Source organism: Perca flavescens, chromosome 12 (assembly GCF_004354835.1).
Source record: "Perca flavescens isolate YP-PL-M2 chromosome 12, PFLA_1.0, whole genome shotgun sequence".
NCBI lineage: Eukaryota > Metazoa > Chordata > Actinopteri > Perciformes > Percidae > Perca > Perca flavescens.
The window spans coordinates 26,020,923-26,092,719 of NC_041342.1; the positions used below are offsets into that span (position 1 = coordinate 26,020,923).

A 71,797-nucleotide genomic window follows, 5' to 3' on the forward strand; every position below is an offset into this window, starting at 1 on the left:
CAACCCTAGATGTCTCCATGCTAGCTAATCTGAATACTATAGTTGTTTAATAAAGGCGAGAAGTCGTCTCCACAAGGCAAATAACCGACAACTTGAAAGAAAAGGTTGCATTTATGTTGAAATTGTGACCTAAATATCATAATATTAATAATATAATAATTATGATATTAGTTCCAAACATATTACAATTCTCCTGACACTTCAATTGAAGTGTTGTACAGTGCTAACATTTTTCAGATTTTGCAATGTAGGTACGTTTGTTCTTATATGTGTATTTTTTAAGTCATCTGAAGTGTTACAGGTGCATGTTGTTCTCTGTTGTCGCCTCTCTCTCTCTCTCTCTCTCTCTCTCTCTCTCTCTCTCTCTCTCTCCCTCCATCTTTCTCCATCTTTCTGTCTTCCCAGCACTGGCAGCAGAGGGAGGCATGGTCATGTTTAATGCATGTGGTTTGTGTTGCACTCAGCGCTGGAGAATGGGCTCCAGTCCATTAATTAGTAACAAACGGTCGTTGGAAACAAGACAGGCCCAGCACAGGTCAACCAGCTTCCAAGGTCTGGAGTGATGTGGACACTGATGTCTGCCCTGGGCCATCTACAGTCTGCAGCTGGCCTCCACACCGCCTCTTAACTGAGTCACAATGTGTACAACACTGGGCACATTCTGCCCTGAATTACTTATCTGGGATGCCAACACCGGTGGCTGCTGGTGCATGCATAAGCATAAGCATTCAAAAAGAAAAGGGCATACTGATTGACACAGTCACATTCTAAAAGACTCCAAAAGATTCATTATACATTGAGTTAAAATAATAGCATTTTTATGGAACATGGACATTAAATGAGAAGGGCCACCAGGACATGCTTACACCTAATATCAGGGTTTTCCGGCTTCAATAACCATTAAGACATTCTTGAAATATTATTTATGGAACTGCATTTTTTCTTCCACAGCAATTTAATGTGTTTACATTCAGTAATTACCTCTATAATAGTTTTTATTGGTAGCAGCGGAGTCCGCACTGGATTCAGATCGTCTACCTGGGTACAAGAGATTCACAGGAAACAATGCATGCATGTGATCCAGCACAATTGTATCTCATTGAGATTAGCCTCACTGTGTACTGTTTGCTCTCTTACAGCCGTATCAGAGCTGTATTAAGTTACCGCTAAGGCCAACAGAAGATTTTCATTAACAGTAAGCAGTTGCTCCTCTGTTGTATTTCTGACAAAGTAGCGACTCAAGGAGTGTTTGCTGTAGTACTAATGCCAAATCAACTAGGACTGAAATATTAAGGATTACATCTTAAAATAAATGACAATTAAGGCCTTGTTTGATGTAGTCAGTGTTGTTTTAACTGCTAATATTTGTGTGAGCATCGGAAGTTTAGTACATTTAAAAAAATATCAATATCATGTTCATTTCACATGTGTGATGATGATTACTTGTTTTTTTTGTTGTGTAATTACAGCAAGATCAACTGACTGAGTTTCACTCTTACCTATTCAAAATATTTCCTGTATTTTCAGGACTCTGTGCAAAGCATTTTGGTTAATTTAGCAGTAGGAATAAATTATTTGTAATTATCACCACAGGACGAAAGCAAAGAAAGAGAGAGAGGGAGAGGGAGGGGGGTGGGGGGGGGAGAGAAAGGAAAGATAAAACTCTTGTATGTTAATCAAGCCATGATGAATTGTCCATGTTCATACAAACACTGCCTCTTCATGAGTCCCCTGTGCATTCCTCTCATACGCACACTTACACATGCACGCACGCAAACAGCACAACAGAGTGGGCGGAGAGGAGAGAATTAATTCTATGAAGTGAGTTGGCAAGAAGACACTGTATGTAGATAAGTGGTGGGGGTGTGGATGATGTGTGTGTGTGTGTGTGTGTGTGTGTGTGTTTGTTAAGAGTGTGAGAAAGTATGGGATTAACTGACCCACATTATGTGCATATGTGAGACTGTGTGTACAGAATGCCAAGTAGAAGTGTGGATGTATACAATAGAGTGATGTGTGTGTGTGTGTGTGTGTGTGTGTGTGTGTGGGTGTGTGGGTGTGGACATAAGTAGTGTACTATTGTCATCCTGGTCGCGGTGGCAATGACATATCTTAATCTGCTTAGTTAGCGGCCAGGGGTCTTTAGCTAACGGATTATCAGCCAGATTTGAGTAATATACTCCTCATTTAGCTTTAATGCGTTTTGCATAGAGAGCAACCTCCCCTCATCACTCTTTAAGATGAATCGGCTTCCCAGCTACAAGATAAAGGGAAAAAAAAAAACTTCTAAAGATATTACTCTGCCAGCCACTGCATAAATCATAACATTTTGCTAATGGAGGCAAAGTTAAAACCCTAACACAGCCTCTGTAGTGCACGGACACTACAATACACACACACACACACACACACACACACACACACTTGGGTAAGCTCACATACACACACATACTGGTAATACTATTTCAAATGAGTATCCTTTTTCTTAAATTTAACCCTCCATTACATTGGTAGGTTCAACCTTACTCCTAATCCAACCCAGTCTCATGGCAGTTTGTGAAATGGTCACGTTATTTATCTATTGATTCGTGTTCACGGGGACGTTTTTGTCGTTTTTTTTGTGTTGGCCAGCACGAAAATGTAAACTAATGTATTTAAATGGTTAGCATATGTCATGGTCACAGCACGACTACAGTAGCGAGTAGTATGAAATGCTGAAAATCCGCGTAAGGAGGATGGTTTTGGTGGTGGATGGTTCAAACTATTCCGGACTTTCACCCCGGAAGCCGGGGATCACGTCCGGCGTGTAGCGTTTTGTTTCCCCGTTAACCGTCCCGTTATTGTCACGTGTTACCTGTGGCCGTCTCCCGGCGTGTAAGGCGTCCTTTCCCCGCTGTTTTTTTCCTTAACCCAACCTCCGCCATCCCGTAACCGTCACGCTTCCTCCGCGGCCTTCTCCCGGCGTGAAAATACTAATACCATATATATCTGTACACTAAATATGACAGTAGAGCTAGCAGGCACTTATCTTAGTATAGCATAAAGACAGCAAAACTGGGAAACAGCTAGCCTGCTGTCCAAAGGTGACAAAAACTCTGTACCTCTAAAGCACATGAACACAACATAGGCCTATCTTGTTTGTTTAATCAGTACAAAAACCGAAATGTAAAAACTACAAGCTGTGGTTTTTACGGGGAGCTACGAGCCTTCTTGGCCGGGGCAAGGCTTGCTGTTTTCCCGTGCTTCCAGTTGATGCTAAGCTAATCGGCTCATTGTGTTTGTCAAGGTGGGAGCTGAATGCTTTCAGTTTTCTATGTTCTCCAGGGTTGACTTTTGTCTATATCTGCATCCGCCTGCTTTCTGTACGTCCAACGAAAGAGTGATTTTTCCCCACTTGCTTTATGTTAATATTTTTTACTTAGAGGTCAAGTTAACCACTAAACCACAAGAAAAAAGGCAAAGATTAGAGTCAGATCTAAACAAAGCAAAAACACAATCACCTCTTGATTAGCTCGGAACACCATTGCTTGGATTAGCACTGCTCTACTCTGCCTGCCTAATAATTCCAATTTAAATGCTAAACCTAAATTCTTAATTAACAGATTACCTGCAAATTGTACTCACTTAAGGATTTTTCTAATTTTGTTTCAGTATCGTAAGTATATTTAGTCCTTGTAAGTGCACAAACAGTGATAACGCGTACACGTACACGCACGCGCACGCGCACGCACACACACACACACACACACACACACACACACACACACACACACACACACACACACACACACACACACAGTAGGACATCCTGTAAATGATACAGTCCTGACATAAAGGTTGCCTGTATTTACATCTGTTTCTGTCCACATTCCCTGCAGGAGACCTACAGCTTTCTTTTTCTGTTTTAATGATCATATATCATCTGATGTCATTATATTATCTCACCCACCTCAGTGTTTTACCAGAAAATTATTTGTCATTTTGATGCTTTGATACCATTTTTTGTGAATACAGGTACAAATTAATGTTGTATTAATTCCTGGCTAACATGAAAACATATATGTAAACTATAATAATAATCACTGATTGTTAAGTATTTGTTTTAAATGGTGAAAAAACTGAATAACTTATTTTTCAAGAGCTGCGGGATTTGTAGACCTTCAAATTCCTGTATAATCATGTAAAATCATCTGAATGGAAATATAAGTTTACAGTGTGCTCAGGCTGGTCTGTGTGTGTGTGTGTGTGAGAGAGAGTGACACTATACACACCTCATTAGATTCTTTCTCAACACCAATGTGTGTGTGTTTATTACAACCAAGTAAAAGATGCATGTAAAAAAGGTGCATGCCACAAAATCAAGTCTCTTTTTCTCTCTTTCACACACACACACACACACACACACACACACACACACACACAGAACACAAACAAACAAACACAGACAAAGCAGCCCAAGGCCTACCACTGCCATCATACATGCAACTTGGCCTGTCTGTGTGACACACACAGTTTGTTTGGTAGTTTTAATTTGACAGGGCTCTGAATAGAGCTTCTGAAACACACACACATTCGCACACACTCACTTTCTCAGACCTACACACACACACCTTTAATTTGACAGCGCTCTAACAAGAGCCTGCTGCTTGTCAAATGTTCTCCAGTGGCAGCAGGGATCCGCAGAGCCGAGGGGGTTCTGTTCAAGGACATCTGTGAAGAAACACACACACTCCTACACTCACACACACTCGCTTTGAATAGGCTGAGAGAAGCAGCCTGCTGCACCACACGATGGGAGAGAGGCTGCACACACGCTGAGGGGTTTCTACACTACTGTTCCTCTCACTTTCCATCTTCTTATGTCTCTCTGTCTTTTTTCCCCTTTATCTAACATTCCATCGCTTTTTTTTTCCTGCCTCTTTTGGTCTTAAGTAGAGGTCTGAGGGGCTGAGATAGACCAGGGGAGATTTTGATGACGGCTCCCTGTCTGGTCCAACAAGCCGATTCCCTTCTCAAACTGCACACACACCACATACAGACGCACACGTACACACATCAATTTTCTCTTCGTTCTTCAATCCAAAACGCCAGGAGACCTTTTAAAGTTACTCAAAGGCAGATAGGACTTTGGTCCTGATCCTCTGGATTTCATCCCACAAAGATTTGTGTTTGTGTGCATGTGTGACGCATTTGTTCCTCTTTGTGCGTGTGTACTTGTGTGTGTGGGAGCTCCCATGCTGTCTCGGACTCGGCTTCCACGAGACACTTTGCTCATTAGAGGGAGGCGAGGGTGACTTGAGTGACTTCTCACCGGCTCCCCGCTCAACTTGATCACAAGGCCGGTCCCGTGGAGAAAGAGAGAAAGTCAAGGTTTCGACACCGTGTGTGTCGCCTGAAAAATACAGCGTGACACAAGTGGGTATGTGATGGGAAGAAGACAGATAAGAATGGGAAGTCTATAAAAATTACAAGAAGGGATGCAGTAATGAAAAAAATCTTTAAAATTGATACAAATCCTAGTATAAAAAAACTAAATTTAAATACATAACCATTAATGCAAGTACCAGAGCTTTTTATTGCGTTTGTGCAGACCTGCGTGTAAAGGTAAATTCTGAGAAAAGAATCATAGTTATCACTGGCCATAAAAATCACAGTATGTCAGACTTAAAATCAAAATGTCAAACATTGTACATAATCACTTCAAATCACTAGAAAAAGAGGCACAGAGATTTGCCATTAGATCCTATCTGTTACTGTGTGTGCCTGTCAGATAAAATTCTGCATTTCCTCATGCAATGATCTAGAAAGGGGGTTTGCCCCGCAAAGCATCCAAAATGTCAACATGTAGCCTACATAAATACAAACATTTCTCTTCGATTTGGAGTGACATTAAACCAAGGGGAAATTGTTGCCGGGAATAAACTGATCTCTGAAAGAAAGTTTGTTTTGGGGCTTTGCATGATAACCAGCAATCCAAAGTGCAGAAGGGAAACACTGCCATGTTTGAAGGTATCAATTGTATTTTTTTTCCCGATAAAACTGGCGCTGATGTGACTCCGTACTGAAGATGCTCGCAGGTCTTGCGATGATGAAAAGCCACCCGGATTTTTTGAATCCTGTAAATCACAGCTAAAAGTCAATGTGTAAAGCCAAGGTCTATGAAACTATCAGTGTGGAATAGAGAACATAGACGATATGTTACCGCATTGCCAAGTGCCACCACTTAATACCATTAATCTACCCCTCCCCCATCTCTCTCACTCCATCTCTGCACTGGAGTGCTTGGCGTCCTCTAAAAGTATGGATCTTGACCGCAGCCATTTTCCGTGGAAGAGGGAAAGGCTAAAGAGAAAGCGCTGACCCCTCTTCGCCGCAATTTTCTCCTCATCAACTTGTGAGACTTCATTAACTTCCATGGGGTAATTTCGTCTCTCAGTGCATTTCTGAGAGGGGGGGAGTTATGACGTTTTCTTGCCATCCATATCTCCCATCCTTACATGAAAAGACTCATTCTGTCTTTACTTACTCATTCTTCATTCTCTTGTGTATCATCTGTAATGTTAGACAAATGACAAGAAAAGGAAAGGCAGGACCATAGGAAAGTAATGTTGCTATTCACCTGAATAACCCCGATATTTTAAATGTGAAGTGTTATTTGTTAGTGCACAAATAATCCCTTCATTTCTTTTTTTTTTTTTTTTTTACAAATTCACAGCAGTGCAAACGTGCACAGGAATAGCTTTTGAAGGTAACATTTCACAGCCTTTATCCCTCAGGAGCCCAGAATAAAACACCCACTGCTGAACCTGATCGTAGTCCGCTTAATGCTCAGTTCAGGCCTCAGTGACACGTTGCATGATGGGAAATGTGAGCCAATGCTGCCCTCTTCAGGATTATTAATGCCACTGAATTTATGAAATGTCATTCAGACATTTGTATGGATATTCTGGGGTTCAATGTCAGGTATACAATCGACCAAACTGTGTTTATTGATTTGATTAAATCCCTATGCATGTAATGTGATCGTTGCTATGATATGGTGGTACTTTGCTAGGTTGCATGGGTATTTTATTGTAAATTATACCTATCCTTGAAATATGGGTTTAGGCATGTTTTACCCAATTGCAGTGGTGGAAGAAGTACTCAGAGTAAGAAGTAAAAGTAGCACACATACCACAGTGCAGAAATACTACAAGTCATGCATCCACAATTTTACTTTAAGGACAAATCCGGCGCAAAATTAACCTAGAGGTTGAAAGCACACGTGTACCGAGTCGACTGTTCTCTGGGATCTGTTTTCATGGTAATCGAATTGTGACCAGTTTTAGCCCAAACCGCTAATTAGCTTATAACGCTAGTCGTCGGGGCAAGGGGAAAGTAAAAAGAAATCACTATTTCTATACCACTAACAAGGCTCAAAATAGCACCACACTTCCATGGTAGCATAATGAGGGTCCCTACATGTAAACCGAAGCATTGAGAACTTTGTAAGTGTACAGACAGTTTATTAAAAAGATAGTTTAGAAAGACAGTATGTGAAACTATCTTTTTAATAAACTGTATCATGGTCATGGACATAGTCATGGCAATAAATTAAAAAAAGAATTTTAAGATTATTTTTGAGGCTTTTCCATCTTTATTTTGACAGGACAGCTAGGTGAGAAAGAGAGGGGGAAGACATGCAGGAAATCGTCACAGGTCAGATTCAACCCCAGGACCTCTGCGTCGAGGCATAAACCTCCAAGCAAATTTGCGCCTGCTCTACCCACTGAGGTAACTGGCATGATTTTGAATAATTACTTTGCTGCTTATTCATCTGTACTTTTGCTTATGTGGAATTTTCAACATTTAATTGGAATGGATTATTTTTACATTGTAGTATTTCGCTTTACTTTCGCTCAAGTAAAAGCTCAGAATGTCCCTAAATGGGATTCCATTTTTTAATACGCAAAACATTACATTTCCAAGTCTGTGACATGTGATTCCAAAGATAACAGTATTTGTGTAGCACTTTAGAATAAACAGGGCCACGACTAAGCACTTCTTGTCATTGAAACAATGCAAGAGACCACCAGCAATATCTGATCAGCCTGTCTCATATGCACTCCAATAAGCGATGTTCATCTGTCTGTGCTGATATGTAAACTTTCCTCTTTCTCCCTTTCCTCCAAGCAGCTCTACATGATACATGAAGTGCCAGCGCGAGGCCTGGCGCAGAGACAAATGCCAACCACTCGCTCTTCCAAATGTCAAATCTGACATGTCGTAGACATTCGATAGTTATGCGTGCTGGACCAATTCAGAGCCATGCTCTTCAAACGATCACTGATGTCTCATGACGAGAGTAGAGGGGAAACGGCTGGATTGTTATCTGCCTCTGGGTATGACATCACACAAACATCTTGTCTTGATGTCTTCTTTCCAGTGAGCCCTCCAGCAAAAGGAACACAATCAAGAGTTCAACTCAAGTTGAAGGAAAACAGCCCTCATAACCAATAAAAGAAAAGAGTTGCCATAAACGTTCCTTGTTAAAATGTTAGAAATGCTTTAGGCCTGGGTTTTCACTACAGCCTGTCCATTGTGTAAATGAACAACAAAAGCAGGACTCACTAACTTTCACTTTACATTTTAAATTAAAATTTATAGACCAGTATCACAGCATTTCATGTAGGATAAACTTCATGCTGGAACAAGCTTTTTGCATGCCTGCTGCAAGGGAGAAAAGCAGCATGAAGACGAAGGTATTGATATTGCTAAACGGCTTTACAAGAGGATTTTACTATCACAAATGACAGACCAGTATCGGCTTATTAATTGCATCATTTTGTAATAAGGTTGCTGCACCAAGCATTTCTGAGTGAGAATATTACTGCAACTTGAACTTTACTTCACTGCAGGGAAGCCATCTTTCATTTTAGAGATTCCCAATAAGTCAACTGACTCACTGGCCTGTTAATCAGAGGCTGAGATGCTTTCAAAATTCAATTTCATCTGATTTTGGAACCACTCTTCAGCCACTGTATTTCCATAAACTTGAAGACAAGCACACCCATTTACTTAAAGGGTGCTGTAGGTAGTATTGCAAAGATCCAGGACTTAACAAACTTAAAGACTTAAAGTCCCTACCCCCTTCCTGGTAAAGCCCAAAACTAAGCTCCTCCCCCCACAAGGGAGAATGAATGCATGTGCAGGAGCAGTGATTGACACGCAGTTAGACACCCCCTGGCCCTGATTGGTGCATCTGAACAGGGAGCTGTGGATTTTTGAAAATTGCACTACAGGCTGTAGGTGGTGCCAGAGGAGCTGGATTTAAATTTACTAAATGACCTGCTTCATGTAGTTCTACTGGAACATAGGGTCAGTTTCAGCAAATATGACAGAAAGTTAGTTTTAGACATCTTACCTACAGCAAAAGTCATCACATACTACTAGTCTCACATTGCCAGACCTATCTCCACAGTGCTACATTACTACTGAAAAGTTGAACTCACTACAGTGTTACCAGAGGTGTTAACACCTTTCCTACTGCATCTGGAGTGACACTCAATGTTTTGGTTTTCCAAGGAAGCCATCGAAACGGTTTGAAATAATGTATGTGGCAAATCCAAAGCGTTTAGAATCATTCTAAATAAATAGGTTGACACACTTTTCTACGAGCAGTCTACTTTATTGAAGGCACATCAGTAAAAAAGAACACAATAGTTGTTCTGGACATATACATTCATTGTCAATCACATTTTCCTTTAACTAAATCAACTGTGTATCACATATTAGGGCTGGGTGTTCTACAATTTATGGACCCCAAAAAAAAAAAAAAAAAAAAAAAAAAGGCATTTGCTGATTAAGGCAACAATTGAGATTGTTTTTTTTTTTTTTTATTCCTTTTTGAATTTTGTCACCTTTATTGTAAATGCCCTTGTGATCTAATATTAATGACAAATTGTTAGATTAAAACTATACATTGTAAATGTAATAAATAGAAGATATAAATGATTATCCAATACAGCCTCAGATTTAGAATCACTACTACTAATGTACAATGCATCACATTTCACATCAATATTAAATATTTAAATTATCCTAAAGGATTTATTTTCCAATGTATAGCAATTGTTTGTATTGTTATTTTTACATATAGTATATGACTGTTGCAAAAACATTGGAGTTGGCAGGGTTAGGCCACACACTTCAGGGGTATATGAATTACAGTATTTCATATGGCTGGTTTTCTAGACATGGATTAGTACACCTAGACCACATGTGTGGAACTTTGCCATTATGTGCACCGGGACAGAAAAGCATTGAGATCTTGTACTAGTTCAGCAATTCCAGCAGTATTGCAAAAAAAATGTCAGCCTCCTTTCCTAACCGATTTTTCAGACCACTGAGAAAAACCAAGTTGGTCTGATTTTCTTCGCTAGACAGCTTAACAGAGGGTTAGCAAAATCGCGTAAGCTTCTCTCCGAGTTTCATTGATTCGGAACCCTCTGTCTCTTCTTTGTCTCGTTCCCTTCCAAGTCCTTCATGCAAGCAACCAGGAAACTGCGGCACTTCAGAGCATACTGCTCAGGAAAGTCCCGGAAATGACCAACGTGGGGACTGGAAACAAAATCAAAACTGTCCACCGGGACGCCTTTCTGCTTCAGGGTCTCCACAAAGACCTTGATGTCTGTGTGCCTGATCACCTGGTCAGCTCGGGAGTACAGGCAGAAATGAGGCCAGGCGGGCGGACGCTCCTGCACGGCGTCATAGTGGTTCTTGTGGATGTACTTGGTCAGGGGGTACAGCACGACTCGCAACAGGAAAACAGTCACTGCGAAAAGCGCCAAGAGGACGTACCTTAAAACAGGAGTTATTTTGGGCCCCAGGGTGGCCGCCAGTGCACGCAGGGCCCCGCGGACGTTCCCACTACCTGGGGCACTGTCCACTAAGGCCCCAATCACACACAAGGAACTGAACTGTTTATCATTGTGCAACAAATCTGCAATGTAACGGTACAGCATGAAGCCACCATTGCTGAATATGTGAAAGAAAATAGGACTGTTCTCCACCTCATAGTCATAGAGGATCTCCAGCAACTTAAGGGCCGTACTGCTCAGCTCCTTGTAGCCAAACGACTCTGAGATGAAGACGGTCTTCAAGGGAGCGGTGTAGCGGATGGTGACACATCCCTAAAAGTGAAGAAAGAAGAAGAAAGAAAGAAAGAAAATGAGTTTGTGATGTTAATGCTTCTATATTGCCATAATGCTGCTAAATTGATAGTATACATTAGCAGAATGCCTTGTGAGATGATCGTATTTAGTTTTCACCTGTTCATTGTAGATGGAGCTGTATTTGGAGAGGTGTTTGTCTTTGCAACCAGCCCAGCCCAACAGAATCACAACTGGCTCCTTTGTCCCCTGCCAGTGTCTCTCTGAGAACAAGACAGACGATAAAAACAGCACGCTACCAAAGCTGTCACAGCAAGCTAAGCTAAAACGAAGCTAGAGCGAGCTAAGCTTACACAGCCGGCAGAATTACATTGTTACGGCTTCTTCGTAAGATAAATGTTAGCGTGTACGCTAAGCTAACTGAGGTATTGACATACAGTACAATGAAATGATGCTCACCCGATGTCCCCGCATCTGGAAACACGATATTGTAGTCTATTTCATCGTCTGCCATTTCTGTACGCGAGAGTATCAACTGTCGTTCTCCAACGTTAACGTTCGGTTAATTTGGCTGTTGAAAAAAAAGGGTTATAGAGAAGCTACAGAGCTCTTTAATTAGCAACGCCAGATAGTAGCAAATACGTTACACACACTGCAGACAGGGCGATGGGCTGTCAGGTCACTGCACTATTACATACGGTCCCGCTTCTTCTTCTTATGTGGTTGAACAGCGGGTAGCGTTCAGCTAATGCTGCAATACCGCCACCCCTCTGTATAAGAGTGTTATCTCGGACAAATTGGTGAAATTCTGCATAATATTCCACAAAACTATATATAAAATTATGCAAAAAAATAATAATAATCTGGCAATGCGAGACTAGCACATCACCAACTCAAACATGTTTAAGAAAAGATATGAAGGGACTCCAAAATTCCTAAAACCTATGCCATATGTTATCTTCTCCAATGGCATATTTCTCGCCATTTATTTCAACCAACTACACATACTTGATGGTTTATTTTCTTCCATTGGAAGACATTTTTGCTTGTAAGATGCACGTGTAACTGTATATTCCTGTCTTTTCAATCGAATGACATGGCTGGTGATTTATTATTATGCAATTCATAGCTTTCCAAAATGTCTTAATGTGTTCACATTCCTACATACAGTGGAGTACCTTTATCTTATTGCATTTCACGTCAGGAATATTCTCATTGTATTTGACCAAAGTAATGGGGTTACACAATGCACTGGAGGAACTCCTTGTATTGCTATAATCATGTATTCCCTATTTGGATTTGAGCTTTCTTGCATACCTCTATTCAGTCAGTCATTCACATGAATCTCCTTTAAATCCTTTCTCCATGCTTCTAATCTGGAGTCTGAGGAATGGTGTGACCCTGAGATACAATTTGTGATTGTGGTACTGTTGGTGTTTTACTCCTGATTTATTAACTGTATACACTTTATACTACTTTTTTTTTAAACTGTAACCTATTCAGCCCAAATACACACGATTCTACAGAACTATTTGCAGTTAGTACCGTACCTTGGGCTGTTCATTCACACTGCACGGAATGTGTACGGAGTTATATTTATTTATCGTACTGGCTACATAAAATGGATTTTAGTTCAGACTAGTTTATTCTATATCATCCCTCCAGATATAGTACCAGTCAAAGGTGAAAGTGTGTCCAAACGTTTGACTGGTACTGTAAACCTGGACGACAGAATAAAGATAAAAGAAACATTGTTAAAGAGCATTAGTTTATTTTCCACAGGTAACTTCAGAAACAATAATGATACAAAATCTGAAATGTGGTATAAATGCATATCAATCATCTCACTTTGGCTGTTTCCATAGAAACCATAGATACTAGCTGACTAAATTAAAACAGGTGCCTCTCCATTGTATATATTGCTGGTTTTACAATCACAAATCACTAAAACCATTTTTATCTTTTTTTCGATAGTATTTACAGTATGTTTAGTTAAGTCTCCTAAAGAAATACAAATAATATGGGAGCATAAGAGACGGACCAAAATGGATGAATAATGTGACATTTTAACCCCCCTATTCCTAAAAAGTCAACAGAAATCCAGAAACTAGTTGCTAGCATGGCTAAAATAATCTAATTGTGAACCTGCACATGTACAGTATACGCTATAATGCTGTGTGCATACTACACTCTCCGTCCCCATACGATCTCCATCTTCTGCACGTGGGCCTTGGACGATTTGGAGAAGGTGCTTTTAACCACATTGAGAGGCGCTGTCTTGCGGCTGAGATAAACCTTATTGACACATGTAGGAAGCCACGACTGCTCCTCTTCCTTCTGCGGCTCCTTCTCTCCAGCTCCCACTCCTTCCTTCTTGATGACGGTACACGAGTGGGCGAAAATGTATCCCGTCATAAAGGCATCAAACCCGGCCCGGTGCGTTCCTGGGTCAGCCTTCTTCGTCTGAACGCCATTCTTGGGTGTGGGGTCACTACACTTTTCTCCCCGTGCATCTTCTGCTTGGCTTTCTATACCGTCGTTTGTGTTGATTTTTGTGTTTGTGTCGTCATCATTTGTGGACACTGGTGCGAGGTTTCGGAAGTCTGTGTTGTCGTCACACACTTGATTCCCCTCGCTGCCTGTGTTCATGGCCTCTCCTTCGTTCGGTTGGGTGTTCCCCTCGCTGTCCGTTAGAGGCCTTCTTTCTGGGGCCCGCTCAGCCCCTTGCTGGTCCTCTGGCGTTTCTTCGGGATCTACCTCCATGTGGGGTATTTTGCTTTCAGGGGCACCGTCAAAGACGCAAGAGCCCTCCGCTGCTTTGCCTCCACCTTTCTTCTTCTCTCTATGTCTCTTCCTCTTTTTTCTCTTTTCCCCCGTGCCTTTCTCATCCTGGAGGATGATCAAGTCAGTATCATGGGATAGCGGACACTGGTTGCCATTCGTACACCAGCCGAACCCCTGTCAGACAAACACGTAAAAAGCGAAAGGCAGGGTGGTTAAAAACGTTTACACAAATACATACTGTCTACTTGGCTCTTAGGTTGGGATTGCAACACAGAAAGAACACACACAGAGGGAGAGGGGAAGGGAATTTACATTTAGTTTGAAACTTGATCAACTTAAATTTGTTTCATTTCACTTTAGCTTGAGAATTTTTTTTTTGACATTTTCCTCTGGGTACAAAAAGGTTCAAACTTACAGAGAAGTGCTCGCAGATTTCAGTCCGTCCCTCAGCAGAGGCCACAGCTGGACACACTCTGTAGTCCACATAGCTGGACATGTGACCGGGATACTGACAGAACTCTACATGAAAGTGAGGCCCGCTCCCTCCAGAGGTCACACTGCGACTGTTATCCAGCTTACTGAAAGGAGGAGATAAAAGAGGGGACGGAGAGGGGTGTTATGAATGATTAAAACAGAAACTTTAAAACACCGGCACAACTCCCTTTTTACGGTAATGATACTATAATAATGCACTCTGAGGTTTCTTGATATTGAAGAAGAAGAAAAAAAAATTGACACAGCGGAGGAAACACCTTTCTTCTCTGCTTTTCACTTCAGCCACACCGGTGCATTATGGTTGACGTAGATACAATTCAATTTAATTCAATTCAAAACACTTAACTTGTCCCTCCAGGGCAATTCTGATGCACACAAATTCACATATTTAGCTCTAGGAAATGTATATTACGCAAACACATTATATACTTTTGTGTTTCTACTGTGTCGATAGTTTACTATAAACCAATACTCACCATTTCTTATAGGCATACTCCAAATAGGAGGCAGTGAGCCGGAGCTCAAATTCAGTGACATATTTGGTGTCATAGATGCCAGCAGGAAACATCTCAGACAGGTCAGATGTGAAGTTGGCCAAGCGGTCAGGCAGATGTGCATAAAAACTCTGGTAAAAAAACAAAACAAAAAACACAGTCATTAATAAGTGCAGTGTGCTGTGAGAAAGGCATGGAGTTTACAAGCCAATATAAAATCAAGAATTATATTATGAGGAGTTTTGACACGGTGTGCACTCTTGTTTTTACCACAGCTAATGGTAACCCTTGACAAAGACCATTTTAATCTGTAATGTTTGATTATTAACTTGCTAAATAACGAGATAACAACTAGGTCTGCAACTACAATTGATTTAATCAGTGATTAATCTGCAAATTTGTTTCTTAATTGTTATTTAAGAAAATATTGAAAAATGTCTATTACATTTTTCTCCAGACCTTGGTGGCACCAACAGTCCAAAACCCAAAGATATTCAGTTTACAATGATATATTAAGCAGCAAATCAAACTGGAGAAGCTGGAACCAGAGAACCTTTGGTGTGTGTGCTTAAATAAAATACTTATCAATACTCCAGCAATATATCAATTATCAAAATAGTTGTTGATTCATTTTAGGCAATTACCTAATAGAGTAATCGACTTTGCAGTTCTAATACCAACGACTAAGTAAGATGATGTAAGAAGTGCAAAACATTTTGCTGTATGTTGAGAGCAACAATTTATACATAATTACAGATTTTAATGATCCAGTCAGTATTTTGTTACCTAATATTTGAAAAAACAGTGGTACTTTCTTTTTGTAAGGATACATAAGTAAAATTAACATCAAAAAGACAAAAGGAATGAAAGTGAACAGCAACCACAATAACTTGATGGTACCTGGTAAAGGAAGACCATGTCGATGAGGCCGTTGTGGAGCACCAGAGGTTTCCTGGCACGCAGCAGTTCAGTGAATAAAGCTCGGATGTGGACACCCTGATCGTCTAATGCTCCCTAAAAAAGAAGGTATAGAGAAATAACAAAGCTAAAAATAAAACACACACACACGTCTATGGTCTTTTCCTATATGATGTGCCCTGTTCCGTTAGATCAGTGGTGTCAAACTCAGTTTCACTAAGGGCCACACTGGAATATTAGAATCACATCAAGGGCCAGACATGTAGAGTTTATTGCTTTTATGTCATCAAAAAAGTCAAATATCTTTGACTGTATTATTGCATTTCTCCTATAGTCTTCTCACTGATAGTTTAGTTGACAAAAATGTCAAAGAAAATGCCAAAGAGCGTAAAAACATTCAAATAAAGCGAAAGAAATGCTGGAAAAAGCAGCAAAAACGTTGTAAAAAGTGACAAAATCTGGGCGGGCCAACATTTATTGTGAACCAAAATATATAGGGGGGCCAGATTTGGTCAACCATCCTTGAGTTTGACGCGTGTGCGTTAGATGCTTTAGTAATATCATAATGCTTGCCTGAGGCAGTCAAATAATGGATAAGCCCCAATTTAGACATTATCTATTGCAAGGATGTTAATGTAGTATAGCCGACAGTGTAATTAGCATACCATGATTAACTTCCAAGGGGAACTGATTTTTAAACATCAAAGTCTGTTTACAGGTTTTGGGGAGATATACTGCACAGTACAGGTACAATAGAGAGCAGAGTGGGTTCAGGACAAGATTCAGAACACACAGCACAATACAGAACAGTATCATCACCTTATTATTGCCCTTACAGTAAGGGATTCCGTGGGCGTACTGCTTGTTAAAGTCAAATCCGTGCTGAACCAGGAACTGGACTGACTGGGGCTCTATGATGTACTCCTCTGAACACAGCAGGGTGAGGTTATACACCTGGACCAGGTATGTGTCTGCAGCCTAGGGAAGGAGAAGGCAGAAGATAAACTTCCCAGACGTAACACAGAAGCCTGCAGTGGCAAATTATAAATAAATCTGACAAGCACAAGATACATGACACACAATGGTGTGGGAGACCGTGGACTATGGACTATGTAGACAGCAGTGTCCACAAGTTTAACGCAATCTGAGAAGGGTTCATCTTATTGTACCTTGTCGTCCAGTTTCTTGTAACAGGCGATTCCCAGAGACAGGATGGAGCGAGAGCGAGCTGCATGGCATACGGCTTTATACCTGTCCTCTATAGATCTGAAAGATGATTGCGAGGGTCAGGGCAAACTTACAGAAATGCAAACATTAATACGCAGTAAGAGACGGAATGGCACATGCTCTAAACAGCATATTTTGCAACTGTGGCTTCTTGCACAACAACCTGTTGATACTCTTTCTCCCCTGTGTGTGTTAGGAAGAAGTGAAGAAAAGACTATTAATATTTTTACTCACTCAGCCAGCAAGGATTTTCTGTTTCCAAGACCACTCAGCTCCTAAAACAACACAGGGAGCACTTAATACTTTTAGATTTAAATTGGTGATAGCATGTGACAAAACAAAGAGTGACAAACAATAACAAACATACAGATTTTTCCAAAGAGATACACAGCACCACCGACAGCAGGTAATTGTTGCATTCACGTGCTCCTCGCAAGGTCGTTCTTTCGACTACAGTGTATTCATGAGCTTTCGTGCATTAAAATATATATCTTGATTTATGTGAACTTATGATGACTGGTAAATGTATTGAAGAGAGGTTTTGTGGGGCTGGCAGCAGCTGTGTTGTAGTAGCTGACAGGCATGTACTATAACAGACTGTGTCATTGAGAAACTGACGCCATATTTTGCAAAAAGCATCAAAACTCGAAAGGATACATTCACGTGTATCAACGTGAAGGAATCGATTATGTAAAAACAGTTGGCCGGCCCCTCACTATTGTGGAGATTTAATTGGTTTTTTGGAACAGGCATAATGGTTGTTTTGAGAAATGGTTATTCTCTGAAAGTGAAACTATAGGCACATTGTGGTCATTTTATTATTAGTTATGGTATTAATTTGCCAGGTAAGAAAGAAGGAAGTGTGCTGCTTCAAATCCACCATGAATTATGCTTTCTTTTGTAAATTCTTACATTTTTGTTTTTCCCACCATAAAAATGGTTAACTAAGGAGTTGACGGAACTTGTGTGTGTGTGTGTGCGTGTGTGTGTGTGTGTGTGTGTGTATTGGCCTTCCACGTACAGTTTGTTCACATGTCGGATCTCATCTCCGCTCATCGGTTCTAGTAATACTCATACTTGTAACAGAGTAAATAAGAGCGACAAATCTATGACTTTTAAAAATTATGAGTTTTACTTAAGATTAAATTGCAAGTAGTGCACGCTGTTAAGACTTAAGACACTCACACACAACTACACTTACCGTGTCCAGTGCAACGAAGGAAGACGTTTTCATGGCCACTACCATAGCAGGCCAAAGCTCTTTGAAGTTATCATTCTGGACATCAATAACTGGAACGACCAGTGATGACACCATGTTTGTCTCAACTTGTGTAAAAAGCAAGCAGCTCTTATTCTTGAAACGTTGTCAGCAGTTTACGACGGCTAACGTTACCTGGAATATTAGCTAAACTTAGCTAACTACTCGGCAAAGGTTTTCATTATAGCAGCTCTATGCGGAGCCCTTTACTTATTTGTTGCTTACTTGATATATTATCTTCATACATTCGGTAAATATTTTGGCAGTTGTAAATTCATTAACACTTGCTCGGGTCGACAGCTAACGGCGCTTCCACCCATAGACTTCCACCGTAAACATTTCAACGTGCTTCTCGGGGTCTTATAACAAAAAAATCCATAGTAGTTGGACTATTGCCTGAGCGGAAATAATAAGCGTTTGCCACTTAATGTATGCACAACATTTGCACAATGAATTAATATAAATCTTTGATTGGAAATTCTGTACTTACATTTGTAATTGTAATTCTCTGTTTGACGTTATGCTTTTCAATATACATTTCCGGTAGGCGTTTACGATAGACACAAATAAACAAAACGTCACTTTACTTAGCTAACTGTCGAGGTGAAGTGCGCCATTTTGGCTCAAACAAAGTCAGAATTTTTTTAATCCTTGATAAAGTATTTTCAATTGTATCCATACAATACGTTGTAAAAGTCTGCAGGGCGAGACTCTGGTTTCCACGAGTTAACATGTAATACTAATGCATTTTTTGTTCTTGTTTTTACACCGCGTAAGCAGCTAGTTAGCTTAAAGTAATGATTAAAATCCCCAGCTGAGCTTCACTGCCAGCCAAGCTACCTTGACGTTTGCTAAATTTAGCTTTGCTGTTTGCTTTAACCTCCGCGATGGGTGGCTGCTCCGCTCCAAATTGCTCCAATTCAACCAGCATAGGCAAACAGCTGTTTAGGTTCCCCAAAGACCCTGTCCGTATGAAGAAATGGGTGGTAAACTGTCGACGTGACTTCGAACCAACTCCTCACTCCAGACTCTGCCAGGTAACGTAGCTAGCTAAGTTCACACAGAGACTGAAATCTGTGAAACTAGCACTAGTTTATTAAAGCACTGATGAATCACTTCTAAAGAAGACCCAAAGTTGAATTGGATAGGACCATGCGTCAAAAGAGTGTAGACAAGAGATTCATTTATTTATAATGGTAACGTTACCTTTTCTTCTGGGTTCAGTTGATTGCCACTCTGCTTTTCGTTCTGCCACATAACGTTAGATTGCACTCACTGTATGCATGTTCTTGTTTAGTTGTTTGGGTGTATTATTAGTTGGATAAAATGTATGTGTATTCCTGTCTTGTTCCCCCCCCCAAGGACCATTTTGAGCAGAGCCAGTTTGAGGAGATAGCGAGATCTTCAGCTGGGGGAAAGAAGCTGAAGCCCAATGCCATCCCCACTCTGTTCAGTTTGGGACAACCTGCTTACAGAGTACTCCCTTATCCATACAACTTGCTGCCCATAAAACCTGAACCAGGTAATGAATTTCAGTTACTTTGATTATGTTCAAACAAGTATTCATCTAATAAGTCAGAAACATATTGCCCTTACAGGCATTTCCATGCAGTTCTTTTTGGCAAGTATCCACGCCTAATTTGCGATGTTTACAATGCCAAAGCAATTTGAGGTACGTTGAGGTACATGTAATATGCACCACATTCCAGACGGGAAATACAATACTGGTTAGATGTTGCTGTGTGTCTGTAGTGGAGAAGGAGCTGAATTTCGGGGACCATGGGTACGCCAGACGCACCCGTCTGCCCGGCACAGTGGAGGAGGATGCAGAGGACCGGCAGCCCTGCACACAGTGTCATCTCCTCAAGAAGCAGCTGGAGCAGGAGATGCAGCACACTGCAAGGCTACAGAAGGAGGTAGGATTGCTGCTGTCAACAAATTACTCGTTTTTTTTCTTTGAAGGGGCAGTGTGCTTTATTTTAACACCAATAAATCAATACCATAGTTGAAATTGTCAACATTGGGTCAGATGTAGGGGTATGACAAAACACTTAGCTCACAAGACGAGATGATACACGAGATTAGGTTCACGAGACAAGATTTTGACACTATTTTAAAAGAAAACTTCAATGACGAAATATGACTGGAAAAATAGTCTTTTATTCCAGGAGGATCTTCTATGCTGAATTCGAGGTCAAAGCCAGACTGCGTCGTGTTGACTGCTGCTCTGCACTCATGTAGTGATATTGCGAAATGCTCGTTACTTAATAGTTAAATCAGGTGTTACGAAAAATGTACTACAACATGTTTACGCCAGTTCTACTTTCTAACTTATCTTCAGCTTACATCCCCTAGTAATTTGATCATTGTCTTTGATACGGGCAGCTGCCATTTTAAATTTAAAAAAGGAAATCAGTTAGGGAATCTTGAGTGTGAGTGTTTTATAACTAGCCCTAATAAACCATTTTTCTTCTCTGTCAGGCAGAGGAGATGAAGAAGCGGCTGTATCGGCTCGACAGGATCGAGAAGGGTCTCCGGAACTTTCTGTACGAGGACCAGATCCGTGCCCTGTCCCTCACCAAACGCTCCCGACGGGCCGTCTGGTCTCCAGAGACCATCCTGAAGGCCCGTAAGATCCGCCGTGAGATTGGCACAAAAGGCTACGAGTACATGAGAGAGCTGGGATACCCTTTGCCCTCCTACAGGACTTTATGTAACCGCCTGGAGACTAAGATAATGGTGACGACCGACATGAGCCGCGAGGAGCTGGCGGAGCTGGGCCTGGGGCTCATGGCCACCTGTGACAGTCCCACAGAAGGTGTTGGGGTCAACGATGATGAGGAGGAACTCATGGGTGTTTTGTCCTGATCGTTCAGTTTGCATGACTTGCTGACTCTAACCAGGGGAAGAATGTGCAAAATTTGCTGTGTATGCAGATATGACTCCTATCTACAAAAGACTTAAAGCGTCAATATAAAATGTATGCTTCGCTTGACAGAGATTGTGAGACTCGTTTGAATTGCCGGCGTGTTGTGCTTGTGATCTGCACCATTAAGACATGGCTTTGCTCAACTGATAGGAAGTGCTGGGGCTTGTAGTTAGCCTAAAAGTACATTTTGTTGTCCCAGATATAAACGTGTGTAAAAACAATACAGAAAATACAATTGAACACAACTGAACACAGCCTTTCCCAACTGTAACACTTCAAAATATGGCTGGGCGATATGGAGAAAATCAAATATCACGATATTTAACCAAATACCTCTATCGATACCGCAACGATATTGTAGTGTCGACTATTAGTGCTTTCACAAAATATTTACACAATGACATTTAAAAAAAATAATCATCAGTAAAGTGGATATAATGACTAAGTGGGTAAAGGTAAAAATAATAGAACAGTTACAACAGTCTGGTAAGTTCAAAAAAGCCTTTAAAACCAGGAAAAGACAACACTTATGTCATATCACGATCTCACGAAATCTAAGGCGATATCTAGTCTCATATCCCAATATCAATATAATATCAATATATTGCCCAGCTCTACTTCAAAAAATAAAATAAAAAATACATTAACAGAATGAAATTATATATTTATTATGGCTGTCAAAATGAACACGTTAATAACAAGTTGACACAAATTACTTTTAACGCCACAAATTTTTTTAAAGCACGATTAACGTTCTGTGATTTGGGCATCGTACCGATGTTTGGGAGATCAGGATGCGATGCAGCAGTGACATCGTACTTCCGTGCTTTGTGGATGGCTAGCAGAAACGTAAAAATGCTCTGTGATAACATCCAGGGGATCACCGGACACGTGGCTCGCTGCGGGCGGAGCGAAGCGCTGAAGGAGAGCGTGAGCCGTGATGCTGTCGCCTAAAACCGAGCACGCCATTAAGAAGACGGTGATCGCAATTGATGTGGTGTACGCCGCACCCAGTATGACTTCGGAGGTTAAAGCTTTGGTGCGTAACCTTTTGATATTAATGAACGCCCATTACATTCAATACATGATCACAGAAGGCTTGTATCATGTGGACGCGCCGACAGTTTTGTTGTCATTACAATTCCTCATGGGGGCGACAGAAACTACGCCCTATAGATTTAACCCACACACGAATAAAAGAATATCGTAAAAGCCACACACAATCTAAAGAGAGACTTCCCGTTCTGAGTTACGGGCTTTATTACGTACAGTTTAACTAAATCAATTATCATTAAAAAGCTGCTCAAGAAGCCCCAAAAAAAAAAAAGAAAGAAACCTCTCCTTTAGCAGAAGCGGATGAAGAACAGGGTCTTTTGAACGACAAGTTGAGTTTCAAAGCCCTTCCAGTGTGTTCTCTTGACAAGACCAAAGTTATTTGCATGTACTGTCGAAGGGAACTGCATTTTAACACAATCAGTGGGGTTTGGTCTCAAACTATGCTGTTTAAAATATCCTCTTCTACAAATCATTCAAATGCTGTCAGCAAAATTAGGTTTGATGTCCTTAATTCATGTAGCCTATTTTGATCACATTTGCAAAACGGAAACCTTTTTTCGGTAACAAATAATAGAATTTATTCCAGAGGACACCCTTAAGAGGAAATTAAAGTAAACCCTCAATTGGTAAATAGCTATAGGAAGTGCGATTCTACACTAGATTGTATATTTCTGGCTGGAAGTATTAAGACTGGCATTGCAGTTGTACCACAACTTGTAACCACAATGGGTATACAAAATAAATAAATGCTCACATTCAATATCAAACATCACTGACACTGAGAAAATAAAGTGATTTTTAAAGAATTACCTGTACTTTACATTGCGTTTGAATGTGTGAGAGAGAGACATACTGTATACATTAGTGCATGTACTGTAGGTCTGAACTGCATATTAGTAACAGATAAACAGTATTGTTGCCATAATTACACTTGTTACATTAGAACTGACAAGAAAACTCACAACTCCACTAGTAAAAAAAAAAAAAAACCACAAGTGTCCTTAAATGACACTGAAGTAACTAAATACCCACACTGGCATATTAGGTAATGTGTGTAGCTTCTGTCCAAGTTATCTTCACTCATGCCTAAAGCAAAGAATAACCTGTTTTACTTAAGTTGGACTTTGAGAAAATCACTCACAGGAGAGATAAGATATTTGTTTTGCAGTTAGCTCGTTACTTGAGCTGAACTGCAACATAAAGACGACGTTTCGGTAGTAAGATTCAAACGAGTGACAAATGTTGTACACAGGGTTGTAAAGGCTTTACAGGACAGTTCACCTCTGCTTATTTGACCGACAACACAACACTGCAGCGAGTCCCTAACTGAGTTAGTAGTGCTGATTTGTCATTGATTGTGGCCTAGCTCTTGCCTCTTACAAAAGTGGAACCAAGGTTTTTGTTTGTCGCATGGTGCCATTCACCTCTACACAGTCAAAAGCCTGAGCCATGTAAAGTAAATATACTCAGTAATGAGATCAATATCCAGGAAAATACGTTTTTGTGATGGTAAACAAGAGTCGGCAATCATGCTGATGGAGGTGCTTTGAGCTAAATGCTTGACATGCTAATGACAATGTTTACAATATTCACATCTTGTGTTAGCTTGTTAACATACTGTTTGCTAATTAACACTAAAAACAGTTAGTCCATCTGAGGGATGCGAATGTGATCAGTTTTGCAGGTATTTCTCACAAACATTGGGCCAAGTAAAATTTGAATCTGGTGGTAATGGCGTTAGAGAATCAGGGTGAGGGGATCACCAAAGTAATTACGGATCATTTATTTTTGGGAACCACGAAGTTCTGTACATAGATTTGTGCCAATTCAAGTAGATATTAAGATTACACACTATAAGTACGTGATAGGGTAGATATACTGGATCTCTCTCTCTCTCTCCCTCTCTCTCTCTGTTTGATTTGGGGGAAGTGCTGTCTACCCCAGAGGCTTTAAAAACAACAGGGCTTTACTGCCTGTGTTCATGTGGGTCGGAGGACAGGGAGTGGACAGAGGTAAGTTTAGACAGTGTTTCTTTTTGGGCTCAAATTAGTCTTTTATTTTGAGAGGTACATTATGCAATATGCTAACCAATTGTATTTTGTTTGAAGTTTTTTTTTTTTCAATAGAGGGGTAGTTTTTATCTTCTTTTCTAGAACAACTCCTTTCAAAATACTATATTCACTTTTGTTTAATATCATTTGTCACATACAATCGTACAAGTTCCAATTCCAGTGAAATGTTGTGTATGTAAACATGTCTCTAAATTGAATGTGAATTCAGCAGGTAGCTAATGCGTATGCGATTAGCTACCTAAGTTTTACCAGCAATTCCTGCTGGTAAAACTGGAGCTGTAAGATCAAATTTACAAGTAAATTACTTAACTTAAACTTAAATGTGGATGGCACTGTGGCTGTAAACTCTCTCTGTCCCAGCCTCTCTTTGTCTTTCTAAATGCCAGCCTGTCTAACCCATTAGCCCCTGGCATTCTTCTGTCTGTTGGCTGTTTACCCCATAATAAACTCTTTTTGCAGATTATCTCCACATGTGATGAGAGAGACAATAAGGGTTTACTCTTAATTATTGGGGGATCAGACTGACCGGGCTAAAAGAAGATTCTTTGGCAGGTTTCCCCCGCCCTGAACCAAATGTCCAGACTGTGCATGTGCTGCTGCCCTGCACACAATTATATACAGTGTATAAAACTTTAGCACAGGTTTTGTGAAGATCTTAGCTTGATGACGACTCACCTTCACCGATTACAAAACGTATCTTTCATTGGATTTTTGTTTAATTATATGCATGTCTTAAAATATGGTTTATGGATATTTTAATGGCTACATGTAGCACCTGTGTGACAGTGTACAAAGTGCCTTTTGGTCAAAAGTGACATGGAGTATATTGCACGTCTTTCTGGTCAGGTAGATTCAGTCCCAGCCAGCCAGGTAGGGACAATGAACCCTCTCTCATTGCTGTGGCTGTACGCGGCCCTGCCAGGTCTGCTGTGGGCCTCGCATGTCAGTCTCACAGTGGAGGGCGACAATGACCCCTCCAGGATCTGCAAACCCGCCCCCAACTGGACGATAAAGGGACATTCACCCATGCAAGCGCTGCACGGAAACGTGGTTGTGGTGGCGCTACTGAAGGCCAGCTGACAGTTCTGTCTCACTCAGGCCTCCAAGTAAGAATACGTACTTGTAGACAGTGTAAAAAAATGCTATTTTTATTTTATAACATCTTTTAAGGTTAAGGTTTTTAAGGGGAAGTTCTCAGTTTCAGGGTCCTGGTATTGTGCAAGCTGGCTCACACTGACACACTGTCACGGCTTACTGGGACACTTGCATTGAATAGTCATTGTTAACCCTTGTGTTGCCTTCCCTTCGACTATTAACTTGTTGTCCTTCCGGGTCAAAATTGAAAATTAACTCCTTTTTTTTGTTGCCTTTTAAACGTTTTTCTCAATTTTTTTTAAAGCTTTTATTCATTCATGGTCAATAAACCTAATTCATCTGACATTATACTTAAAAAAAAAGCAGAAATTAGGATTTTTTTTGTTTTACTAATAGTTAAGATCACAGGATGTTGACTGAATCCCAGACTGGTTTATGTCAAAGTTTAGTCAGGATACTGTTTTGAGACCATTTAAACAGTTTTTTTTCAAACGCTATAAATTTGAATGAAACACCCCAAATTCTATTAAAGTAATCATTATTTTTACATGTGAAGAACGTTGTATGGAACGTATACAACGTTCTTCACATGTAAAAAAATAATGATTACTTTTCACATCTGTGTTCATTTTGGGGCAATTTGGTTGAAAGAAACCCATATTTATGATATAAAAAAAACTTTGAAAATGGGTTGACCCGAGGACAATACATGGGTTAATGTTATTACTAACACATGTATACTATGATTGAAAAAAATGGAAATAAATGAATTGATGAAATTTTTTCATTTCATTTCCAAAATTGTTGGTAGAAGTGATTAAAGTTTGTAATAACAATTATTTAGTGTCTAGCTAATACATATACTATACTGGAAATGTGAGTTTTTCGAGAAAAAGAAAGCGGGAAAAGTTTAAAAAGTGTCAAAGATAGTGCTGTTTGGAAGCTGTTTCAGTTTCAAAAGAACAAGAATACAGTCACTTTTTTAACCGCAAAATTAAAAATCTTTCATCTTCATGGCTAATAACATTGTGGCACACAAATGATTAAGTGGCTGCAGCTCACACACTCTTGATTGAGTCAGCAACATAGTGTGTTCTGTCACTTCATCAGACTTGTTCTTACTTGCAAACTTCTGATTCTTTGTTAATGAATACCCAACTAAAGGACAGAACTTGATAATACAATGTCCTGCCATCATCCAGAATAAACGCATGTAGTAAATCGTGACTTACTTGTTTGAATGTTAAAGGGTTGAGTGTGAGCTCAACAGAGAAAATGTCTAAAGAGCCCCGCAGTTCAGAGATAGTTCAGTTCCTTTCAAACGGTCTTGATTAGCCGTTAAGGGAGATTATTTACAGCTTTCTCTCGTTCTCTATCCGTCCCTCTGTAGAATTGGAGGCCTGCGTGACAAGCTGAACCGCAGCAACCTGACGGAGGTGTCTTTTATGATAGTAAATGAGCGGGAGGCTCTGTCCAGAGCCATGTTCTGGGAGCTGAAGAGAAGAGCGCCCCCTGATGTTCCTGTCTACCAGCAGGATCCCTTTCAAAATGACGTGTGGGAGGCTCTGGATGGTGACAAAGATGACTTCCTGGTCTATGATAGGTAAGGCCTCTTCAAGAAATGGAGCTCTTTTAGTTAATGCTACAACCCCCAGTAGTTTAACTCTTTAATGAGTGTGAACATAAAATGGTTAAAGGACAAATCCGGCGCAAAATGAACCTAGGGGTTAATAACACATGTACTGAGTCACCAGTCAAACAACGGACGCCATGCTTGAGCTATGTTACTGGTGACTGGTTGCACGGCGTTCAGCGTTCGACTGGTCATGACTGTTTTCCCAAGATGGCGCCCGCATGTATACTGTCTGTAAACTTACGAAGTTCGCTTCGGTTTACATGTAGGGACCCTCATTATGCTACAGTGGAAGTGGTGCTATTTTGAGCCTTGTTAGAGGTATAGAAATAGAGATTTTTTTACTCTACTTTAAAACTGGTCACGGTCGATTAGCGTGAAAACATATCCCAGAGAACAGTTAACTCGGTACACATGTGTTATTAACCTCTGGGTTCATTTTGCGCCGAATTTGTCCTTTAAACTGTAAGTCCCAACACCCTTGACTTGCCAGTTTTTACGGTCTGGTTTGGATCGTTCTCTGTTTTCCAATTTTTGGATTATAACTGTTAAGCGTGAAAGGTTTTAAAAGTAAAACTATCTCACTATGTGAGCACATACAGAATACAAAAAAAACAATGGTCTTTGAAAGGTCCTGGCATGGTATTCAAAAAGAATTTTCGAGATAAAAAAACATAACATGTCTATGTCTTTTGTTTGCATTATATTCTGTAAAAGGAACCAAGGCAGGAACCAATACAATTGCAGTGATTCCCATCTACATTTGGATTCTATCTCTTTCTCCCTTTTCTCCAGGTGTGGTCTGCTCACCTTCCACATAGTGCTACCTTACAGTTTCCTTCATTACGTCTACGTAGAGGCTGCAATCAGAGCCACCTATGATAAAAACATCTGCAATTGCACTGTGAGTAATCAAAACACACACACACACACACACACACACACACACACACAGTCAATAGTTTTATATTATGGATCAAATAGCTAAGTGGATGAAATAGCTATGCGTAATGTGAAAGTGGCAAACCCACAGAATGGTCACCCAGCCCTGCCCTTCACCTCATCTCTACTATATGGTTTACAGCTTGTTCTGCTGCCCCGAGTGGCCAAATAAATGCAACAAATGCAGATAGAACATTATGATAACATGCATTCTATCTTTCCCAGATTAATTCTACTTTATCAAGTGACCAGAAGAACGAGACGATGCAGTTAAATGTCAGCCAGACAACTACAACACCCATATCGCAACTGGACGCAGATGATCAAGACACAGATCCTGGGGCGACTCGTCGTCATCACCATCATCATCCTCTTTCTCATCCCCACCACCACCACCATCATACCAGTCACCAGAATCAGTCCCAACATCAGCCTGACACAAGTCAGAATAAAACTATTCATCCTCTCAGTAATGATCACCCTCATCCTCAGCATCCTCACCCCCATCCTCATCATCATCCTCATCCTCATCCTTATCATCATCATTAGCAGCAGCAGCAGAAGCAGCAGCCTGGCAACCACAGTCATCCTGCTGGGATGGAAGTGGATAATCAGGATGCCAGTTAAATTACAAGTGTTTTTGCTGTCTTTTTCTTCTTAGTATTTTACTTTTGGTGACATGTTTTTTTTCACTTTGATGACAGAACATACAGGTAAACTGAGCCGTTGAATCTGTTTAAACTGTAATCGGATTGTGTTTTTCCTCTGCTAGCATCTCCACACCTCAGTCGTCTGTGTGGAAAACGTAGCCATTGCTTCGCTGTCTTCTCCCACTAATGAAGTCTATGATGTAAAACCTGCCCGCAGGACGCTGTAGATGGATGTGTGTGGAGAGATTCGGATGTGCTGATGGTTATTGCCACCCAGACAGAGTCAGAGGATGTGGTGCGCTGCTAGTGAGCCAACCTCAGTCAGATTACTGTTCAAACATTCTCCTTCCGGTTCCAGTTTCTGCTTCTGTAAGTCATGTCTCGTGCAGGATCTGGAAGTGATATGCTGTGCTGTTTCATTACTATTTACATATAACAAGAGGTTCAAATGCGGTCTTTTATTCATTTGAATGCGTACAACCATATGGAAAGTGGTGTAATCAATTTAGTTAGTATTCTTAATCCAATTAATTAGATATTATAAATCACACCACCAAACAGTATTTTTCACTTATATTATATGCATTATTACTGGATTAACATACTGTACATTGCTCCGGTTAATACATTTTGCATATCTGCTGTGGATTTAAAAATGCTGTTACTTGACCTCTGATTAATTACCTGAATGTAGAATGAACGTTTAGATTGTTTAGAAAATACCTTTATAAAGTGTTTAGCCTGTACAGTTTGTGTAATTGAATATGGAAGGTTATTTTGTCCTCTTTCACAATGAAGAGAATAACCCTTTTTACAGTAGAGAGAGATATTAAAGCAATAGATACACGTTTTGGGAAATTTGGGAAAAGTCTTATTTGCTTTCTTGCAAAGAGTCTCAGAAACATTTTTCTAGTGTTTGGTGTTGTAATACTCATTTTGGCCACAAGAGGCTGGAATGCACCACTACCTCATGTTCTAAATGGGACTAAAAACAATCATGTTTTTTTCCAGGTGAGATTTCATTTCTCCATAAACCCAAGGTACATTTCTAGTCAAAAGAAAGACATGACAGTAATGTTAGATAACTACATTTAACAATATATGTACCTTGTACATTTCCACCTGTTTTTGCAGATGATGTCTTTGGCTAGACATGGATTTAAATAATGTTTAAATGTTTAAACTGAAGTGTCTACATGTTTTAATGAATGTACCAACACCACACGGAGGAGCTCAAATCCAGACAAAAGACACTAAACAAACTCAACTATCATCTGAAATATACTGTAAAGAAAGATGAAGGAGAGGAAGTAATTGAACTGTCATGTGGAGGTATTATATCTGTAAACACTAGATGGCAGCACTGCCATATGTTAGGCAATTCCTCACCCTGCCGTCCACATTAGGCAGCCATTCATCAAGGGGATTATTAATTATTATGCATTATCAAGAGATACGTTTGGATTAGTGAACATAATCCTTCAATTATAATCCACATCATCTCTGGGTCATTTAATCAACTTTGCAGAGGGTGCTATTCTATACGTAAGACCTTTTAAAGGAGCATGTTAATGAGCATTAAAAGTAAATTGTTTCGAAATAATACTTTCTTTTGTTGCATATATCCAATGCAGTATATACCAATAGCATCCCATTAGAAATTGTTGTAATTTGTATAACTACTGCAAAATTACTTTTTTGCACTTACTTTCTTACTTATACTGGCTAATTACTGGCATTCCAATCGTTCTTTCTCTATAAATGAACCACTTTTAATATGTTAATGTGGCCAAATACATTTTGGATCACCTCTTTAGATAATACACACACACACACACACACACACACACACACACACACACACACACACACACACACACACACACACACACACACACACACACACACACACACACATCTGTTCAGGTATGTAAAAAAAACAAAGATATCTAAGCATGTTCTATAAGTATTCAACTTTGATGAGCCTAACCTGTTTGGTTTGTCATTGTTCTGATTGGCTGTTGACGCAACTAGACGGATTAGCACCACTGATGCTCCTCAGCTAACTGTTTTAACTAACTGGACCATCTGTTTTCTACTTAAAGCGTTAATAAAAAGCGATGCTTCCTATAGTTTTTTCCCCCCTTTTATATGGCTGCAGCATATATAGGTCAGTATGGTGGCTGACCGCCATTATGTAACAATTATTGTACTGACCCTAGAGGTGACCCCAAAGCCTTCATTAACAGTTGGCTTCACGATTTGGTGAACTGAAGCTGAGATAGTTGTGTTGATTGGGGCGATTATATTTCTGTGGTTGTTTTTTCTTTTGTGTTTTTGAGAGGTAATTATTAATTACATTGGAAGGGGAGGTGTGTGTGGAGTGGGGTGGATAGATGTGCAACGTCAATAATGTCCATTCATACACGTTATTCCTGCCTGGGCCCAGAAACACTATAGCGGCCCTATTAAAGATATGAGTTTGAGTTTATTGAAATCATGCTCACAGTTAAACAACTGAATAAAAAGCAGACTGTACATCGGTTTAAAACATAGAAAGTCTGGCCCTATGGATATAGAGTAGTCTACACTATGACAATGACAGCTAAACGGTGGTGACATTTGCCTTTTTAGCAAGTGGCAACCTCTGGGTTTAAAGGTGAAGCCAATGCAGAAGTGCCTTAAACCTGCATTCTTTCAAATTTCCAACGGGGGCGACTCCACGAGCTCCAAAAAGAAGTCTGATTGTTTAGAAGTTTATGGGGAAATGATCCTACTTCTCACTTGATTTATTAACTCAGTAAACATTTTCCTAATGATATTATGGTCTTGACCACTAGTTTTAAAGGTCCCATGGCATGAAAATTTCCCTTTATGAGGTTTTTTAACATTAATATGCGTTCCCCCAGTCTGCCTATGGCCCCCAGTGGCTAGAAATGGTGATAGGTGTAAACCGAGCCCTGGGTATCCTGCTCTGCCTTTGAGAAAATGAAAGCTCAGATGGGGTCATTATGAGGTCATAAGGAGCAAGGTTACCTCCCCTTTCTCTGCTTTGCCCGCCCAGAGAATTTGGCCCACCCATGAGAGAGAGAGACATCATGGCTTTCAAACAAGCAAAGTGGCAGTTGGTCAAGGCCACACCCTCACTCTTCACCTTGCCCCCCCCTAGCTACAGACACAGAAATGGCACATACCAAGTAAAGCTCATTGTGGGACTGGCTCTAGTGTCTGTAATTCTGCACCAAGGCTGAATTTTGGGAAAGAGACTTCAGATACAGTATTAAAGAACCACTAAGGTCTATATAAAAGCATCCAAAGAGCACCATGTCATGGGACCTTTAAGTCTTCTTCAATACAGCATGATCTTCATTGTGTATATTATGGTCACAATTATTTTAAAATAGATGATAAAGCAAGGAATGCTTTAGGGTCGACCTATCGATTGAGGACAGAGGCTTAGCAATGTTAACCACGGCCCCGTGTACATTCAAACAGCTGTGAACTTCCTTTGGATGTTGTCTGTGTCTTTGTCTTTAAACTTATAGCGTTAGCTGGTAACTTTGCACCATTTGCATAAAGCTATGTGGTTTGTTTTGACTGATTGCCTGCTGAAACAGAGGGAGAGATCCCTCCCGTGCTGTTGCCAGAAGAGCCGTGAATTACTCTGAGCGGCATGCATGGGGAAAAAATACAATAATATATATTACTTGCTTTCTCCCTGATTATCTGCATAAGTCTCTACATTTTTCCCAAGTCCTTTTGGGGGGAGGGGTGGGGGCAGCAGTAGCTCAGTCTGTAGGTAATTGGCAAGTCCCCGTAGAGACCAAGTACTGAGTGTGGACTGGAGGCTGGAGAGGTGTCAGTTCACCTCCTGGGCACTGCTCAGGTGCCCTTGAGCAAGGCACCAACCCCCCCAACTGCTCAAGGTGCCTGTAGTGGCCAGCCCCCTCACTCTGCCATCTCTCCATTAGTGCATTTTTGCATTAATACATGTATTCCGGGCCTGTGTGTAACAACAACATAGTGTAAAAAATGTATTTCCCCCCCCTGGGGATCAATAAAGTATGTCTTCTTCTTCTTATGAAAAGTCACTTAGAGGGTCTGAAAAGTTGGCAACACTGCTGCGACTACCTCTATCTTTGACGTGACCATTGCTTTGTAGGTTCCTCCTCTGTCTAGGGTGTGGTGATGGCGCAGTGGCTATGACACATTCATTTGGCATGGGAGATCTGGGTTCAATTCCCACTGCGATACATCAACCAACATGTCCCTGAGCAAGACACTTAACCCCTAGTTGCTCCAGCGGCGTACAACCTCTGATACATAGTAATTATAGGTCACTTTGGATAAAAGCGTCAGCTACATGACATGTAATGTCTCAAAATGGAACTTGCTTTACAGGCATGACTGTAGTTTATTATAGCTGAAGCAAGGTTTTGGATGTAAATTTGAATATTCTGAATTTCATAAAAGGTTTGCACAGATGTACTATATGCACTTTACGACACATGCATCTGCATGTCTACATACTGTAGTGTACTATGAAGAATGAAATAAAAATGTTACGAATAATGAAAACAATTAAGAATAAGAATTTTAAAATGATAAGATGAGAACCACTGCGGTTTAATAATTGAATTTTATTGTGAAAAGAAAAGAGATCACAAAATCATAAAGTCAAATTTTTGGGGAGCTCAGTACAGTTTCATGTGTTGTTTGACTGGTTTTCAGCGGTGACCTGGTCTGACATAGTTTGCTGCTTCCATGGGAATGTCAGTTTTTTTCCCCCAAGCAAATATTGAGTTTTGTTTTGTCTTTCTTAGTTTTTGGTCCCTCAAAGTGGTATTGGTGTTATCTCATTCTCTCTTCTTCTCCCACCTGTCTCCATCCCAGCTCCAGTTTGTCATGGCAACCATCCACACCACCTACAATCTGTTTGCTGACATCCCTGACTCCATGAACACGGTTGTGTTTGCCTAGTCTCTCAGCCTTACTGCTCTCTTTCTTTAGTAACTTCTACTACCACAAAAACAAGTTGGAAAACAGGAAGGTTTACCTATCTTCATGTTTCCAGGCCAAAGGAGAGATGACAGAGGGGATATTAAAAACAATTTCTGCTTGCATGCAATGTTGACTTCATGTTGATATATGAAAACCATTCCTGTGTGTTATGAACGATATAGTCGGGCCTTAAACACACACACACACACACACACACACACGTTTACTATACTTATGAGGTTCTGCCATTTACCGCATTCATTAATTCATTCTGTTCATTCATCCAGTACAAAACCAAAAACACACTCAACGCACATTAACCCTTGTTTCATCACTCCCCTCCCCCAACTGCTAATAGATGAGACTTTCTAATCACCAGTCGAGTCACTTTATTCTTCTCTTACACCCATTGGCTGGCAGTCACAGCCAATCAACTGTTGGCTGCCATTAGCTCTGTATCCATCAATTCCTCCCCCTTTTAGATCAGGGTTCCCCTCCACAGTTTCTAGCATGTAATCCCTCTTACCAATGAGGAAACCACAGCCCACAACCCCCTGGGCTCCATCTGTCATAGAAGTATAATTGCCTGAGTCCAGATATCCCATCCCCTCCCCCTTGTGGACAGAAATGAAAGAGCTATTAGAGGAGTAATGGAATTAACCATATCTGCTTCTCTTACATTATATTTCACCTGCCATCACCCCTTTTTTTCCATTTTTCCTTATGATATTGATTTCTTCCAAAACAATACAGTATGAAATATGTTTGCAACAGCAGGTATACACCAGGCCCCCAGGAAGTTTGCCAGGCTTTAAAGCAAATTAAACATAGATGGCTGGTCACGTGATGTCCTCTGGCAGAAAAAGCTACTTTCCCCCATAGATTAACATGGCTAAAGAGACATCTGTAAATCAGTGGATCATTTTGTTTGTATGTCACAACGTCTGCGAAATGACTTGTTTCACCATAAGAATTTGATCCATTCTGTCTGATAAAATTTGGAAAGTCTAGAAGAGCCACACGGTGAAATCATTTAATCCCCATTAAAGTTAGCGGAGCGCTAAACCGGAAGTAGCCGGCTCGGCCGGTGAAGGTCTCCAGTGTGCCTGCAATGACGATCATCCAGGTAATTTTTTATGCTCCATGATGGCTTCATGTGCCACTGAGCAACTCTCATAGGAATGAATGGGGCTCTGCCATCCAGTTCTATTAAACATCAATGGTACGCGCGCACACACACACACACAGCACTTGGACATTAATGCTGGAGGAGATGTAGTCTACAGCTTAACAGTAGCCTATGTTGCTCAAGTGGTTAGTAGAGCTTAATCCCTTTTTCAATCGTGAAAATGAAATGCAATTTGTTATACAAAATTGCATTTAGGAAATATAGGCATTGGTGGTTTGCAGGATAGTTGGCCACCAGCTAAAGTAGTGTGTGTAGGTGTGGTTACAGGTTACATGCACTTAGGCTAGTGGTGGCGATGGATCTTTCAAGGAGGCTGAACGTCTGTCTAAGCTTTTATTGGCAACGGAGCACACACTGCTATGTGATCAGCACAGCCTCATATTGGCAGCTTCATTTCAACTGTGGCTTTATTATATATGTTGTCTAAATGAATATGCATTGTGGATATTGTCTTTTTATCTGAATTTATGCCCCTTCAAATTTTTGGATGAAGCTGAGCTGACACAATTTAGCAGTGTAGAAGTGAGAGAATAAATGAGTATAATTTTCAAAAACCACAACAGGAAAAATAATTGATATAAACATCTCTAAATTAATATATAGTATTTACCCTAATATAAAGCCCCCACATCCCCCCTCCCAGAAATTTTTTCTTGTTCACTATCAATATATCTATACTTTTAGCTGCAGCAGCATATTGCTTTTGACTGTGCTCGCTTCCAAATTCAACAGGGGGGCGGACAAAAAAAAAAGAACACTACATAAAAAAAATACTTTGAAGTGGCTAAATCAAAGTTCCAGAGGCAGCTACTCAGGCGAGTCATTTTAATACCAATCAGCACAATGTGGCAACTTGACAAATTTCAGAGAGTCACCGCTTCACATGTGAGGTTTTCAAGTCAACATAAAGCAAGTTTTCTTTTTCTTTTTCAGTCTTTTAATGTACACTTGAAAAGGGTACACAGACCTTTTTTGTGGACATTTTTAAATGTTACAGCAGAAAAAGCGCCCCCAGTGGCCACATCTTTGTTTATATCCCATGCACAAACACAAAGATGCACATTCGTGACATTCATTCAGACTGCAGGCTAGCAAACAAGGATTTAAACAATGCAGGTTTTAAAATAAGGAAGTGGGTTCAACACATTCGTCAGGCCTCAAGGATACACACAATGCACTTTGTGTATGTCACTGAGTGCAATAAAGCACCGTATGGTCAGTACTAAAATAACACAGGACACACTTGTGTAGCATTAAAAGCTGCTGGCAAGTACTTCATCTGCTCTCCATTTCAACACAAGTGTGATACAAACACACACACACACACACACACACACACACACACACACACACACACATACACACACAGCCCATTTAAAGAGTGATGGCCCACAACCTCGCTTCAGGCACAGCTCCAGGTTGATTACTGCTGAGTGCCGTACAGCTCAGGCATGACTGACTTTCTGGCACGCAGTTGCTTTGATCAACTTATGATTTTGCAACCAGATGATGGGTTTCATCTTGAGTGTTTAGTGAGTTATGTCGCTTTTGAGATGATGCCAAGCTAGTTACAGGTGTAACCTAAATATGAGCACTTTCCCTTGTATTTGACATGAATAAGGTTTGATCGGCATTGCATGTTGATTAAAATACTTAAAGCGCAACGGTTCATACAGACATGAATAGCCGGCTGTGCTGTAAACCTGCCTAAATGCGGATGTCCTGATTGTTGTTTGTAAAAATGACTTTGTGTCGGTCTCCTTGGTAACAGCGTTAGACAGTGTTTGGGCTGCGGTCAGCTAGAGGCAGACTGTAATTAATAATCAGGTTAGAGAGAGAGCATATTAAAGCGCTCTCGAAGCTGCCGCTACTAACTTCCTAGCTAGTGAGAGGGACAGGGATACACGCTCACAAGGACACATGCGCACACACAGACATAATTGTTGATAGTGAGAGAGGTTTGGGAATAAGAGGCTGGTAAGTGTGCTTGAAGGTGAGCCACTGGATTGTTTCATACAATGAGGGTTAACAAGAGGTTGCAGCAATCTCACCGTGATGGGAGCACACTCAACCAGCAGGCAAACTAGTGTTAATCAGCCGACCAACCATCTTGTAGCTCCCTGTCAAGTGTTTGTGTGTGTGTGTGTGTGTGTGTGTCTGTGTAATTAACAAGCATGGAGCTCTAAGTAGTCAGCAATACAAACCCTTGGAGAAGAGATGGTCTTTATCCCCTCTCTCTACATTTTAGAACCTCAAGTATAGAGCACATTTAACATCTGTCAGTCACTTTGTCATCACTTCTGTCTGTGCGTATGCGCATGTCCATGTGTTTCTTTGTTTTCAACAAGAGAAGCCCCATCTGCTAGCAACATCGTCCCCATTTATGGACAATGGGATGAACCCAATGCCACCTGTATCTGTGTTATCACAGTTATATGGGGGACGGGCCATTTGTCTTGACAGGCTTGATTTATGGCTTTTATTGTTTGCTGTGGGTCAGACAATCTCGGACATAAAGAGATTTCTTTCAGAGGGGCTCAGGCCCACAGGGTATTTACTTTTGATTTGATTCCTATTTGCATGAACTTGATTCTGTAAATTTGCCCTGTTAGCCCAAAATTGATTTCTGGTACGGCTGTCACTTTTTAGCCATGCTAGCGGCTACGCTCCGTGAATCGCAATGCTGGTCGGTGGGTCGGCCAACCACTTTGGTCCACACTGCAATAACTCAAACACAGTTGGATGGATTGCCAATAACAATCACTAAGTGTGTGCTCCTTGAAGTCAAGGATACAATTATGTATGATGGTCAGTTCTCTTTGTCACTCCCAGGACATTTTGGACAGAGGTGTTATTTCTGTTATATGACAATTCACAGAAATCTCTCACTGGTACTTGTGGTTTGCTGATGTAGTTACCATTATTTACTAGTAAAAAATGTATTTTATTGTTCCAGAATTAGATTTTTCTATATACCAGTAGCCAGAATGAAACAGAATGAAAAATACATGATTTTCTCTCAATTTTGAGCACATATTTAAGGCTACTGGAGATGAGAATCACACATAATCTGCCACAACAAATTTAGCCTTAAGTATGAGCTTTAAAGACATTAAGGCCACTTTAGGTCAGTATGACAACTGCATGACCCCTTTTCCCCTTGTCTCTGGTGCAACAGTGGTATTCGCAGACCTTCTCGTCCTCAGTCTTTAGTGAGACTTGGCTGGTCACATTGACCAAGTCCAAAATACAGAAATTGTCCCAGACAGACTGGAAGGGACATTAGACTTGTCAAGGACAAGGAGGAAGGAGAATATGGAACCCCTGTAGGATCACGGTGGAAATGTATTTTTCTGAACCACTTCTGCGTTCCCTTACAATACATTTTGCTTCACCTCACATGAAACTGAAATACAATTTCAATAGTCATTTGACTAGTTCAAGAGAAAATGGTGATTGTTAATAGCTGTAATGGTGACAACACACATCAGTGGGGCATAAAGTAAAGTGTCTCACACACTCATTTGAGGCCTTCCATTAACACTAAGCCAACATTTTTCTGTCTTATGTTGATGATCATCGTTGTAGCAATCCTCAATTCCTCTGTAGCAGCAAGGCAATGAACAGTGCACAAAAGACACCTCGCCATGGTTCGTGCTACTACTCCACTGCTCGTTTGTCGCAAAAGCTCATCTTGCCAGTACACAACTTTCCGCAAGTTGGTTTATATGATAGTTTATGCAGAAATTAGTCAGCTGTCACAGTTCTTTGCAATGGCAACAGTGCACATAAAAATAGCCGCCACTCTGACTATCTCTGTAGATTTGAATAGGAATGTCTGTTTTCTATATTTTTCGTGTTTCCCTCCAAAATTTTTGCATTCCCCCTGATCCATAGGAACATTTAGTGTGTTAGTCAAGTCCAGTTATAAGGCACTGCTAGTTTAGACTTCCATGCAGACAAAGGGAGGGAAATGAAGAAAAAACGTTTAACATCACTATCATGAGGCATAAATTCAACATGTGTTTAGCCTAGCTTAGAAGAAACATTGGCAGAAGGGGAAAACAGTTAGCCTATAGCTAAATTGAAATTGTCCTTTAACAATTTAAAAGTCGTCATATTAGCACAGAGTTAGCCTATGCATCAGAGCTATGGAAAGCCAAAGTCCCACCTGCTCTTCTAGCTAGCTAGTCTCCGTTTCGTTAGCTTATGGGTTTTCTCATTGGATGTTGTAGTTGGTCTCTCTAAAGCTATGATATTGTGGTTGTCTTTCTTCTTTATTTAGTGGGAGCTCTTTTACTCTTGTACACTGAGCACCTTAAACTGTGTTTCTATCTGGCGGTAATACATCGTCTCTTGATGATATATTATGTAGATAAGCTGATAATTCAAAGCTAACTAAAAATATTACAACTTCTGTTCACTGGCTTGCTCGACAGTGTATTACAAACCTCTTTGTCCTCTGTTTAGCCCAGCGTATGCCTTCACCTCTTTACATTATTTAAAGCACCAAGGTATTTCTCCACTCCCCTTTCTTCTCCTCCCTTCTCCTCTTCCCCTTTAGTTTTTCCTTTGATCTAGTTGCATTTCATCGACTCTGCTGATATGTTATCACTTTACTTTCCTCAGCTTTCATATCTCCTCTCCTCTTCTTGTCTCATCTCTCCTTTCACTCGTATATTCTCTTACGTCCCTTTATTCATCCCACCTGGTCTTTCTTCTTCTTCTTCTTCTTCTTCTTCTTCTTCTTCTTCTTCTTCTTCTTCTTCTTCTTCTTCTTCTTCTTCGTCTTCTTCTTATTCTTCCCCCTCAACTCTCAACTCTTTTCCTGGCTTTACTTCTTATCCTCCTTTTCCCTCCCTCGTCTCCCTCCTGCCATCATTTCCTCTCATCTCCCTCCACCCCTTCTTTTCTCCTCCTCCCCTCCTGACATCGCCCCTCCTCTCACCAACCCTGCACCCTCTGATGATTGCCGAGCACATTTCATTTGACATGAAGACAAAGGGCTGAGTACACATGTGGTTTCTCTGCAAGTCGTGTGTAATATGAAATATTAATGAAGGCATAATTTGGCTCCCTGGATGAGGTGGGGGCTTTATAATCACCAGTGACTGCCATTTCCTTCCCCAAAGGATGGTAAGGCTGTCAGGATGGATTGAGAAACAGTAAAGATAACAACAACAGAATGCTTACTGTTGCTGGCTACCGTGGCCTATTTCTGTCTCTGTGTTTAATGGTTATATTGGCTCATTGCCAGAGTTACTGAAGCAGCTCTCCCTGTCAGGCTCTTCAAAGTTAAAGTTGCTTATGTGCAGCATTTTTCAACCATCAACAGTCATGCTCAAATTAGTTGTGATAGACTGGTATAATTACCATAAACAATTGGTAGCCTCTCTTGCACACCATTGCTTTTTCTAGTTAGCTGTCTCATATTTGCCAGTAACCACTTTGCTGCAAAGACAATGTACTACTACTGCTTGTGCTAAAGTTTTCATTAATTTTTTTTGGATCATCACACAGGTCTGTTATAAGAGTGCACAAAAATCCAAAGGCAAAGTAACTAAAAGTACATGTAGTACTGGACTATACTCAAGTATTACTTTGAAGAACTTCAATATGTCAATTTAATGCTACATATTCAGAAGGAAGTATTTAACTTTTTACTCCTTTACATTTGAGAGATATATTACTTGTTACTGAGCACATACACATTTTATATACAAAACCAACCTGATCTCACAGAAATGCGTAACATAACAACAAACTCTTAAGACCGCATTGCGTGGTGGTATGTAAGTTAAAAATAAGTCAACATTGACTTTTGGTTTCACACGGGACAAAAACAGTGGTCTACTAGGTGACAAAGAAGAAAGTCACATACGCAAGTTAAGTAAATTATGTATTTTCACTTAGGGTTAGTTTTGTAAAAAAAAACAAAAAAAACTTAGACTTCTCTAAACACAATATTGGCATTTACCTTAAAAAGTTGTTGTGGTGAACATGTTAGCAAACCACAGCCTATTATCCAGCAGATCCAGAGCAACATAGCATTCATTTTGAGTCATATTTCTGGCAACCTGACACATGGTAAGTCCAATATTTTCTTTTATCTCCTTTAGTCTCCAACAACTGGGTAAAAATATCTGGCTCTTTAGCTGCTAAAACAAAAAGAAATGCTTCAGTTTACCAAAAGCAACAAAAAGTAGCTAGTTGAACAAGGACAACCTTTATAAAAACTTGTTCAAGACAACTAAAAAACTGAAAATCACACCACATCAAATTGCATTTCATCATACTTGCACAGTTTGGTTAATTAACTCTCTCTGTCATGTGTTGGAATGTGTGCTTGTTAAAGCACATGTATGTGTTGCAGTTCTTGTGTCACCTACACTCTTTATATCTCTATCTCACTCTTTAAGTAGCTCATTTGATACCTAATCAAACCGGGTGAGGCTGTATTGTATGTATGTTATACATAGCACACAACTTTATCAAAGCCAAGTGTGTGCACGCGCACACACACACACACACACACACACACACACACACACACACACACACACACACACACACACACACACACACACACTTTCCCATGGGAACCTGCTTTTTGTGCCCTGTCTTTCACCATTTCTCTCTTACACACACACACACACACACACACACACACACACACACACGGTCACAATTTGTCTTTCACATTTATAATTCTCTATAATTTTGTTCATACATACACAGACACGCACACACACACACACACACACACACACACACACACAACTAGTGAATTACCATGCCGTTCCGCGTTATTAAACATGACACTCGGCCCAGATAATGGAGCCTTTCTTCATCTCAATTTGGAAGGCTAATCTTATTGCTTTGATTAGCAGCAGCTTCATTTGCATATCAAGGCCTCCCCTCTTTTAATTCCTCCATCGCAAATCCCCTCTTTATAGCTGTAGATAAAAGGAATCTATCTATATGTATCTTTCTTTAGAATCTTTTCTTCCTTCCCCCTCTTCCCCTTTTTTGTTCTTCATAAACTCCTTGTTCATTTGTTCATATTCTTGTTTTTTCTTTTTTTTATAGTCATCGTCAGCCCTGCTTAGTCGTCTTCATGTCTTTCCTTCTTAACATATATCGAAAAATGCCGATCATAAAACAAGAAGAGAGGCAAGAGTAAAGCATGACTTCATCGAGGTGCGATTGGCTAACAGGTAATGGCCAGCAATTCTGGTTACTCATTGTCCAGTAGGATTCACACCCATGGAACTAGGAGATCAGAAAAATAGAGAATGTTTCATCAAAAGTGTCAATTACAGCCTACTATTAAAGTGTAACCACAAGGTTACAACATTGGCAATAAACTTCAACAACTGTACTTTGCTCACATTTCACTGCTGTGAATGGTTATACCTTGGTTTGACCTTGAGACAAAAAAAAAAATTATTTCTTTAGTCCAGGACATTCTGCGTAAAATCTAAATCTGGTGGCAGGAGAAACAAGTTCCTCAACAATTGCATCATTATTTTTGACGTTTGGTTAATTCAAAGACATAGCCTATCACTAGATCTGATCACACTTAACCTTTCTATTTACCTTGACAATATAAAGCTCAAAGTGGGCGGCTCCCAGTGGCTCTGCCATTTTGGCAATGCCTGGCGTCGGCTAATCCAAAAATAGGCTAAATTTACTTAATTAAAATGAGCAAAAATAGTCATGCATACTCAACACACAAGTCATGTAAAAGTACAGTACAATACAGTATTAGCATCAAAACATAGTACACATTATGCAGAATGGCCAGAATAATATATATCATAATATTAAATGCATTAGTGTGTAAGTAGTCTCGCTTTGCCAGACCGTCCTCCAAAACGCGCTGGAGGAGGGTCTGGCTACTCCACATAGCATTTCGTGGATGGGAGGAAAACGTGCTCTGGTTTATTGGCATTTCTTTAAACCAATCACAATCGTCTTGGGCGGTGCTAAGCAGGAAGGAACTTGTTTTGGTGGAACATGTGTATGTTTAAAAGTTGTTTTAGTCGTGCAACAGAGAGATTGGCATGGTTCTATTTCAGTTAGCCTAATAGCTGGTTTGATTTGCATTGAGAGATGATTTTATGGAAAGTAGCCCATGCCAATCTCTAGGTATGGTGAAGGGTATGTTATGATGTGGGGCTATTTTAATTCCAAAGGCCAAGGGAACTTTATTTTTTAACATAGGAGTGTCTATACTTACGCCCCCTCTATTTAAGGAAGAACATGTATTTATTAACGATACATTATTCATTCACAAAGAAAATTGGTGTTCTCAAAGGATTTTTCCTAATTATTTCAATTAAGGCATTAAGATGAATTTCCAAAAGATGATTTTTTTATTCCTCTTTTTAGTCAACTTTAGCATGGGTTATACTCATGAGCAGCACTGTACAGTACAATAGTCTTACATTTCTCACCTGATAGTTACTGGTTTTATTGTTTTTAATTGCTTTTAATATGCTTGTTTTATGTGTTGGTTTTATTGCTTATGTGTTTTTTAATGTGCTATATGTGCTGATGTCTTTGAGTACCATGTAAAGCGCTATATAAATAAAATGTATTATTATTATTATTATTATTATTATTATTATTATTAGTGTGTAAGCATCATTAATGTTGCAGTGGGTAAAGGGACTAATGTTGACAACTTTATGTACTGTCAGGAAGTTTAATCTACAATAATACATCAGAATGTATAAGTTGATTATATTTTGTATTAAATGAATCTGCAAAGTAACTGAAGATCTCAAATAAATGTATTTAAGCGAAAAGCACACTACATTCTTATCTCCAAAGTGTAGTGGAATAGAAGTAAAAAAGAAGCCGAAAAGTAAAATACAAGTAAGTCAAGATTTGACTTAAGTAAGGTAAAGGTACTTTTACTGTCACATAGCAAAACTGGAGAAGTGGGCAGCCAATCACAGCGCCCGGGGACCAACTCAAGATCTGAGCAAGTACCTTGATCAAGGGCACTGACTGGAGAACCTAGTACATGTTTTTGATGGTGGGGGAAACCGGAGCACCCGGAGTAAACCCAGAAAATCCTGAAAATGTTGCATCATGCAGAATATTCTGGAAGGTCAAATGCAAGCATGTTAAAGGCCAACCTGAGCCCAATGTCATGTCATGTTGCAGAATAGCATATTAAATGTGATGAGAAGTGGGATTTTTAAACTGCATTTGTGCACTTCAGCACACTGACCTCTTGTGTAAGTGAGAATGAGACAGTAAAAAGAGAGATAGTGGGTGTCTTTTATAGGATGTTGGCCAGTATGATGTTTTATGTATCTATAAAGAGCTCCAAGGCCATGTTGACTTTTCATGGTTTAGAGACACTGTTAACAGAAATACAGGATAATGTTGCTTGAACACAATGGCGGCAGAAAATTGTCCATTAAGGTGTCTTCTTGACTGAAACACGTCTGGCTTTCAATTCTGTGTGACAAAGTGTAAATAGGTAAAAGCTATTGATGCTGCACTTAACTTCGATCTCACACAAAACAGCTATTTTCACAGACCACCATGTTCTGTGTTTTTCTTTAAAGGAAGATTAAAAAAGCTTTTTGTCTCTAGTTTGCTGTTTTTATTCAACTAGTACAGTGCCTGTTCAAAACATGCCTGTTCAGAACAGGCAGATTGCTTGGGCCGTGGTATTGTTGCTTGCAGCTTTCTCCAGAACCGCTTATGAAAGCATCTTTACATTCAACACTGCGCTTCCTTGGGTCCCGAGCAATACACCTGTTATGACATCTTGTATTGTTCACACAGAATGGCACAAATTGAATGTAAATGTATGGCTACTAGATAAAGGGAATCAAAATATGAAATCAAAAACATAAATATCAGTTTAATTTCACAAAATTAACATAAATGTTGTAGTATATAAACACATTCACTAATCATGGCTGGAATACCATATTTGTTACGGCAGAGCACTGAGGCTGCACTTGCATTAGTTGATTGGCATTAGCTGCTTCACTCATGAATTAAACAAAACAACAAAAAAATCAATCAATCTTAATTTCATTTGTCACTCTATGGCAGTAAAATATATCACGTGAGCCTTCAGAGGCTCCTGCAGGTTGAACTGGACTAACTAAACACTTTTAGGAGCTGACTAACTCTACAAGACACACTAAACACAGACTTGAAGACACTCGCTAGCCTAGCAACATTACAGGCTACAAACAACCCATAATGCAACACTCTGTAAGAGACACTCTATTCAGAACAAATGCGTGATGTTGTAAATAAAACAAAGTCTTCAACAACTTCCTTTTTTAAATGTCATTTCCAGAATAAAATGTTGTCTTATATTTGGGCCAATGTGCAATCTTTAGAAGGCTGTTTTGGCCGTGTGGCACCCCACAATTTTCCATATGCACGTGTGTGCTCACAATACATAGGAAAAAACATTGAATAGGAAAAAAGAATGATCAGGTATCTTTTTTTTTAACCTTTATTTATTCTGGGAAGGTTCACTGAGAGGAAGCCTCTGATCATATTCACACAGTTCCACATTCATACCTGGAGGCTGGCCAGTACAACCACAGTCTGATCTGCTGGCCTTTGAGCAGCTCCACTGGAGCAGTTGGGGTTAAGGGCTTTGCTCAAGGGCACCTCAGTGGTGGTAATGAGGGAAGGACAAGCACTGTTCTTTCACTTTCCCCACCCAGATTCTATCCTGTCGGTCTGGGGATTGAACCAATGACCTCCCTGTCACAAGCATGCAACTCTAACCATTAGGCCACCACTGCCTAATATGTTATTTGTATCCATCCCTAATACCGAGCACACAATGCACTATAAACGGCAGCTTCATTATACGCGTTAATAAATCCCATGAAAAGACCAAAACCAACAATAAATGGATCCTATAACACATATCGACTGTATAGCCAAAGCCTGATTTATCTTATTCCTCTGTGCCCTAGAGCTAAAAACACAGTTAGAGGCCCCATCGTTGCACTAGGCGACATGTTCCTTTACTGTGATGAACGTGGGCATTGTAGTTCATTCTAAGTCTATTCCACATACGGCGTCTTGGTGCCCTAAATACTTACAAGTGAGCTGAATGTGCTACAAATAGTCATCAACAAATGCACTACTTATTCCCGTTTGAGAAACGTTGACTAAAAGCTGCAATCCCCAACTGTTTTGGGACAACAAAATGAAAGTATATATTTAAAGATTTATGTCTTTGGTAGGAACAAATGGACAAGGGGCTGAGTGCCACAGACAGGATAAGATAAGAATTTAGAGTGAGGCATTGGTGGTTTTGGTCTTTGTTGTGGTATTTTGTGAAAATTAAAATATAGAAATATAGAATATAAACAGCCTTATCCTTTAAATACAATTGTATTTAAGATTACATACCATTTGAGAACAAAACACTAAATTAAGTTTTTGAAATTAGATTGTGTCAGCAGGTCCCTCTGACAGACAGGGCAACAAGATTAAATTATAATGCAGAAGTTGATATTGCGCTTTAATGGTGCAAATTTGCACTTTAGATTTGCAATTGATAAAGAAAAACAGCCTTGGATTCACTCTTTATAGCAACTAAATATTTGTTTCTCATTAAACAAAAGTGCGTTATAAAGTACTGAAATGACTCATATCATGTTTCATTATATTCTGGAGTTTTATCTATGCCAGCCTATAAATAAAGACCTTGAACGAGTACATGATGATCTTTTTACAGATCAGACCATCCACAATGTAAGATAATAAACTACTTGAAATACAGGGATTATATTTTCAAACAAAGATTTTTATTTGATTTTAGACTGTCTGCAGCAGTAAAAGTGGAGGGGTGGGGGGGAGGGGGGGTGATCATAAAGCCATTGCAGGACAGTTCATTGACCTGGAGGTGAGCTACAAGCTCACACTGATGAGCAGTCAGCATTTTACTCACTGCTTGGGAACTCCATAAACGCCCGTTTTATGCAGGTTATTGCCCTCTCCCTCGTAGCCTATTGTAGTCATCATATTCAGCCTGTGTCATCACATGCAGATGAGGGAGGTGGCGAGAGGTGTACAGTATATAAAACAGGGAACAGTCTTGGTCTCAGTACCTTGATTTTCCCTCAGCTTGCCTCAGCATCTCTGCTCTCACGCCTCCACACACCAACACCACCAAAATGGCCTTCGCTGGAAAATGGGAAACTGAGGCCCAGGAGGGATATGACGCTTTCTGCAAGCTGCTTGGTGAGATAGACCGAATCTAAAACTCCTCGGCCAAACATCACATTCACTTTACTTCCCCACTTCTGTCCTCTCCAATCGTCTGGACTAAAACTTGGGCTATAACCTCACACCTCACACTTGTTTCCCCACTCTAGGTATCCCGGATGATGTCATTGAGAAGGGCCGCGACTACAAGCTGATCACAGAAGTCACCCAGGACGGCGATAACTTCTCCTGGACCCAGATCTACCCCACAAACGCCAAGGTCACCAACACGTTCACCATTGGCAAGGAGTGCGACATGGAGACCATCGGAGGAAAGAAATTCAAGGTAGGAGGCAAAGGATCCAGAGCTTTTTCTTTAATCTTATTCAGTCTTAAAGTTCCAGCTGTGCAGGGATAGACGTATGCAAGCATGGAGGTGATTCTAAGCCCAGCAGAAAGGGAAGGGGAGTATGAATGTACGCTGGTCCCCTGACTGATTATAACCTCTGTGTTTCCAGGCCACAGTGCACATGGAGGGAGGCAAGCTGAGCGTGACCTTCCCCAACTACCACCACACCTCTGAGATCAGCGGAGGCAAGCTCATCGAGGTAAACACATACGCTGAGGCTTTTAGTGCTGAGAACCTAGCGTGGTGGTGACAGCAGTTATTATACTCAACGCCCCGCAGGGATCATTAGAGTCATAAATGTTATATTTCGGCAGCCGGGGATAGGCATTTACTAGCGCTGTGTCGTGCAAATGAGTGCATCTTAACAAGCGATTCTGTCCCACATTTAACATTTAGAACCTGAGTCAGTGGGAGATAACTCTCCAATTTGTTTCTAAATGCTACCTATTTGCAGCTCCATGCGTTTCCATTCCAATTTCTGCTTTTCCAAGAACTTTTCAAAAATGGGAACAATATGACGCAAACTAAAATGCATATAGTTATTACAAGTGAAATTGTTCTGGGAACTATCACAGTCAGCCTTACCATTTGGAGCATCAATCAAAAAAAAAAAAAATCAATCTCTTCTGATGACATATTTTGAAGTATAACAAGACACTGCAATAACAAACCCCTTGTTTTAATAATTTTCCACTTTTTCTGTCTCTCACTAGACCTCCAAAGCCGGCTCTGTAGTGCTGAAGAGAACCAGCAAGAAGATCTAACTGCTGACTGGCCTTTGACCTCTTAAACAGTTACAATGGAGACCTCAGCTACTACTGCGAATAATAAATCAAAAATATGACACTTAAATAAACCTGTGTTTCCGTCTATACTTTCCATAGTGTGTGCATTCTATCGTATAGGATCATACTTTTATAAGATAACGTGTGATTTTATAGACATGAAAAGGTTCAGCCACTTCTTCTTTTGAAATAATAAGGGTTTATGCAAGAGTCAGTGAAAGGCTTTTGATTAATGCTACAGCTTAAAGGGAGTCAATGGCAACAAAAGTAGAATCATTAGACTTTAGATTTTGACTCTTAGGAATATGCTTAACTCAAATGAGTTAGCATGGGAGCCCAATGAATAGGGTTGCAACGGTTCCCTGGACACTATTTAGGCCTCATTTGCACCAAAATGTACATAGCAATGTACATAGAAATAGCAACGGCCGTTTAGTGACGATTGGGCTGTGCTGTAATCAGCTGCTTCAGTAAACTTCAAAGTTTTTGATAACTGTCCTAACGCTACATACATATATATATATATATATATATATATATATATATATATATATATATATATATATATATATACCATATCGATGGTCACGCAACCTGCATTGGACACATTCATACGGGACACTGTTTGTCGCTGTTAACAAAGACTCCAGCCTGCAGTTTAGTTCATACACTTTTAAACCAGGCAATTATAAAGTTACATCCGGCTTCATGATCACAGAAAGTCTCTCTCTCTCTTTTTCTCTCTCTCTCTCTCTCTCTCTCGCTCTCTTTCTCTCTATCTCTCATAAAAATCACATATTGTATTGTGTCACTTCTCAGCGGCAGTAACATATTGTACAATAGCTGCCTGGGTTGAACTCTCTTCAGGGGTCTGTCTGACAGGGTGATCGGTGCTCAGACGTCAATCCTTAGTTTGATTCAGTACAACACTCTAAAAACCTTCTAGAACAACCTCATTGTTTTCAATAGAAAAGCTCCGACCTGCTGTGAGTCACATAACTTTGCAGGAAGTATTACAGTGCGTCAGAAGAGCAGCAGCAGCTCCAGTGCTCCGTCTGTGTCGACACAGGATGTGTTTAGCTGCACAGTGAGCCTGCGTTTGGACTTATACATTTTGATAATTAACAGATAAAAACCAAGTAAAACCTCTTCCACGCCACACTCTCAGTTCTACACACATAGATCCCAGTAAAAACGAGGGAAAGCATTATATGTTTCAACTTTTGAATCAACTCATGGTTTTTAAAATACCAGATTTTAGGGCGTGCTGCAGCCTTCTCAACACCTCTGCTTTCTGTGTCAATGCAGAACGGCCTTCTCAAAGACCCCGGACATCTCAGAGACTATGGGATGTTATTTAATACGGTTACAGGAAGAAAGTTGAAAAATACAAACTCGTTCTGCTTAGCAACTTTACAGGTGGGGGAAGTGTTGCCATGTGGGTGATTCACTCATGATTTACTCCCATCAAAGTCAAAACAAGAGTGTTTCTCAAACTTTTTTGAATATTGTACCCCCTTTGATTTGCTTTTTAAAGCCAAGTACCCCCTAACCAGCGCAAAACATTTTTGGTAGAAAAGAAAGTCTCTATGAAGAACATTTAAATGCTACATTCCAATTGTTTAGAATCCATCACTTAATTCATTCATTATTATAGTATAATTATTTTAGGAATTATTCATGGCATATTTTTAAATTAGCATTTTTGCAAAGAATTCACGTACTCCCTGCAGTAATCCAAAGTACCCCTAGGGGTACACGTACCTCCATTTGAGAAACACTGATGTAAAACATGTACATGATGTATTCCTCAATCGGAGAACTGCTCTGCTGCAGTTCACTCAGTGCTGCCACTGGTGGATGGAAGCTATATTACACCAATACCAGAGATTACTGAGACATGTTGATTCCTGATCTTTGCCAAGTCGTACTAACTAATCTTCTCCTCTTGACAGTCATATAACTTCTCTATTTCCACTCATCTCTTCTCCTACTCTCATTTTTCGGTTATCCTTTCTATTCATGTCCTCATCCTTCTTTCCCCTGTCTCTCATCTGCTTTTTATTTCCCTACCCAATGTTCCTCATCTATGGTCTATTTTCCTTTTCTTGCTTCTATTCTCCAATTCTCTTCTGTCCTCTCCCCTCATGTCCTCTCCTCCTTGTCTCTCTCCACGTCTACCCTATTTCTCTGTGGCTTCCAGCCAAGCAAATAATCAGTTAATTAACCAGCTCAGTCCCAGGATCTTTGTAGCAGCTCTCAGAGGAGCACTGCAAAGGCTCTCATGTCTCTAAATTTACAGCTTCATTGAGTGGACTGGAGTAAGGTACAAATCTTTCTAATAAAATTGCCAGACTAGAGCCTCAGTGCATGAGTGTGTATGTGTGTGTGCTGGCCTTGACTGAAGAGCCGGTGACTCAATAGCTCCCTAATGAAAACAAAATCTCTGTTTTTTGCCTCTAAGGTGGCGATTGTTTTGGTGCAATAATGAGAAGGCCCCTCTTGCCAGCACCGATGTAATCAAGATCTTACACGTCTTGAAAATTAGGGTTGGAAGGCAACAAGCAAGGTGTCATGTGAGTATGTTTGTGTAGCTCGATGCTGGTGCAATCACTCTGCAATATCACTTCCTTTGTCCTCACAGACAAACAGGCCTAATTTCTTATTTTCAAGGCTACTGTTTCTGATTGGCCATTCTGCCTCTTTCTGATTGGCCTCCATCTAGGCAACCAGAAGTGGAGGAAATTGGCTTGTTAACATCTCCATGTTGCGTTTCTCTTTCCGGTTTTTGTTTTTGTACCGTCAAGCACGCTTGGAGCCAAGTCACAATATGAACTTGAATTCCCCAGAAACAAGTTAAAGGTCCCATGACATGGTGCTCTTTGGATGCTTTTATATCGACCTTATTGGTCCCCTAATACTGTATCTGAAGTCTCTTTCCCGAAATTCAGCCTTGGTGCAGAATTACAGCCACTAGAGCCAGTCCCACAATGAGTTTTCCTTAGGTTGTGCCATTTCTGTGTCTGTAGCTATTGAGGAGGAGAGGGGGGGGGCAAGGTGGATAGTGGGGGTGTGGCCTTGACCAACTGCCACTTTGCTCGTTTGAAAGCCATGATGTCTCTCTCTCTCATGGGTGGGCCAAATTCTCTGGGCGGGCAAAGCAGAGAAAGGGGAGGTAACCTTGCTCCTTATGACCTCATAAGGAGAAGATTCCAGATCGGCCCATCTGAGCTTTCATTTTCTCAAAGGCATAGCAGGATACCCAGGGCTCGGTTTACACCTATCACCATTTCTAGCCATTGGGTGACCATAGGCAGGCTGGGGGAACGCATATTAATGTAAAAAAAAAAACTCATAAAGTGAAATTTTCATGCCATGGGACCTTTAAGTTACAGTTTGTTTTTATAGTCCACCTACTTTGGCAACTTAGTGTACAGAAGCACCAGCATATTTGTCAGTAAGTTCACTTAAAGTAAACCTTAGTAAACCTGCCAATTGTCAAACACTACTCTTTAATTTAAGTGTGTTAAGGGTGTAGTAGTTAGCGCTGTCACTCACAGCACCTTAGCTGGGTCAAATCCATCAAGCGTCTGTCTCTGCTTGCTGGGTTTCCTCAGGATGTCCGCTTTCCTCCCTACGGTCCAAAGACATGCAGCTGAGGTTAATTGGAGACTAAATTGCCCACAGGTGGGATTGCAACAGTAAATGGTTATCTGTCTGTTTTCTGTTCTGCAGTGTTTTTTTGGTATCAGCTTGGTCAAGGTTCCAAGGGGGCTGAGCCGATACTAAAACGTGGAGTTAAAACACTCAGGGCCCGATGTACTAACGCTTTTGCGCCCACTTCAGGCGTATTTGTTTTGCAACGTGCGCGTAAAAGCATGGCGAGGTATGTACAAACAGGCCGCACTGAGGTAAAAGCGCAGACTGCCTGTTGCGGGAACTGAAAATGGCAAATTGCGCTTTTCCGTGTCATGCATATGCATTCATGGGAGGGTCAAGGGGAAAGTGGGAGTTTTCCATATAGAGATGGGAGGGGAAGAGTAAAGTGCGCCTAATTATGTATTCCGCGGTATGTACAAAAACCTCCTGTGACAGCTAGCGCGCCTCTATTTTGTGGTGAAAATTGTCCGCCTCTTAAAAGCAGGTGTAAACCAGCCGCAAGCGGGTTTCCTTGCATATGCCTCCTGGTGAAATGGCAGCAGTAATCCGAGCAAGACGAAGATATAGGTCAAGGAGACGAGCTGAACAGATTTTTGCCACAAGGATCACACTTTTTCAGTTGAGTGAACACGAAATTATTAAGCGTTACAGATTAAGCAGCCATGCAATATTACAGTTACTGGAAGAAATCAGAGATGACATTGAATCTCCGACTCAGCATTCACTTTACATTCCAGCAGTTGTTAAACTCCTCGCTACATTACAAATATTGGCATCAGGATCATTTCTTAAACAGTCATAGCATCAGCAGTGGGAAGATCACTGTCTGCACTCAGCCATATCATAGCACCAGTACTTAACGCTTTGCTACAGCTAGATTACGGTATAGTGGGTGGAGAAAGGCGCTGATTACCCGATGAACTGCAGGTTTGGTAAATACGACGTAAGCTGAAGTATCACAGCGTGCGCTTTCTGCGGGTTGGCCATGACGCAGATAACGCTACGTTTGCAAATGTACGTACATGAGGATGTCAGAGAGAATCGTAACTTGAATCATCACCTGCTCGTCAAAGGAATTTGCACAAACCTCATTTCAAGTACACCCACATTGGAGAGCATTTAAAAAAAATATCCATTTCAGCTTGTGTAGAAGGAAGGCCAAAGTGGAAAAAAATATGCCTTTTTTAAAATGTTGACATTATGATGAACATGGGTCAGTACAAGCCCCCCAACCTCTACACTACTGCATTTAACTCCAAGGCTTCTCCACATGTCTGAGGTGATCTGACCCTAAGCTGTTGGCACTAAGCTGTTGGCAGCAAGGAGCCTTTGCTATTTTGGCCCCTGGACTGTGCAACAATCTCCCCCCCACCCTAATAATGCCTTCTCAAAGTCATTTAATTTTCTTTTTTTAAATCTTAGCTTTTGGAGCTCTACAATTTCCTCCTATATGTCCCATTGTGTCTTCTATATCTTTGATGCCTGCTCTTGCTCAATGTAGTCTAACCTTTCCTTGGTAATTAGTAAAGCACTTTGGTCTGCTTGTGTTTGCTTTTAATTGCATTTTAAGTTTTTGAAGAAACAATTTGCACATCCAAAAATTCTTCTGTACATGTGCGTTGGATGATAACATCAACTTAGAAACAAAGGAACAAATCCCGCATTCTGCTCTTTCTATAGCATCAACTTTTATTTAGAAAAACTTCAAGTTTCGCCCATCCGGACCTTCATCAAGAGTATTTAAAATAACAAACACAACCAGGCTTAAATACATTCCGCCCCTCCCATTCTGTGTCCCCCCAGATGTGGGACAATAGATAATCACTTATCAATGGCAGTGTCTCTCAATCAACACGTGTCACTGGACTTATTTGAAATACTCTTGATGAAGGTCCGGTGGGACCGAAACGTTACTTTTCCTAAATAAAAAGTGATGCGACAGCAAGAGCAGAGTGCGGGATTTGTTTCTTTGTTTCTAAATTGCATTTTCAATAAAATGGCTTTATGTGACTTAGTCTAATGATGGATTTGATGACCTGTGCAGACTGCAGCCCGCCTTTAACCCGGTGCATTAGATAAGTTTATCGGTGTTTTTTGCCCTCAACAGCTCCTTCCGGGCAGCGCTGCCTGGAAGGCACTAGGTTTAGGCACTGGTTATGGTTATGGTTATGGTTAGGGTTAGGTGCCTTGGAGGCAGCAGTCGCAGCGCTGCCTGGAAGGAAACATTGGGGGAAAAAACACCATAGAGCATTAGATAAGATCCAGCTAGCTCACTGCAACCCTGAACAGTGTTGTCCTTCGGGGTCACAGGGACCCGTTCAGTTTATTTGACGTTTTGTATCGGCCTGGCGTTGAGCTTCGGGTCCCCGGTGATCACTCGCCTCATCTCTTCCTCCGGGGTCTCTCGGCAGTTGACATGAAATGAAAAAGGCCCCGGGGACCCCGAAGCACAACGCCAGGCTAACACAAAATGTAAATGAACTAAACAAGTCCCCGTGACACGAAGGACAAGACAAGGGTTAAGCATTTTAGTGAACGAACGGACAAATGGATTACGACCTGGTGAAACAAAGGGGTGTCATTTCTTGTACTTTCTCACCCTAGTGCAGCAGTGTGGTCAAGAACATTGGTTTGGCAGAAGACGAGGAGGGTGATTCTGGAATAAAGAAGTGTACTGTCAAAGATGATTGTACAATTCAGTCCTTCATTCACTTCTATATTATTCAACCATACATTGAGTTCTACATCCACTCAGGCTTTCAGTCCTACATTCACTCCTACAGTCAGTCCTTGCTTACAATCCTGCATTCAGTCCGTCACACAGCGTTGACAGAGGGGAGTTAGAGACAAGGAGGGAGTAGTTGCAGTAAACAGTGTTGGAACTTCGACACAGAGAATTACATTTCTGTGTAGTTGGGTATGCACAATACATTTCTTTATTGAATGTTATAAAATGCATTTGACAGTTCTTAGTAGTAGTCTAGTAGAGTATCGATAAAAAAACAATCAATCAACAATCCTTTTTATTATGAAGATGATGTGTTCCGTCACAGTTCATCTTTGGCCATGACACTGACTTTAAGTAGCTAACTTATGTAATTAACGCTAATAAAATCAAAACCACTATTGATTTATGGGGACATTTGGGTACAAAGAGGTCGCATGGACAGAACATTTTTGGTTTTTAAAGGGGTCACTGTTGCAGTGACAACTCTGGATCAAACCCTGTTTCTGATTTGAGCACATGTATTGTTCGGTGCAGATTCATTAAAGATATGGATTCATTTATGAATAAGATTCTGCAAGATTTGAGTAGAAGAGACCCTGGTGTGAACATGGTATTCCCTCAAACTGCTGGTCTTATTTCTTGTCAGCCAGCAAGCTAGCCGGTCATCTATTCATTCATCTGTCCATCCATCCAGAGAGGCTGACTCCTCGTGCCCTGTAGCCCAGGAGAGGGCCTCTCTCCGGGGGACAGTAGCCGGCTTTGTTCCCCTATCAGGCCTCACATTCCCCAGACCTGCCCTGGTTCCCTTACATGCCTGCTCTGTGGGCAAGCAGGCCAGCCAGCCTGCCAGCCGGGGAACCAGCATCCATCCAGACAGCCGGTCAGCCATCCAGCCATTCATACATTTGAGCGGCTGACTTCTTGTACCCCCCTGGCCCAGAACAAGGCCTCTCTCTGGGGGACAGTAGTCAGCTTTGTTGCCCCCCCCATGCCTCACATTCCCCAGACCTGCCCTGGGTCCCCCCTCAAGGCACAGGGCACTGGGAGGGCCACGGGCCTCTCTACGCCCCCATTTTCCTTTCTCTATCTGATATTATCGCTCTTGGAAACAACCCCCCCCGAACATCCCTTTACACAACCACCACGACCACATCTCTCTTTATCTGAAGGCTTTCTCTCTCCAGCCCTAAGCTTTTACTGATGCCCTTTCTTGCTCGCCTTTTTTTCACTAAGCCATAAAACTGACAGTTAACAACCTTGTCTCTCCTCTGTGAATCGCTTACATCCCCTTCTCTCTCCTCCACTCCCACACACTCTGTATCACTCTTCTTTTCTCAAAATCCTCTCCTCCCTAATTCAGTTTTGTTGGTTCGGTATAATCAGAGTGCCTATGTACAGTATCAAAAATATACATAGATATCATGCCTATAGTTATAAATATATAAATCCCCTAATTCTCTCTGACCCGTTTTAAACTTTTTCTCTTGCTCTAAAACATTCTAATACCTAACAAAAAGTTTTCAACCTGAAGTCAGCTTTCCAAACGGTGCTGTAATGCAACCTCAGCACCATCCAGCTCACCTTATTTTCCTCGCTTGCTCAACACAAAACACAAAAAAACCTGATCCAGCGCCAGTGGCTGTCTGTACCTACAGCCCACTTCTATTCAGTGAGGAGACGGGTGGGGGCGTAGGCCATAATTAAAGATGGCGTCCTTGTCGTCACACAATGGTTCTGCACAGAGAAGGCTTTTATTGCATGTATTTTTCTCAACAGGAGAGTGGGCAGTCTACCCTCTGTGAACATTTAATTGGTTTAACAGCTGGAGAGGAGGAGGAGGAGGGAGGGGGGTCCAATGGAGGAGTGGAAACAAAGACATGGAAGAAAAGTGTGAGTCACCGGGAATTTAAATTTGTTGTGTCTGATGTTGATAAATTTATTGTGCATCACAGTAGAAATTAATGATTTGCAAGCCTGTCACCTCCCATCGACACACTGTGTTGGTAATCATCCAAATTGTTGGCAGGTAACATTCTCCCCGCGGCATCATTGATATTATTATTATTTAAAAAAAAATACACAGAGAATAAGAAGTGAAAGGCAGTGCTTTTTTTGTTTCAGTGTTTTTAAGAACATACAGTACGTGGCCAGGTTGGGTCAGTGGGTAGAGCAGGCGCACGTATACTAAGAGGTTTATGCCTCAACGCAGAGGTCCAGGATTCGAACCTGACCTGGGACGGTTTCCTGCATGTCTTCCCCCTCTTTCTCACCTAGCTGTCCTATCAAATAAAGGTGGAAAAGCTCAAAATATAATATAAAAAAAAAAAACATACATCCATCATCCATTTGTCTGTGTGTGTGTGTGTGTGTGTGTGTGTGTGTTGAATGACTCTGTAACGTGGGTGAATGCGGATGCTGACAAGTGTCTTTGTCTGTCCTCTGCCAATAAATGAAAACTGGAGCAAAGCCTTGGGGCAAGGTGAGGCCATGACGTTCCTCTGGAGGTTTTAACTAATGGAGATCCACTGTTGGGTTGGAGGGCCGGCCCTCGGGGGCACGGTTGGGGATTAAAATGTAATCCACTGCACACATTACCACATGCAGCCTGCAAATTGCAATCTGGGGTGTAAGTGGCCCGTCTACTCACTCACTCCACGCACCGGAGACCACATCTCTCCAGTCCTCCACTGGCTCCCCATCCAACAAGAATCCAGATCAAAATATTTACTCCTTATCACCTACAAAGCTCTCAATAACCTCACCACCTCCTGCACCGTCGTAACCCCACCGAACCTGGGGGGGACAGGGCCATCTCCGTTGCTGCCCCCTCCCTCTGGAACTCTCTCCCCCAATACCTCAGACTTTTTACATCACTGCTCACTTCAAAACCACACTCAAACCCCATCTCTTTAAAGCTACTTTCAATATGTAACCAAGTGAGCTGCCTAGGCTGTTTTGCTGCACCTTTTACATATTCATTAGGGACCGAGCGCCGACAGCGGCGAAGACCCTATTGAAACTGAAGGAATTATTATTATTACGGCAAATGAATTGCCTTTTTGAGGGGCTTTACATATTCAAAAACTCACCAAAATTGTGATCGCCGCATCAAGTCTGGTGAAAATGTACGTATTTTAAGGGTTTCGGGAATAGGCGCCCCCTACAAAATTTAAAAAATTTAGCCCCTGCAGTACGTTTAGCGTAGACTCACGAATCTTGGTACACATATGTAGCATGTCAAGACGTACAAAAACGTTCATCGGAACCTTATCTATACCCAACAGGAAGTCTGCCATTTTGAATTGAATGTTCGAAATTAGTGCGATTTTGGCCATTTCCACGTCGTACTTTAAAGAACTCAGGAAGTGGGTGTAACTTGAGTGTACATTGTCCAATTGGTTTGAAACTTTTCAGGATTCATAAGAGTCCAACCCTGACGACATATACATGCCGATATTAGCTCAAAGTCATAGCGCCCCCTAGTGGCAACAGGAAGTAGGCCTGAAAGTCAAGGTCCTCCTAGAGATTTCATCCGATGAACTTCAAATTTGGTCTGTAACATCCAACACCTTAAAGATGAAAAGTTATTAAAAGAAAAACTTTTCGTCAAACGGTGTGGCCGTGGCGTGGCGGCCATTTTGAGTGTTTAGCGATGAACGAGAAAGTGGCTGTAACTACAGTGTACATTGTCATATCTGCTTTACATTTCCCACAATTAACAAGGGTCCAGGCCTGAGGACATATACAGGCCAATATTGACTTTTGGTCATAGCGCACCCCCCCTCCGCTGGCAACAGGAAATCCGACTTCTATGACAAACATCATCCGATTTACATGACACTTAGAATGTGTGGTCTACTTGTGATACTGAGCCACCCCCTATACTTTAACCACACCCATGTACTCAGACCACGCCCCTTTGATTACAATTTTAACCGTTTAAGGTAGAGTCTTGTGTGAGGTGTCATTGAACTCAGCAGAGAGTTCCTTCTTCAGTGTTGATGATTTGGCCCGCCCCCTATGCTTAAGCCACGCCCCCTTTCATAACTGGTGACCCGTTTAAAGGTACAATATGTAACATTTCTGCTTTATGAGTTGTGTTCTTACACTATTCCAAATGTTTCCACCAAATGTCAAACCCAGAGAAATCTGTTATTTTATTTTCAGACACAGCACGTTTCCTTTAGTCGCCCGTCAGTGGCGTCATATAACCGTTCACCCTCAAGTTACTCTAACTTCCGTCAGAACACTGGCACCAAGATGATACGTTCAGGAGTAATTGTAAATCATACAATGCCACAGAAAAAAAATACTTGTAACCGTAATACTGCTTTTTTTTTGCCATACAGCATCATTTTGTGATTAATTACATCCCACTTTTTATCACAGTAATACAACAGAGACCTTATCTATTTTGTAAGTTCAATATCGATACCAGCTTAACAGCCAGTAACCCTGACGCGCGCAGAGGCGCGAAGGCCCTTCCAACGCTGCTTGCAGCTTTAATCTCTAGTTGTTGTTGTTATTCTGATCTTGTTATTGTTTTTGTCTTTACCTTGTAAAGTGCCTTTGAGTACCCTTTAAAGCGCTATATAAATTAAATGTATTATTAGTAGTATTATTAGTTCTGTACTTTTACTACCCCTTCATTTTGCTATTATTCTCCATCTCATCTACTTTCATTGGAGTGCCACATTTTAGTACACTTTTACATCTCTGGTGTGACTAAACAGAGGCACAGGCACTAAACCCCTAAGTATCACAACAGGCTCTGTAGCTACTTGAAAATAAATCAGAGTTACATCAGATCTTATTCAGCGCAAGTGGCAAATGCAAAGCAAGCAATAGACAGTCAACTCAATTTGGCATTACAGGCAGAGTTTAAAAGGTCCCATGGTATGAAAATTTCACTTTATGAGGTTGACATTAATATGAGTTCCCCCAGCCTGCCTATGGTCCCACAGTGGCTAGAAATGGTGATAGGTGTAAACCGAGCCCTGGGTATCCGGCTCTGCCTTTGAGAAAATGAAAGCTCAGATGGGCCAATCTGGAATCTTTATTTTCCCTTTATGATGTCATAAGGGGAAAGGTTACCTCCCCTTTCTCTGCTTTGTCCGCCCAGAGAATTTGGCCCGCTCATGAGAAAGAGAAAGACATTATGGCTTGCAAACAAGCGAAGCATGGCAGTTGGTCAAGGCCACACCCCCACCCTCCACCTTGCCCCCCCTCTCTCCTCCTCAATAGCATTTAAAGCTACAGACACAGAAATGGCACATCCTAAGGAAAGCTCATTATGGAACTGGCTCTAGTGGCTGTAATTCTGCGCCAATGGTGCGCCAGACGCCCAGAAACAATCGCTCCAAGCTGTTTGTGTGCTGATTTGCAGCGATAAAACACACAAGAAAAATAAAAGAAAATGGGTATAGTATGCTTGTTGAATTTTGATGTTGCCCTTCGCACACATGTTCAGAAAATAGCCTGTTTCCACGCACACTTTTACTATTTATTTCTCTAGGTGCAACAAGAACTTTGGTCCCTGTTGCAAATGCAACACATACAGTAGAGTTCCTATTGTTACAGGTGAACCCTTCCCCAGGTCTCTCCTCAGTCTGTGTCTTGCGCTCTCATTGGCTTTAGGAGTCCCCTACAGGTCCAGATATTTAGACTGCTACATATCTGGAATCTGTCTTGTATCTTGCGTTTTTGAATGGTTCACAAATCACGCTTGAACGCCGATTTTCCCCGATGGGGCTTTTGTCGAGGAGATTGGCGGTTGGAAAATAGGGATTTGGGGAAGAACTTTACAACAAGCTGGACCTTATAAAATTATGGCTGTCACAAAGTCTGCTTCAGTCCTCAGTCCCTCCCTTCAGCCACACACTCAGATGCCCAGCCCCCTGCATTGTCTCTCTGTCCCTCCTCTCCATTTTCACATTCCCTACTCCTCAGGCACCATCAATAGGCTCGTTCGAGATAAACTGCGCCTCGCCTGTAAAGTGGACGAGAGCTGGCGGCGGCAGCCAGGAGTGGTGACAAAAAGCCGCGGTCAAGTCTGAGATTTTCCAGCCTTTTCCAGCAGCTTTCAGTCTAAACAGGAAGTCACAGAAACAGTCACATCCTGTTAGGTTTGATTCCAATTTAATAAAATGTTATCAGACCCATATATCAGCTTGTACACAGTCTCCAGTTTTTATTATGACAGAGTAGCTGTCAAAATGCTATAGATGCAATGTGTTGCTGATGTTAATAAACAACTAGTCTCGCATTGCCAGACCGTCAACGCACTGCGGAGCGGAGGAGGGTCTGGCTAGTCCACACAGCATTCCAGGATGGGAGGAAAACGTGCTCTGGTTTATTGGCATTTCTTTAAACCAATCACAATTGTCATGGGCGGCGCTACGCTCTGCCAGGGAGCCGCTGCAAAACGGTGGTGCGAGAGAGAACTCAGATTGGACAGATTGGACAGTCTATAGCTGTCTCATTTTACCCTGCAGAGATCTGAGGAGCAGTTACACATAGTCCTCATAAATCCACCAGAGTTTAAAATTCCAACACAAGGAAAGCGAAAGGAAACGGACAGTGGCGAAAATACATGCATCTGGCAGAATTTCCTGTGGCACCAGAGGATATAGACTAATAAACAACAGACTGCAGATGATCCGTAATCAGTAATCTGACTTCTAAACGTCACTATCAGCCACACAACATGTGTTCTGAACAAAATAAGCCTTTAAATCTAACAAATAGCAATTAAAATCACTCCAATTCAAAAACGATAAAACGTTTATATAAAACGGCATCATGTTGAGGCAATTCTGAACTAATCAGCTGTTAGATCAGCTGAGAGCCAGGCGTTTCCCATCATGCCCCTGGGTTCTGCCTGTTCCTCGCAGTCGGTGCAGAGCAACTGCGCCACCTGCCTTGCGAAACTGCGGCCGCCTTGATCTCGTGAGGTTATTGTTGCTCACGTGTGCCTGTCACGTCAGAGGAAGTCGGGATCAAGTCGGACATAAATCTAACCAGCACGCATTGGGCGGCACTCCCCGGTGATCGGTTCTGCGCAGGCCTGGTTCATCTCGAACAAGCCTATTGCCATTGTCCATCCATCCACCAGATGCCCTCGGACTTTCCTTCCTTTCCCCATCAACTGATTGCCCTGGCCATCTACACACCTGTTCCCACTTCCCTCATCAGCCCTGCAGTTACCTGGCCTTCCTCGCCCACCTGCATCTCATTCTCTCATCAGCCCTGCAGTTACCTGGCCTTCCTCGCCCACCTGCATCTCATTCTCTCATCAGCCCTGCAGCACTTCAGTATACCAGGAGTCCACGTCCACACTGCTTTTATTTTCTGAAAAACAATCTTGAGTATTCAATCCAAGTTAGTCCTCCTACTGTTTTGCCTTAAAAGCAGATTACATTTCCAGATTATCGGGTTATGAACTCTATAATACCCCCACGTTCACTTTAGTGTGCCTATTTAGCAGCAGTTTGCCCACTTTGTCACTATCAAATGTTAGCTTTAGTGGAGGCCTAATGGGCAAGGTGGGAGGGTGTACAGATGGAGGGATAGGTGGTAAACGTGTGTGATGTGATGAGGGAGAAGACTACCCACAGCTACACTCCAGAGAAAGAAAAGCTTATTTCACACTTCGTTTCATTCTAATACCTAGAACAACAGCACGGGAAATCTCACACAAACACACACACACACACACACACACACACACACACACACACACACACACACACTGTATCAGTAATATTCCAAAGTGGGCAAACACACGCAAGCACATGAACCTATAAACACTATACATTTCCACGTATGAACATGGATCTATACACACATCTGTCTGTCAACCACACATTTAATAATGTAGAGGAATGAGGGAAAAGGAAATGATAGAATATAGAAAGAGTAATAAAATAAGGTTGAAAACCAGCAGCATGATCATGTTCTATTAAGAGTGTGTGTATCAGAGAGCTCCAAATATAAGTGTTGTTTGTGTGGGCTGTCAACTGAGTCAATAGAGCCAGTAAATGCATTCTTATGAAATGGATAGTCTCCGTCCTTGATTTTGATTGGCTGAGACACTTTCAAAGCTGTTGTAAAATACTATAAACACACAGCTGTGAACGCATCACACTTTCAGTAAAATTGGCCATTGGTCCGCCATCCTGCCATTCTCTCCTCATGCATGCTCGCTTACTATTTCTTTGCAGTCCATTTTGGAGCTGTCAATCATGATAGCAGCTGTTCTCATCAACTCATCTATCAAATAGCACACCTACATTGTTAGCCTACCATCCTGCTGTTTTTCTTCTTTTTATCGTTGAACTTGCTTTGGCTCTGTAATTATCCGCTCTCACTAGTTGACTTACCTAACTTGTCCACATAATAATAAATACCTGCACGGGTCCTGACTAAGTCCTGTTGAATGGGTGATCAAATTATTGCAACAGCAGAGATCCTCAGCAGAATAAAAGAGCCAAGGTTACAGCAAGGTGCAGTGGAGGAGGACATGAGGAGACAACACAAACAACAAATATTTGCTACTGGGTCAGTGGACACCGGCTTTGGCCTTTGAAGGTGCAATCCGTGCACAATAGATCACAAATACCTCATTAAAATGTTCCTATAGATATGACATTTTCAATATATAGACAGAAATACAAAAATGCGCACACACACACACACACACACACACACACACACACACACACACACACACACACACACACACACACACACACACACAGTCTGGCCATGGAAGAAGTCGGACTAAATCATCTCGTCATTGTTTAAATATTTGTTAAACCAACAGACGGACGTAAAGGGTGACCTATACCATTAATTCGTGAAAAAAAAATTTAAATGGCGAAATATGGTAGCCTAGAAATCTAGACCTAGCGGCAGCAAATGTAATTTGCAGCCAGGGTCGTCTAGCAACTGTCTGTTGGCTTGCGAGCTAGAAAAACCAAATTCTGGTCAGGCCAATCACATCGTGTATAGAGTCGGTGGGCGGGCTTAACATAAGGACGGCTGAGTTGCGACGGTTCCGCGTGAATTCCGTGCTACTTGAAAACAAAGATGATGGCCGCTGCTGCTGGCAAACAGCGGTCTTTCCAATCGGCTTTGGCCGCGACTCTGGAAGACTTGGAGTTCAGCTTTTCTTTGAGAAAAGAACAAAGAACGGCACTGAAGTCATTCTTAAAAATGGAAGATGTGTTTGGAGTTTTGCAGACCGGTACGGTAAAAGTTTAATCCATCAACTAACGTTGCTCTGGTTGGCTATAAGTGAAGAGGGACTATGAAAGACAACCATTTATCCCGCCCCTCGGATGGAGCCCTGCCAATGGTGAGTTCCCAGACCCAACATCTTGATGTGGGTCTGGCTTGTCAGGCTAGAAATATGGAGATACAAGGTTTCTGCCGACAGCGACGATAATATAAAACATGCCACTGTATATGTGCAATTACGCATGTACATACATAATGATGTGATCATATATCAATACTATCGATGCACATGCACACGTCTGTGCGTGTGTGTGTGAACCAATCCGATAATTGCATTGAGCGATTCGAGCTGACACCTTGCACTTTTCATGTTATCAGTCAGTGAGAGTATAGAGCATTATGAATTGCACAAATACACACACACACCACACACACACACACACACACACACACACACACACACACACACACACACACAAAAAATCCATTCATGCCTGTCAATTTAATTCATTCATCCATTGTTGAAAAGAGAAAGGGTCACATTTAAACCCAATTTCACAGCTGGGCCTGATTGGATATTGTTTGTTTATTAGTTTGGTTTTGCATATCATGGCTGTAAACACAGAGCCAAGCTTCAACTAAAGTGTATCTGCACATATACATAAACAGTAGTTATATATAATATATTTTTTCCCTAGTTCCTTCCTTTTTTTGAGCAATCTGCCTATTAAGCTCCTTTCCCACTGGACAAAAACCCACTCACACCTACTAACATCTGGCTTTTGTCTTTAGTGGGAAAGGTTACAATCCGCATTCATTCCGGGAACAAATGACTTTGCAGTAGTCACAGGTATGTATCGGCTCCCGCTGATAACCACACAGGTGGGAACGCAAATTTTCTCCCTTTTTCCAGCAGAAGTCATGACGTGATGTTGCCTCCATCGGTAACTTCTGATACTATTTGTCATCTCAACCACAAATTCCGTCCGTCTTCGTGGAATAATTAACAGATAAAAAAAGTTACCAACATAACATTTTCACTGGCTTCCATGCTGCTTTCTAGTGTTTGTGTGTGTGTGTGTGTGTGTGTGTGTGTGTATATCTATAGGTGTGTGCGTGGACATACAGCAGTGTCACCACATAAAAAATGAGTGGTGTGCAGCAAAGCATAGCTTTCGTGTGTTACTGTGTTAGCTGGGAATGATGAGGGACACAATGGGTGCGTTCAAAAGGAAAATGCCACCATTTGGCGCGTTTGTGACGTGCTTTTTGCTGCGTTTACTCTGTGCTGAGATGGAAAAGCTGGCTTCTTGAAAATCTGAACTTGAAATAAAGGCTCATCGAATCATTTGCGATGCTTTGTACATGGGGCTCGGATTGCATGCCACTATCCTTTCTATCACCGTAGTAACTGTTAAAATCAGTGATCAAAAGGGACAAATTCATTCATTCAAAAACATGCCATCTTGGGTGGGAAGCAGCAATTCAAATGTCATGATGTATCAGACTTGTGTAATCTCCATCCCCTTTTGCATATATAAAGGTACAGTGGTTGATGGAAAAATGCTCCGATTCACAATTTACAGATGTTTGAGATTTGCATAACATTTGAATCACAACTTGCGAGGCTGTGAGTTGATAGTATGCTATTAAAAACACACTACAAAGAAAATGTGTAATTATGATGTATTGGGGAACCATTATTTGGGCATAATTTGACTTTATATTGGTATAAAAGAGGTACATCTATTAGGTCACAGCAAAACACCTTTTCTTCTTCTAATATGCTCTTTGAGCACCAAAACACAGAGATACACTTTGAAAATACAAAATGTCTCTCACTATGGTAGGACCAATGAGTGTGCTGGAGAACAATAAGCAATCGTTGTAAGGCATGTAAGACCTGCATGGTAGGTTCCCCCACCAGCTGCTTTCTCAGAACATCACACATCTCCATAGTGCAGGAAAGAGTTGACACAGCATTTTCAGTTTTTGCGATGGTAAAACTGGAGTCACATTTTCAAAACTCTTCCCACAGTCAGCAGAACATAAATCTACATGGACCAAACTGTGAATCACTTTTCATTACTTTCACACAAAATGCATTCAATGACCACATTCACCAAAATCCATGAACTCTTTTTCTCATTCATACTCCACCACCTGCTAAACACTATATCATGTATATAAGTGCAGCACACTGCTCAAATGAACATAACACTGGAAGAAAGGGTACATAAGAGATAACATATTTATTTTCTGTAATTTTAGCATGTCTTTAAACCAATCACAACCTTCATGGGTGGCGCTTAGCGCCGGACAGAGCCACGGTGGCGCTGCAAAATAGCCTCGGGAAGGAACTTGTTTAGGTGAAAACTTGTGTACATTCAAAGGTTGTTTTAGTCGTGCAACAGAAAACTCGGATTGGACAGATAGTCTAGCTAGCTGTCTGGATTTAACCTGCAGAGATCTGAGGAGTAGTTAACCATAGTCTTCAGAAATCCACCAGAGTTTAAAATTCCAACTCAAAGAAAGGTAAGGAAGGTAAGAAACATCCGGCCGAAAAGAGGGACATCTGGTGGAATTTCCAGCGGCACCGGAGCAATCCCGGAAGTGGAACGTCGTCTAGATGTAGACTTGCAAAATGTAAAAGTCATGATATTATAAGCAGAACAGGTATTACAACATCAAGTGTCCCTCAGAGCATTCCAACTGGTATAACATGTCACAATTAAAACTTTCAATGAAAGCCAAGTCTTCAGAATAAACTGGGGATTGAAAGAGGTTGTTGGCAAAACAGACAGATGACAAATGGTCATCCTACATCTAATTTCCTCAAGTGGAACATATACTGTAATACAGTATTGCAATGTAAAAAACATTAATGGAGATTGTGACATCAGTGTGTTTATACAATCAGACTGGATTTTCTTGTTATGAACATAACACTGGAAGAAAGGGTACATAAGAGATAACATTTATTTTCTGTAATTTTAGCTCTTCAAATTAGTTTTGGAAATTGAATTTTAGTTGGTGAAAAAATATGATTGAGAGAGAAAGAGAGCAATTTCGGAATAAATGACATTTAAAAATACCCATCCCTGAACTCGACCTGAGCCCTGAGCTGCACACAACAACAACAAAACAGCTCCAAACCAACCAGTCTGGAGCTGAGCTCATGTGGCAGAACACCAGTGTGGGCAGAGGATACAGATCCATTGATTGAATAACATGCAATGCTTTCTTTACTATTATATAGAGAATATAATATTTGTTTACATTGAAAATAACTTAACATCAATGCCATGAAATACCATGATGTACATTACTGGCACTCTGAATGATCATGTTGTATTTTTTGATTTAGTTTTAGTTTGAAATCAGAAGTTATAGTGACTTTTACTCATATTTAGTCATCTGTCTTAACACTGGATATTTAGTCTCATCTTAGTCAAAAAGAACCATGAACATTTCAGTCGAATTTTTGTTCATTAAGGAGGCTTTCACATCAGGGACCCAGGCAGAAAAAAGACAGAAATCAGACGCCGACAGACCGCCACGGACAGACCCGTAGCGCTAGAGAAATATTGTGAAACATCATGAAAACATTAGGAAACAAAAGGAACTTCTGGGAACCATGACTGTCTACAAAATACTTGTGTTGATATTTATGACCTGCTGGTAGCGCTAGAAAGAAAAGTCAGAGGATCAGTAAAGACTTTAAGATTCATCCTCTGGGCATCATGAACGTCGTTACCAAACTTTATTGCAATCAATGCATAAAATGTAACAATATTTTGCTTAAAACCAAAAATGTGAAACTTATGGTGGCGCTAGAGGAAAAGTGATTGAATGACCAAAGTCATTGGGATTCTTCTAGGGGACCATGAACGCCTGTACAGAAGTTCATGGCAATCCATCCAATAGTTGTTGAGATTTCAGTCTGGTGGCATTTTCCTTTTGAACGCACCCATTGTGTCCCGCACTAAAAGCATTTTTTGTCTTTCGATTCTACCTTTCAACCCAAAGAAACATCCAACATTTCTTTGTGTGTTCCAATCATTCCCAGCTAACACAGTAACACCCGAAAGCTATGCTTTGCTGCACACCACTCATTTTTTGTGTGGTGACACTGCTGTATGTCCACGCATGCACACAACGCACGCAGGCACGTCGTGCACACAAAAACACCTACAGACACACACACACACACACACATACATACACACACACACACACACACACACACACACACACACACACACACTCTCCTGGGACAACAACTCAAGATCCCTTTTGGAATGTGTTATGGTTAGCTGCGTTAAGAGGATGGTGAGGGGAGTGGGAGGTGGATGCGAGGACGATGGGTGGAGATGATAAAGTGCAGTGGAGAGATGGAGCAGGGAGAGGAGACTGACTCAGGGTAAAATGATGGCTCAGGGTAATAAAGAAGAAAGTGGTTGCTGAGTCGAAGAGTGCGACGAGGCGACGATACGGAGTTGAAAGCTGGATTTTCTTCAACGCGCCCTGATGATATGCTTGGTAACCTCAAAAACGTGAGCTGCGTTCCACCAGCTAAAATCATTTCATTTTATGCTTCCTGTTGCAAGTGATGACTTACTCACTGAAAAACTCCTAAACGTGGGAACACGGAAAGTAGTAAACAGATTTTTGAATGTAGTGCTACAGTTTGTTTCTTGCCAACATTATTTCATATGGGATGCATTCTCATTAGATATGTGATGTGTACTGCTGACGTTTAGTTTCCTATTCATAAAAAGTCACAGTCTAATGTCAGGCTCATACAAAGCATTATAACAGTAAAAAGATGTTGGCGCTGGTTTTCTCCAGTAAAATAAACAAAGCTTTTTTTTTTTGGAGGAGGACATTTAAGGCTTTGAATCCTTAAACCTATAATAATCTTCTTTCAGGATACGCAAGTGGACCCATGTATGTGAAAAGAGAAAATAAAAATCAATCTGAAAAATCCTGTAAGTGACAGCTGCGGACACAAACAACAATCCAGCAGAACAGGACAACCTACCCCAGGGATATTTCCAATGGTGTATTAAAAGCTGCGATTGATCAATATTTCTTTTTTTTTTTTTTTATCAATGATGGATCAAATTACATGGAAAGTGAATGGTGTCACTTGTTGTCACGAACCCACAGACAATCGCCATTAATGGACTAATGGACTGGTCTCCTCAGATCTACACATTTTTCTATTATCTTTCAGCTCATTCTTTTGGTTTTCCAGCTTGCAAACTCCACTCTCAACTCTCAGCCTTGTTTTCCAGCTACACTGGGCAGCTGTTTTTTAGTGAAAAAACTCTTATACGCCTGTACACCTGCCCAGCCGCAGTTGGCGGACAGATAATTTATCGATTAGATGGTGAACATAGCGTTAAAGGGATACTTCACCGATTAGCATTAAGCTTTGTATCAGTAGAAACCCGGTAGTATTTTCGAATGACCGTGACCCGTGCTGCGATCGAACGCGTTTGGACAGGTTAATACAAAATGTAAATAAACTAACCAAGTCCCCATGACACGAAGGACAATACAAGGGTTAAGTTTAGGCAACAAAACAAGGTAGTTAAGTTTAGGAAAAACATTGTGCTTTAAAGTAAGGATGTTAGTTACGTAAATTAACTTACGTCTTACGTAACGGTTGAGATAACATAACTTTTGTTGGTCCCACCCACTGCCAACCCGCTGTCACTCCCAACTTGTAAAGTACGGACGCTTGCGCAGTCTGGCTCTCAGCGTCAGATACAACGCTAAAGGCACCGTTGCACAGTTTGTGTCCCGAGCACACAATAGATTGCATCCGCGCTGGAAGCAATCCCAATTCGAGTAGTGAACAGCATCCTTCCGTTTCTGTGGCAATCACAAGGAGCTTGATTGGTTCTCGCCTGGTTATCGCTCGCTTTACATCAGAGGAATTTTGCATAAAGTTGAGCTTTTTTCCCCCTGTAGTGCCACTGAGCGCCTTTTAATTCTCTGTAGCTCAACAGGAGGCACCGGGCTACAACGGGAGGTCGCATTCCCAGTTTTTGAGTCCGTACGTGTGAACGGGCCCGTCATGGATCATTATGGAGCATGCTTAGTTTGAATTTGATGAGGTAAATGTTACATCCATGCAAAAGGTTACGAAAGTGTATGAAAAATGTGTACAAATGGTTTTATATTAAAATTGGTTTGGCTTTTTTTTTTTTTTTTTTTCAATTTTGAGTGTGGATTACAGATATTTCAACTTCTTGTGTTGCTTTAAAATGCTATACAGGCCATGCTTTAATCATTATGAAGAAAACATGCCTGCATTTTGGCTGTAGGTTTAATGGCATTATTATCTAGATGGTTTTAATAGGGAAGATTGGGTTAATGTTACAATGAAGTCATGGAGAGGAAGTGTTTAGCATTTAAATGAGTTTAAACACTAGTGTTCTGTCAACCATTCAATATTGAAACTTCTTTTTTTGTAAGAACATTGAGGGAGGGGGGTGGTGGGCGGTGTATTAAAGCAAGTAAAGAGGTGTTATAAGGTGTATGAGCCTCCGATTCATCAAATGTATTATCCCACACAGGGAAATGTGTTTGGTCTAGTGCTCCAGGCACCATAAAGTCCACAATTAAAACAAACACAAAGAGACCACAACAGAATCATAATAGCCTGTTCTGTTAATAAATGCTGTATGATGAGTATTCATATTTAATTATTTAAAGCAGGGCTCCAGGATGATGAAACACCAGCTCAGGTGGACCTGAGAGAACTCCCAAATGTAAGCACTCAAACACTTGAGACATTTCCATACACACAAACGTGGATGTCCTCTCATGTAAGCAGAGGCAACTAGCCATGTATCCGAGTATATACGGTACACACAGAAGCACACACGCACAAATTCACTGCTTGTCAGATTTAATTTTCCAGATGAGCAAATGGAAAAAAATTCTTTCACAGCTCAGATTGGTTAATTACTCTTTGTTTGTATGTGGTCATTTGTCTGTCTTGAGAAAACCCCCATTATCTTGTGGCAGAGTGGTTTATAGACTGGCCAGCAATAAGATGCCACAATGTCTTCTGCTACTTTCATAGTCATGGCTAAAAATGATTTTTTTAAAAAGCACTCAACCGATTTTACATGTCATGTAGGGGTGCTACTCAGCCTGTGAAAGCAGTGTGTTCATTCGGGGCTGATGCCCTGGAAAAATGACCTGGCGACGCCGATGGTTAAACCCGTTGTAAAACATGAACAAATACAGAATGAATGCCATAATACTTTCTTTCATTGTCTAGTTTGACAGTCAGTCAAAAAGGAAAAGGAACATAAATAAACTACGTGCTTAAAAGTATATTTTAAAGGATAATCCACCGATACCAATACCGATACCAGCATTTCAGACTTAGTATTTGATCAAATAAGATGAAGATTCGAAGAGCCTTCAGTGTGTGTGCCCTCTCGAAATCGGTTTGCTTGCTTTCCTCACACACACACACACACACACACACACACACACACACACACACACACACACACACACACACACACACACACACACACACACACACACACACACACACACACACACACACAACAAAGACATCAACAGAGTGAGAGCTAGCTTCCCCTATTGGTGTTATCTGATCTGCAATGCTAATCTGCCGTATTTGTCTCCTGTCAAAGAACTGTTTATTGCTGATTCTCTCAATACACTTAATCCTGTTTGAACATGCAAATGAGGGACTGAGGAACACACACCCATCTACAAACAATCACAAACACAAACAGAAGGATGCATTCAAGCCAGTACCACGTCAGCTAATATAAGCACCCTAGCAAACACACACACACACACACA

General features: G+C 41.0%; 5 protein-coding genes across 8 annotated transcripts; 3 read left to right on the top strand and 2 right to left on the bottom strand.

Annotated features, from left to right (window-relative positions):
* Nucleotides 1–9,646: 9,646 nt before the first annotated feature.
* Nucleotides 9,647–11,909, bottom strand: tmem53 (transmembrane protein 53). Of its 2 annotated transcripts, XM_028593528.1 has the most exons (4): nt 11,802–11,909; nt 11,610–11,721; nt 11,310–11,413; nt 9,647–11,171 (listed from the first exon to the last, which is right to left on the bottom strand). In XM_028593528.1, the coding sequence occupies exons 2-4, from the start codon at nt 11,662–11,664 to the stop codon at nt 10,470–10,472; spliced, it is 861 nt and encodes a 286-aa protein (XP_028449329.1). In that variant the 5' UTR covers nt 11,665–11,721; nt 11,802–11,909; the 3' UTR covers nt 9,647–10,469. The 2 variants fall into 2 exon arrangements, with proteins under 2 accessions (XP_028449329.1, XP_028449328.1); XM_028593527.1 differs by having other exon boundaries at nt 11,610–11,903.
* A 992-nt stretch (nt 11,910–12,901) lies between these two features.
* toe1 (target of EGR1, exonuclease) lies at nt 12,902–18,974 on the bottom strand. 3 transcript variants are annotated; one of them, XM_028593596.1, is made up of 9 exons: nt 18,817–18,850; nt 18,270–18,358; nt 17,303–17,343; nt 17,011–17,107; nt 16,661–16,819; nt 15,824–15,937; nt 14,906–15,054; nt 14,350–14,512; nt 12,902–14,108 (listed from the first exon to the last, which is right to left on the bottom strand). In XM_028593596.1, the coding sequence occupies exons 2-9, from the start codon at nt 18,312–18,314 to the stop codon at nt 13,335–13,337; spliced, it is 1,542 nt and encodes a 513-aa protein (XP_028449397.1). In that variant the 5' UTR covers nt 18,315–18,358; nt 18,817–18,850; the 3' UTR covers nt 12,902–13,334. The 3 variants fall into 3 exon arrangements, with proteins under 3 accessions (XP_028449397.1, XP_028449396.1, XP_028449395.1); XM_028593595.1 differs by lacking the exon at nt 18,270–18,358 and having other exon boundaries at nt 18,817–18,974; XM_028593594.1 differs by lacking the exon at nt 18,817–18,850 and having other exon boundaries at nt 18,270–18,785.
* si:ch73-382f3.1 (THAP domain-containing protein 1 B) lies at nt 18,904–21,323 on the top strand. The gene is made up of 4 exons (XM_028593597.1): nt 18,904–19,363; nt 19,689–19,848; nt 20,079–20,242; nt 20,808–21,323. Exons 1-4 carry the CDS (start codon nt 19,214–19,216, stop codon nt 21,192–21,194), a joined length of 861 nt encoding a protein of 286 aa, XP_028449398.1. The 5' UTR covers nt 18,904–19,213; the 3' UTR covers nt 21,195–21,323.
* Nucleotides 21,324–22,195: 872 nt separating this feature from the next.
* selenop2 (selenoprotein P2) lies at nt 22,196–33,683 on the top strand. The gene is made up of 6 exons (XM_028594342.1): nt 22,196–22,294; nt 25,230–25,489; nt 26,869–27,081; nt 27,907–28,015; nt 28,373–28,495; nt 33,597–33,683. The coding sequence occupies exons 1-6, from the start codon at nt 22,196–22,198 to the stop codon at nt 33,681–33,683; spliced, it is 891 nt and encodes a 296-aa protein (XP_028450143.1).
* A 13,345-nt stretch (nt 33,684–47,028) lies between these two features.
* On the top strand, nt 47,029–48,350 carry fabp6 (fatty acid binding protein 6, ileal (gastrotropin)). The gene is made up of 4 exons (XM_028593598.1): nt 47,029–47,145; nt 47,280–47,455; nt 47,628–47,717; nt 48,232–48,350. Exons 1-4 carry the CDS (start codon nt 47,079–47,081, stop codon nt 48,280–48,282), a joined length of 384 nt encoding a protein of 127 aa, XP_028449399.1. The 5' UTR covers nt 47,029–47,078; the 3' UTR covers nt 48,283–48,350.
* The last annotated feature ends 23,447 nt before the right edge of the window (nt 48,351–71,797 follow it).

Excerpts from the sequence above, each read along its gene's own strand:
- fabp6 (XM_028593598.1), top strand. The coding sequence starts at position 47,079 with ATGGCCTTCGCTGGAAAATGGGAAACTGAGGCCCAGGAGGGATATGAC. Across the intron at positions 47,456-47,627 it reads TCGGAGGAAAGAAATTCAAG|GCCACAGTGCACATGGAGGG; the intron begins GTAGGAGGCAAA and ends CTGTGTTTCCAG. Across the intron at positions 47,718-48,231 it reads GCGGAGGCAAGCTCATCGAG|ACCTCCAAAGCCGGCTCTGT; the intron begins GTAAACACATAC and ends GTCTCTCACTAG.
- toe1 (XM_028593594.1), bottom strand. The coding sequence starts at position 18,383 with ATGGTGTCATCACTGGTCGTTCCAGTTATTGATGTCCAGAATGATAAC. Across the intron at positions 17,344-18,269 it reads CCTTCGTTGCACTGGACACG|GAGCTGAGTGGTCTTGGAAA; the intron begins GTAAGTGTAGTT and ends GTGTTGTTTTAG. Across the intron at positions 16,820-17,010 it reads ACAAGAAACTGGACGACAAG|GCTGCAGACACATACCTGGT; the intron begins GTACAATAAGAT and ends CTCCTTCCCTAG.
- si:ch73-382f3.1 (XM_028593597.1), top strand. The coding sequence starts at position 19,214 with ATGGGTGGCTGCTCCGCTCCAAATTGCTCCAATTCAACCAGCATAGGC. Across the intron at positions 19,849-20,078 it reads GCCCATAAAACCTGAACCAG|TGGAGAAGGAGCTGAATTTC; the intron begins GTAATGAATTTC and ends GTGTGTCTGTAG. Across the intron at positions 20,243-20,807 it reads CTGCAAGGCTACAGAAGGAG|GCAGAGGAGATGAAGAAGCG; the intron begins GTAGGATTGCTG and ends CTTCTCTGTCAG.
- tmem53 (XM_028593528.1), bottom strand. The coding sequence starts at position 11,664 with ATGGCAGACGATGAAATAGACTACAATATCGTGTTTCCAGATGCGGGG. Across the intron at positions 11,414-11,609 it reads TCCAGATGCGGGGACATCGG|AGAGACACTGGCAGGGGACA; the intron begins GTGAGCATCATT and ends TCTTGTTCTCAG. Across the intron at positions 11,172-11,309 it reads GCTCCATCTACAATGAACAG|GGATGTGTCACCATCCGCTA; the intron begins GTGAAAACTAAA and ends CTTCACTTTTAG.